Here is a 72,089-nt window from a genome sequence, read left to right on the forward strand (position 1 = left end):
TCTACCATTTATAGTAGTTGTATCTATAATATTCTCATGCTTCTGAACAATATATCGTATATTTTTATTTCTCTCAAACCATTTTGTTTTAAATATCTTATTTACAGATAGCTCTTCAGTTTCATCTTGTATTTTCTGATAAATATCTGGTTTAAAACTTAAAGTTTGAGTTATACCACCTTCATAAGTATCCATTTGATAGTAGATATTAGTATTTTCTGTATGGGTTTGTTCTGTTATTTCTTTATTCTCTTCCATTGATTAAAGCTTGAATATGTCTGTAACTTTCAGTAATTATTTGTTTTTGAATTTCTATTGTCTCTTCTTGCTCTCTATGTTTTTCTTCTAATCGTTTTACTTCATCTTCTAAGTCAAAAACTCTTTTTGTAATTTTATCTTTTCAATACGCTTAGCATCTAAAGCACCTTGTGCTAATTCTAATTGTCTATCTTTTAATTCCATAATTTGTAATGCTCTTCTACAACTTATAATATGTTGATTAATATCCTGATTATAAATTAATGGTTTTTCAGTAATAATCCTAAGACTTTCAACTGGTATATCCATTATCTAGTGTGTATAATTTTGAAAAATCACGATTGTGAAATTAATTAGGCATTTAATCATTTCTACTTTTCTTATTAACATTATATGCCTATTTAGATCACTAGTTCCTATATTAAGGAGATGTTGGTAATATTCTAATAATATAATTAATTTGCCTAAGAGAATAGAAATTTCTAAACTATTGCTTAAATCTAATTCAATTATGCCGCTTGTAATTTTGTCAACTGCTTTCCTATGAATATTAAGCTGTGATGCAAACATACTGGTATATGAAGATGACATAGTGATTTCAAAAAGTTCTAACTATTTGTGAGATCCTTTTAAAGCTCTGATACCATTTTATGTGGACCGTTTTTTCTGATGTGTGTAATGTGTGCAGGATCGCTCTTATGACCCTAAAAAGGGTAGGAAGACAAAAGACCGCTGAAGTAAACATTGTTAAATGAAATTTAACATCCATAATATATTAAACCTTTAAGTGTAACTAATGATAACAAATTAATTTAATTAGAACAAGAGTTATAGAGGAACTCTAGTATACCTTTCAAAGCAATCCTCAGTGGAGACTTCTGAACTCTGCCTGACACTCTCTCATCATCATCATGGGTTATGGCTGTGTTCCAGCATCTCTACACACCTCTTGGATTCGTCTGAAGGCTAACTATTGTTGCTTTATAACTCTGGATCTTTTTAAACTAATATGCTATACGGAAGTTAAACTTAATTAGTTAACAACTATGGATGCTAAAAGGGGAAGTTTAGAAAGCCATGGATATAGAGAGAAAGAAAGCTTTTATTGCTCAAAGCAAGTTATATCTCATACATCATATGTCTTCTCCTTATATAGGTAGAAGATCAAAGGTGAAATTACCAAAAAGGAGATTACATCATTACAAAAGTTAAAAGTACAAACTTTTAGGTTACACGTGTCGAATGCTTCTTATTTTGCTCTTCCACCTCAAGCTTTACATCTTGCCACTAATCTCTAATGTTTCCACCTCATGCTTCTTCTTTGGACACATGTCTCTTCATATCTTCATGTCTTGCCACGTGTTGATCTTATTGCCACCTTTTCTTTAGGTATTGACACCTCGTTCTTATATTTCTTATTTTTCTTATCCATTTTTATCTCATTTTCTAAACAAATGGATCCTCCTCTTTTCCTGGATGGGCTTCTTCTTTGGGCCTTATGGAGTCAATATTCATGGGCTCAGGTCTTATGGGCTCAATTCTAATTAAACATGATTTTCTTGGGCCATATATAGATTCATAATGGGCCAATGTATCTGAACTATGTTTATATTTCTTATCCATCAATTTCGTATGCATTTCTATCAAAATTTGTTGACTCGTTTCATCACCCATTTCCATTAAATAGTTGATAGTTATCATTTCTTCAACTTCTCCATGATTCGATCTGGCTATTATAGCCACCTTTTTATTTCTAATATAGTCTTCGAGTCTACATTTGATCGTATGGATTCCATGTGCTCGTTTTTCTCCTAACCAAGATTTAAAATTTTCTAATTTGCATGGAATGTCCCATTGATGGTCGGAATTATCTACATCAATCTTAGTGTTTCTACCAGTCTTAAAAATCTGAGCAATTATTATTGGTTTCCCTTCTAAGTCCATAGCAGCATCAAAAATTTGAACACAAAATATTCCTCTTCCAAATCTTAATCCAAGTTCATCAATGGATCTGGGTATGATAGATGGGAGTTTTGAAACACTATTAAGGCTCTCATCAGTCATGACTTTGTCTAGAAATCCATATCGAAATAGTTTCTGAACAACATCTGGACTGCAGTCTTCTGAGCATATATACCTAGGGTATTTGGTCATCTTAATGGTTCTATATACGGTTTGACTCTTCTTATATGTAAAAAATTTCATGATATTCTTATATGCTTCTGTCATTTCTGGAGGGAATTGTATAACCTGGGAGGTTGTGATTTCTGATGAGTTCTGATTAATCAGCTTAGAATGGTTCAAGGTGGTGGCTCCTGAGAGTCCACTAGATGAAGTTGGCAGCTCAATTGGCTTCTTATGAAGATCTCCTAACAACTCATAAGATGATCTAGGAGTCATGGTTCGTATATTCTGATTGTTCTGAGACTGGAGTTTCTTGAGTTCTTCCTCAAGGTTGTCCAGAAAGTTCTCATGATTTCTGATCATTGCCAGCATCTGGCGGTTCTGATTTCTGATATTCGCTGGATCATTATCTCCATTCCTGCTCAAAAAATCAGCTAAGATATTTCGTTTTCCAGAGATAGGTTTAACAACAAAATTATAGCAATTGAAAAAACTTTGCCAATGCCTTCTTTTGTTCAGTTCTGGTAGGGGATCTATTTTATTTCTGATAAATGCTCTTACTTATGTATTATCTGTTCTTATGATAAATTCTATGGGTAACAAATGATACCTAAATCCTTTAATTCCATTTTTAACAGCTAGTAATTCTTTTTCATTGATATGATAATTTTTCTCTGAGGGTTTCCAAGTTCCTGATCTATAGCCATATATTAAAGGAGTTTCTTTGTCTATATCTTCTTTATGCCATTTATCATCGCTGGCTCTTATTTGTTCTAGACTCATTATAAATTCTGTTGTTCCTATATATTTGACACCTTTTTGTTTTAATTTAGGGCATTTATTAGCATAATGTCCTTTCTCATTACAATTCCAACATTTACATTCTGTAAGTTTAGTATTTTTATCCCTTAGTGGTCTTTCTCGTCTTTTCCTAAATTTTCGTTTATATCTAAATCTGTTCCGATTTTCGGGATTATTTTTATATCGTCTAAATCGTTTTCGTCGAAATCGTCCATTATCATACTTGTTAGTATAAGACTTCTTATATGTCGGATTATGTCTATAAGTGCGATTAGGAGTATATCGTCTATATTTTCTCCTAACTTTATCATCACAACCAAAAACTAACCGTTTTTCCGTGAATCCACATATTTCTCGTAATCCGAGTTTCTTATCCTTTTTAACCTTTTGTTGAACTCTATATTCTTCACATTTTCGCATAAGATAAGCTCGTAGTACTCTAATTCTTTCTCCTAATGTATTTTCTTTTGGTTCTAATTGAGTATATTCTTTTGAAACTTCTACGTTGTATGGGTTTGGTAAGTGGTCATAATATAGTTGTTGGTATATCAATCCTTCTTGTGGTAAAAACCTAGCTTCATAAAAGAACTTAGTAAAACTGATAGTATATTCTGGTAATTTACTAATTTTACAACATTTCATGTTATTCAAATTCATTATTATTTCAGCTTTTCTTTCAGCAAATACTGTTTCTCTAGCCACTAACCATCTTTCTCCTAAAAATTCTCTTTTTAATACCATATCGAATAATAATAACATTGATTTCCAATCATGAGCACAAGCTTCTATTTGTGGTCTTAACTGATGAGTTATTGATTCCATCCAAAATCCTACTTTTCCTATCATTGTTTTAGATATTAGGTCATACATATAGTCTAAATTTTCAGTGTGAGATGAATTCATTAAGGCTATATACATTCCTAAATTCCAATCATTTATTCGTCTACTTATTTCTTGTTCATCATAGACATTATTTAAGTCTAAAAAGTATCCATTTGGATTTAATCCTTGAGACATAGATCCTATAAATTCTTTAAAGTCTCCTTGTTGGCCTATAGGTATATGTTGTGGAATCGTAGGTACTCTTTTAGTTACTACGTCTAAATTGGGGTCTATCATTTCTTCTTCTGGATAATTATCTGCATCTTCGTTTACTATATTTTCTGATCCTATATCTGATTCCTCATACCTAGTGTATTCGGTATTTTCTATATCACTTCCTGGTTCTTCTTCTATAATTGCATTAATATTTTTCATTTGTTCTAATGCTTTTATTATCTCGTTATTTTCTTCTATTAATTTTGTTTCATCCTTATTTTCTTCTTCTATGTATCCAATAATGTTTAGTGTAGTTTCACCTTCATTTTGATTATCTGAACTATCTGAACTATCACTACTACTATTACTAATGTGACTATTTTTTCCTTTCACTTTTTTCACCATTGTTCTTAAGACGTTTACTTCTTCCTTTAATTCTTTTAATTCGTCTTTAATGTGGATTAATTCTGATTTTGTGTGTTTTAATTCTAATTTGGTTTCCTTTAATTCTTTTTTAGTGTTTTTAAACTTATGCTTATATTTTTTATATTTGTCTACCCATTCTGTATTAGAATTTATGACTAATTTAATATTTTCTTTTTGCAGGTCTTTTAATTCTTGATTTTGTTTTTCTACCTTTAATTGAAGATATTCTACTTCGGTGCTTATGTCTATATTGGATGTTTTTACATCATTTTCTTTATGTTTTCTATTTTTTAGCGGTTCATACTTGTATCGTTCTTTTTCAATAATTTCTTGGGCGTGATTCTTAAGAAATGTTATTACACTATGTTCTTGTTCTGCCATTAGAATTTTCCTTTTTTATGTAATACAGTTAAAAGATCTAAAGTTTTATTCACCTTTTCAGAAAGTTTAGGTTTTATTTCACTTACATTAATGGAGGAGCCAACTTTTTGCGTAAACAAGGAGATAGGGGGAGCGGCCGTTCGCGTTGTGGTGGGAAGTGGGAAGGTTAGGGGTATTATGGGAAAGTCACACAAAATCAGTCTAGATAAGTAGTAGGTTGAGTAAATGGGTTAAATATATAAATGGGCCTCCCATTTGACCTAGTTTCGTAATTTTCCCTAACTTTAATTAATTACTCTCTCTACAGACCAATATTATCAGGCTCGGACCGGACCGTCCAATCGAACCGAGAATTGGTAAAAAAAACCGGTCCGAGCCACTCCGGTTTGTTGAATCCTCAACAAACCGGAGAGACCTGGGATAAACTCGGGACCCGGATTGACCCCGGGTTTTCAAACTTTTTGTATTTTTTTTAATTTATATTTATTGTTTTTTTTTTCTTTTTTTTTGTCTAAAAATGTAATTAAAAAAAAACAAAAAATGGTTACAGAACCCTAAAATTAAATTGGTATTACTGTCTCTTTCTTTCTCCCCCAAAATCAATCGCATCCCGCCTCCTTCCTTCCCACCCATCCACCGCCAGGACCTCCGCCTCCTTCCCACCCACCCAGCGCCTCCGACTGCATCGACTTCACAGGTTTGTCGAAATTCATTCCTAATTAAATGATATGGTGATTTGCTGCTTTGATTTGTGGTGATTAATGGTGATTTACTGCTTATTTATGGTGATTTATCTGCTAATTCTTGTGGTACAGACACAGAATCTGTCTCTCGATTCTGCCCTGAGTTCAGACCACTTCGCATCGTCTTTCATCCTTCACTCCTCTTCCCAGTAGCTGTCGCGAAGCTTAGCCCAAGTCCCATCATTCACAGGCCACTTCAGTCACTCCCAATTTCGATTCACAACTAGCCCCATCTCTTGTTCATCACTCATCATCTACATCTTCAGCCATTCAGGTTAGGTAATTTCAGTAATTGCATTTTTGTAAAAAAAAATTAGGGTTTTCTACAATTGAGAATTTATGTTGTCTGTTGGATTTATATTTCAATTCCTTTAGATTTCTACCTTTTCAATTTCTTTGAATTTATATTTTAGCGATTCATATAGAATATATGCTAAGCTTCTTATTTTGATTGCATTTTATGGTAATGAGGCTTTTTACGGCTAAAAAAGTTAGGCTTTTCCTTTCATAGCATGCATTATACCCTACACTAGACAAGGTCGGGGTGGGGAAAAAGCACTCATGGAACTACTTTTTTCAGAGAGTATCACAACTTCTATCCATCCTGTATATTGTCCGTTTCGAGGGGAGACAGGTTTTAGAACCAGCAAACCCTAGAAGTCAAAATAAGGTTAGGTTCTAACAGCTACTTTATGGATTTCTGCCCGTAGAAGTGAATTTTAATTGCCCTGAGCTGTAGGAAAAATAGTAGGGAACCAGAAGAAATTCCCATAGTTGAATGAGGGGGACATAATCTGCTGAGGATAAAGATTCTTATTCTAAATCAAGCGAGACCAGGGATAACATCCACTGCCCGGGAAATGTGATCTGTGACCTGGAATTGCTTCCTTTCCTTACCTCTTAGATGACCCAAGCAAGTCAGTAAACTATTGGATTTAGATTGGATCCCCAGTCCCTGCTAATTGTAGCGGTGCTCTAGCTCTTATTGGCGCTAAGTCGCTGTCCTTAGCTAAAGACCCTAGAATAGTGAACACCAAGTGAAGAGCCACCCTCCGGGTCGGGGACAGTCCGCCCAGAAACAGAGAGATATCCGGCCAAATGCTTTATAAGGTTGGATCAAATTCAACTCAGATGGATGGATCATCTTGTTCGGGAATAGTTTAAAAGATAGTAGCTTGGGTTATGGAGGAATCTCACTGATAATGATGTATTTAGTGCGGCCAGCAGCCAATATTAATAATAATAGCTTCCATTGGTGCAGAGGTGAGGCCCCAGTACAGCTCTCAAAGGTGAAGATCTTTTGTCAAGCATTTTATGTTATACTAGGGCGATTGGCTTACTTCCTTTGACTAGAAGACATAACCTAACTCAGGCACTGCTTTCGATCTTGAATAATTTGGTAAATTGGAAGATCTCGATCCGCGAGCCCTGGCTTGAATCTCGACAATATAATCCAAAGGTGACATGAAGATATTGATAGCAATATGGGGGAAGTTCTTTTGTTAAAGGCAAAGGCCTTTGTTTTTTTTTTTCCATTTCGGATGACTGTCCCATTCGAATGCTGGTAAATACCTCAATATTCTGCCTTGAAGAGGACTCGAACCTCTTTCCAAACCAGAGTTAGGAAATCGATCTGAAAGCTCGAACTTGTTTAAGGCTGCCTTATAGAAGAATTGTAAATTCCATTTAATTTCAAGAAATGGAAACTTCGGTTTTCAATCCACTTCCAAATTTAATTTGATAGAGTCCATTTCAAATTGTATCATATATCCTCTCTGTTATCTAACAATGTTGGCTTCTCCATTTATTTCTCTCATATAGGAGGTGGCAATGGCTTCAGTCATAACGAAGTTCTTCATCACCTCAATGTTTATGTGGATGGCTCCTATTGCAATCCTTTATGCTTTTCACAATGACTTGTTCCCTGGTAAGATTGTGTTTTCTTAAATTTTTAGGATATATGGTTTCATCTTCAAGATTACTTAATGTCCCTCACAAATGGTTTTAAGATGTTAGTTTCATTGGTGAAAGTTGTCTATGCTTCCTACCCGGAACTTCTATGTTTATTGTTGCATTTTCAAATTAATGTTTATATTTGATCACAATTAGAAAAGTAAGATGTTACTGTATTATGTGATATATAATAGTATTCCTACAAACTTCTGTATAACTTTTATTATATTCTGGATTGATGATAAAAAAATGCATTAAATCCCAACCCTTCAGTAGGTAGGGGAAAATTGTTCCGGAGAACATTCTCTTCTGTTTGATGTTTAATCTGCTTTTATTTTTTCTCCTCTCTTTTTCCTTTAGGCAAGCAACACTGTGGTTGCAATTTCTCTTAGTTGTCCGGGGTGAGCTCTTCTACAGACTTCAATGTATTTAGGAATTTAGTAATGACCTATTTTCCCTAGATAGAAGACTCAACTTTTTTTAACAGAGTTTGTGGGCATTACTATTCTGAAATTTGTTGAAAGATCAAAGGAAATTGAACTAGTATGAAACTCACTACTTGAACTGCTGCAAGCTCTTTAGCATGGTGTCATATCCACTATTGTTAGAATCATACGAGTCACGATCCGAATCGTGACTCTTACTATTCGAGTCGATTCCATGGAATTCTGAGGCGTATCTATGGTATGACTCAAAATCATACGTGAATAACATGCATAATTTTTTATTTTTTACAGAATCAAAATCGAATCTGGCCAAATTAAATAGGAATTTAAGAAAACTAGGAGACTATTGGACTTTGGAACCAATAGGAAACAATAAAACCAATTTTGAAATTAAAAAATAATAAAACAAGTTCCTATTCTAAACTAATCTCTACAAATTCTATTACTTTGCAAGCAAGTCAATTTATTGTGATAAAAGAACCTAAATCATTATCAGACACTCTTCTTTCTTTCAAAAATACAATCGGAAAACATTAGACTAAGATCTAACATCAACTTGAAGAGCAATCAAGTCTCAATAGTCAACATATATTATCATCATCAATTGAAAAAGACACTCAATTGAGATTAGTTAATTTCGAATTGAACACTTCGTTTGCTCTTTCTTTTTAGTTGAAATGAAAATTATTCTTGTTTACAAATTACAATAGATATTTAGAATCTTTTTTTTCCAATTTCTTTGAAATAGGTATGCCTCTTAATAAAGCAATATCAAAGAGATATCCTACTTGGATTCATTGTACTCGAGTTGAGTAGAATAATAGATGCATTTGAAAGTGCAAATATTGTGCATTTGAATATTGTGGAGGGATTAATAGAATGAAACATCATTTAGCGGGTGATCATGATAATGTTTCTCCTTGTACTACATGTCCTGAAGATGTAAGAAAAATTTGCATTGAACTTTTGGAAAAATGTAGAATGCAAAAGTCTTTAACAATACATGATGATTCTCAAGTAATTGGAGACCAAAATAGTGAAAGTATTGGTGGGAACGGGAGACTGGTATGGATGCCTTTGTGACTAAAGGGAAAGGGAAACAATATGAATGCAATAATGAGAAATATAGAACTTGTTATTCAAAGCATTTGTAGATTTTTTATGGTAATTAGCTACCTTTTAATTTGGTGAAAAGTCCATTGTTTGTTGCTATGCTTGAAAAAGTTCGTGAATACTGAGGATTGAAACCTCCTTATTATGAAGCAAGAGTTACCTTTTTGAAAAAAGAAGTTGAGAATGTGAACTTGATACTTGAGAAATACAACAAAGAATGGAAAATAACTGGATTCACTTTGATATGGATGGATGGACATATAAGAAGAATTGATCTCTTGCAAATTTCTTGGTGAATAGTCCAAGTGGTACTTTCTTTATCAAATCAATTAACATCTCAAATGGTATTAAGGATGCACAAAAGTTATTTGAGTTACTTGACTCGTTGACTCCATGCTGGATGAAATATGAGAAGAAAATGTAGTTCAAGTGGTGACAGATAGAACTTCAGCTTATGTAGCAGCCAGAAAAAGGAAAAAGTTGTTTTGGTCTCCTTGTGCGGCATATTACATTAACAATATCTTGGATGTTATGTGACTTTCCTATCTTCAAAAATACAATTAAAAAGGCCAAAAAAGCACGCGTTTACATTTGTCGAAGAGAGCTGGAGAGAGCTGAAGCAAGAGTTACCTTTTTGAAAAAAGAAGGTAACAATGAGAGTCGAAGAGAGCTGGGGTAACAAGATTTGCTACGTCATATCTTACATTGGGTAGTTTTTCATAAAACAAGATTCCTCTTAGAGTTATGTTTGCATCAAAAGAATGGGCAAAGAATGATAGAAACTAAGCAAGTTAATTTCCATAATCCTCTCATCAAGCAGAGAAAATAAAAGTAGTGAAAAAAGATGAGTATTATTATTCGAAATAGAGAAAGGAAAGTTACAAAGATTAGCAAAACCCCCAGAAAGAACATTCTTCCCTCCATATTAAAAGTAGAGCCCTACAAATTGCAGAAGGACTAGATCCAAAATTGCCTACCTCATGCTTTCCTTTACCTTAAGTATATAACCGAATTCCTCCCTCATTAGTTTTTGATGATAATTTTTGGAAATCAATCAAGTATTGTATGAAGTGTGTGAGTCCACTTGTTAAAGTTCTAAGACTTAAGACTCGTGGATGGAGATGCAAAACCAGCAATGAGTTATATATATAAACCCACGGATAGAACAAATGAGCAAATTCAGAAAAACTTTAATGACTTCTGAAGTTTCAAATCCCACCTCTTAACAATAACATCCCAAATTCGTTGATATTTCCTTTTGTCATCATTAAAGTTTCTATCATTCTTTGCCCATTCTTTTGATGCAAACATAGCTCTAAGATGAATCGTGTTGTCTGAAAAACTACTCAATGTGAGAAATGAGGTAGCAAATCTTGTTACCCCAACTCTTTTCAACTCTATTTTACTCGAAAACTGTCTAAATAAACTTAGAATCCAAGCAGGTCGATAGATGTAAATGCATGCTTCTTTGGCCTTTTTAATCCTATCTTTGAAGATAGGAAAGTCACCTATATCTTCCAAGATATTGTTAATTCAAAATGCTGCACAATGAGACCAAAACAACTTTTTCCTTTTCCTCATCAACAACTCACCGATTGCTACATAAGCTGAAGCACTATCTGTTACCAGTTGAACTACATTTTCTTCTCCTATTTCATCCATCATTGAGTCAAATAACTTTTGTGCATCCTTAATAACATTTGAGCTGTCAATTGATATGATTAAAAAAGTGCCACCTGGACTATTCACAATAAAATTTGTAAGAGATCGATTCTTCCTATCTGTCAACCCATTAGACATCAAAGTGCATCTGGTTCTTTTCCATTCTTTTTTGTATTTGTCAAGCATCAAGTTCACATTCTCAACTTCTTTTTTTCAAAAAGATTAACTCTTGCTTCATAATAAGAATGAGGTTTCAATCATCTTTCATATTCACCAACTTTTTCAAACATACAACAAACATTGGACTTTTCACCAAATTAAAAGGCAACGAATTACCATACAAAAATCTACAAGTACTTCGAATAGCAAGTTCTCTATTTTTCATTATTGCATTCGTAGATAATTGTTTCCCTTTCCCTTCAGTCCTATGAAGCATGGACACGGGTGCGGACACGACAAACGACATTTTTAGAAAATATGAGACACGGGTGCGGTGGGGACACAGCAAATTTTATATAATTAATTATATTTATATTATATATAAAAATATATAAAAAACTTGATAAATCACAAATAAATCATTCTCTAATCCATAAAAAAAAAACATCCATAATAAGATAAGTTATTAATTCATCACAAAAACAATCTCTACTACAAATCAAATCAAACCAAAGTACTTAATCTTCAAGCATTTCATTTTCATCATCTTCTTCATCTACAAACACCATCGACTCCAATTCCGGTTCATCAAGAGATAGATCAGCAATCTCAAGGATTCCCGCACCATCCGATGACTCAAAGGCATCTCCACCAATATCCCATATTCTTGTCTCTCCTTTCTCATATTGTGGTGTCTTCCGCAAGTTAGTGTGGACAAACACTAGATCCTCCGCACGTTTAGGAGTGATTTTGTTTCTTCTCATTGAATTGATAAAAGAGTAGGTACTCCAATTTCTTTCACAACAAGAAGAGGATGCCGGCTCCATAGGAGAGCCGCCAATAAGATGGATCCATTTCACCCCTATCATTAATGGAATCAAAATCACCAAACGCTTAGATGAAAACTTAGCATATTCAATTAAAATGTTTCTACGATCATCCCCATTTGGAAAATAGCGTCTAAAACACTTGTTTCTTTCAGTAGAAATCTCCACATCATTATGAGGAGCTACACGTCCAACACCATTTTTGAGCCAATCATCAGTATAATACCTACAAATGTTAACGATTAAATTAAATTTCTAAATGGATGAACTATAAATAAATTATTTATGTCGAAGTAAGAGACTAACTTAGGATTCAAGGAGTGTGCCAAGCAATGAAGTGGGGTGTTGCTTTTGTTCCAACGACACACTAAAATTTCGTGAATCGCATTGTAAAATGTAGAATCATCAGCAGAAATGTCTTTGTGCTCATGTCTAAAGATAACAATCTTTATCTTTTCAATCATTGTGTCCCACATATCATAGATCAAGTGAAGACATGGTTTGTCTGTGTCTGCAATCCTTAACATTTCATAAATAGGTTCAGTGAAATCAACAATGTATCTAATTTTGTCCCACCAAACATCATCAACTACCCTTGACTTGAAAAAAGCAGCTTTCTCCTTATCTTCATCCTTGAAACTATCCCATTTATCACTAATAACTACAAGTGTAAGCCCTTGTTTGATAGACAACATTCTTCTAAGCATCACAACTACAGAAGCAAAACGTGTAGGTGCAATTGACAACATCTTTAAATTGGAAGATTCATTGTAAATGACATTACTCAAGCTATGATTAGCAATGAAATTCTTCATTCCAAATGCATCACTAGCAACTTCAGTAATCCAATTGCATTCACTATAAGTTTCAACATTAGTATCCTTTGCTGCACAAATTTCTTTCAATGCCAAATTAAGAGTGTGGACTACACAAGGTGTCCAATAAATATGTGGAAATTCATTTTCCACCAACAACCCTGCAACTCTACATACTGGTGCATTATCTGTTATCACTTGAACAACATTTGATTCACCTACTACCCTAATTTGCTCTTTAATCAAATTAGCAATGAAATATTTATCTTTATACTCACCTTCGCAATTCACAGCTTTCAAAAACATAGGTCCACTCTCTGATGTAGCCATGAAGTTGATAATTGGCCTTCTTTGAGGATCCGTTCATCCATCACTAACCAAGCTCAAACCATTCTCCACCCATTTACTTTTAGTTGGCATCAACTGCCTTTCAATAACTGCTCTTTCTTTTTGCAACAATGTAGTCCTCAACATATTGTATGCAAATATCCAATTATATTTTGATTTGTAGCCAATGTATACGAACTCACAAAGTATGGGTTCCTAGCAAGATGAAAAGACAGCCCGACAGAATAAAACATTCTTGCAATTTCACTATGTAGTTGCTCAATTCGTTCGTTATTTGCTAGCTTCTCCAAATGATTCGTAATTGATGCCTTCCTTTTCCGTTGATCAAATGGTTTCAGTCCTTCCATCCTAAAGGAGCCAGTTCCTACAGTACCACCAATGGCGCTCGTAAACGAACCACTACTTCGAGAAGTAGGAAGTGAGAATGGATGTGGTTTTGCTTGGGCCTTTGCTGCTGCTTCTTCTCCCACCTCTTTTTGCACTTGAAGATAACTGTCTTTGTTTATTGCAGTACAAGCTTGAATCCCTTGTCCTTTAATCTTCAACAAATGAGCTTTGATTCTGGATAAGGAACCAGTAAATTGCTTGACACAATACTTACATTCAAACTTCACATTTCCTCCTCTTTTGTCAAGAAGTCTATCAATCACTAACATGATTCCACAATGGAGAGTCAGCAGATTTTGAAGTATTTTTCACCATTGTAGCAGAAGAAGAAACACTGGCAGAATTTGTAGTGCTGGCAGATGAAGAAGAAGCCATGAGTGAGTAAAGAAGTATGAAATTGGAAGGGAAGGGAGATGAAGAACCCCAAAAGAAGTATGAAATCCGAATATCCCACCCAGGAGAAGGAATGGTTTCTGTTTATCCCAAAAGAAAAAGGAAATCAGAATCCCTAGAGAAGAACCCAGGAGAAGAATCGCAGTGCATGAGAAGGAAGAACCCAGGAGAGAAGAAATTGTTTCTGATTATTCTCCAAACAAAAACGAAATCGTGATGTTGATTTGCGCAGGAAGGAGATGGAATCGTTATTTGCAGGAGATGGAATCGCGATTTGCGCAAGGAAGGAGAGAAGACCTAATTTAATTCGTGCGATACATACACAGGTGAGATTATAATTTAGGTTTTGTTGGTAAATTGTATAATTGATCCTTAAATTTTATAAAAAATTTAAAAAAAACCCTAATCTTTAACTTTTTTTACCCCAGCCGAGTCCCGATCCGAGTCCCCCCCGTGTCCCGCCGTGTCCCCGAGTCCGGCGAATCCGACTCGGCCACGGCGACCCCGGGGAAGAGTCCGTGCTTCATAGCTTCAGTCACAAATGGATCCATACCATTTTTCCATTTTCCACCAATACTCACTATTTTGGTCTCCAATTACTTGAGAATCATCCGTTATTGTTAAAAACTTTTGTGTTCCACATTTTTCCAAAAGTTCAATGCAAATTTTTCTTACATCTTCACGACATGTTGTGCAAGGAGAAACATTATCATGATCATCCGCTAAATGATGTTTTATTCTATTAATCCCTCTCCAATATTCAAGTGCACAATGTTTATACTTCAAATGCATTCTATTATTCTCCTTAACGATAGTACAATGATCCCAAGTAGGATCACTCTTTGGTATTGCTTTTTTAGGAGGCATATTTGTTCAACGAAATTGAAAAAATTCTAAATATCTATTGTAATTTGTAAACAATAATAATTTTAATTTCTACTAAAAAGAAAGTGTTCAATTTGAAAATTAACTAACCTCAATTGAGTGTCTTTTTCAATTGACGATGATAATATTGAATTTCTCTTCAAGTTGATGATAGATATTAGTCTATTGTTTTCCGATTTGTGTAATGGAGAGTTGGAAGAAATTTTATTTTTGAAAGAAAGAAGAGAGGTGGCGGAAGGGTCTCATAATGATTTAGGTTTTTTTATCACAATAAATTGACTTGCTTGCAAAGTAATAGAATTTTAGACCATGAATTTGTTTCAAATTCCAATAGTCTCCTAATCCTCTTTAATTCCTTTTTAATTTGGCCAAATTCGAGTTTCGCTCCATAATCTTTTTTTTTTTTTGTGCATGTTAACATGAATCGCTGGTCATGTATGATTTCGAGTCATACCATAGATACGCCTAGGAATCCCATGGAATCGATTCTAACTGTACCATTCTAACAGCAGTGTTATAGTATACATCAAAATGAAGCAATGCCGTATAGGCAAGGGTTAACTATTAAGAATGAACTTTCTCAATGATAAGCTTAAAGATATGATGAGAGAGGGAGTGGTAATGATCTCTTCTCCTGATTACAGAGAGCTGAGTGAGCTTGATCTTGAAAGAAAGAAAACCACAACTTGCTAAAAATCACATGAGATGCCAATTCAACTCATCAATAGTGTAAGCATGGTATGGGTCTGTCTAGGTATGGGCTGTAGCTGTCTAGGTAGTATCCTTAATGTGTATATATATGTGTGTATTCTCCTTGAATGAAATATATTCATATAGTTTTAGTCTATATGGTATCCCATGTGTTTCCAGTGTATTCACATGATTTGTAACAAATAGTAAGATGTAGGATTTGATTGAATAAAACAGAGGCCTTTATCTTGCAACTTCCACGGAGTTGAAGGAGTCTTTTCGCTTTGCTGGATAGATACTGTGGTTGTTGTTATTCTTGATAGTCATATTTTCTTTGAACATCACATGCATTTAACTATTTGTACCAAGTGTTCCCCTACTGGATTGAATTCTGGAACAAAAATTAGCACTTTCGTGACTGATTCATGGATATAGTCCTTTCGTTTTCTTATTTGAGCTAGTAATACTTTTGCTTCTTCACATCTGCAAAAGTGTTATATGATTTGAGCTGCTTTTATTCTGCAAGGAAGAAATGGATATCTCAATTAAGCCGAGAAATTCCTCTAGTAAAGATGGCATAAGCATATTCTTAAAAATCTGTGTTTATGATCTGGTTATAGCTCCCCGTGTTTCTGAGACTTCCTTCCCTTCCAACAAAATTTCTTGCTAATTTATAACACATGGTTTTGTTGTATACCAGTGATCTCTTAGCATTAAAACCCTTCTTGAATAAAACTTCTTGCTCTCTTTCACTAATTTCAACTCAGATGCAACTTCCAGGAAGAAAAAAAGGGTTAGATAACTACCACTTAACTTTTTAAAAGTTAATTGTTTATAACCACATATGTAACTTATACAACAACAAAGCCTTAGTCCCGAAATGATTCGGGTGGGCTAACATGAATCATCATATAAAACCGTGAAATCAAGTCGTGTCAGCGACACAAATTCTCTCCCTCCACTCTGTCCTATCCACTACCATATTTTCCTCAATCCCCAATAAACTCATATCACTCTCGATCATCCTCCTCCAAGTTTGTTTAGGTCTTCTCCTACCCCTCACCACTACATCCCTTTGCCACTCTTCAGTTCTCCTAACCGGCGCATCAAGCGCTCTTCGTCTTACATGGCCAAACCACCTTATAATGGGGGATTTTTGGTCGAATGAGTTATGAGATGCAAATCAATTCTATGGATGCTCATGTCTTAAGACGATTACCTTTTGCCATTATGCTGGATACACATCTCCGGTGGGAATCTGGTCCCAACCGTCTTTAAGTGTTGCTAAAATTATGCAACACTTGGGGAATTCTGGTTTTCAGACCTAAAGTTTCGTAGCTTTTTCTTATGTGTTCGCGTGTTGGATTTTCGAGCTGAAGGATTAAGTTGTGTGAATGGAGATTAGAATCATATAGCAAAGATACGAATCATTATTTTATTAGCTGGGGTATGGTTGCCCATGACAAACAAGTCCTATATATTGCTTGTCAAAATGATGGAGAAAATTTGTTGTTGAAATTATTGCTTGGTTTCCTTTTGTGTATAACTTGTTTACTATATGAAATTTCAGTATGATCATTTTGGTCAAATAGCGTCATTATCTCTGAATAAGTTGCTCCTGATGCGGATTTCATATTTAGATTTGAGTTGATAAAGTGCATTCCATTTCCCATTTGGAACTTACAGGTATAACACATCTATCTCCTCAGTCATTGACTCTATTCAGTGGATTCCTAGCTGTGATATCAGTGAATATAGTTATTGCCTTTTACATTTACCTGGCAATGAAGGAGCCTTCCGATAAACGTGAGCCCGAGCCAGATCCCAAATTTCTTTCAGAGGCCAAAGCTAGTGTAAGTCAGCTTATAGGTAAAACTGAGGATTCATCACAAGCTCTAAAGAAGGAAGAGTAAGCAGTTGAGGACTGTATGTATATATTCATTCCTGACTCTGAGCCTCCATCAATTGTTATTTGATGCTACAAGTGCCACTATTTCCTAATTTATTGATTCTTAGTAGCTGCATTATGATCCTTAACTAGCCCATGATCAATGTTGTTTTTATTTGGTTCTTTAAATATATAATTCTACATTTTTATTGCTAGAATCAGCTACAATTTGATAATTAGGTTCTCTGATTTTTGATTGTTGTATAATTTGAATTTGAAAATTTTCAAATCATTTATAGTCAGCTTTTACCAATAAAGATGTTCGTTTTCGTTTAGCTAGTTTGTTTTTTTCGTTGGTTCGTTTTCGTTTATAGTCAGCTTGTACTCTAATATACATGGACAGATTCCCAATGCAATATGGTCTAGAGTTTCAATTATTTTTTTGTCTAAAAATTCTTGAACGTAGTACTATTTTAATATTATATTTCGATTTGATAAAAATCCATCAAAAACTTAACGGAGTATTGATTTGAATAATTTTAACTACATTTATTCTTTGTATCTATATCATAATAAATTATGGTCATATATCACCCTCCTATGTAATGAAAGAGTCAAGGACAAAACATAAAAAGAAAAAGTGTGAAGAAATTATAGGAGGATAAAATAGATTTTGATTATAGTTTACGAATTAATGTAGTTAAATTTATTCATATATATATATATATATTAGTAGCATTTAAGTATTAGTAAAACCTTTTCTTGTGTTAACCAAGTTGAATGTTTAATGATTAAAAGAAGATTAAGATAGATTATCTTCATTGATTTGAAGTCCAAATGTGGAAAATGATAGCGAAAGTAGTATGTATGTGTGAAAAGATGAGGTGAGGTCATAGCGAAAATCGTCAAGAGAAACAAATTCCATAGCTTTTAACTACAAAAAACAAAAAGTATTTTTATGGAGTAAAATTAACATAAACTTGGCGAAGGAACCCAAGAACAAGTAATGTGGACGATTTACATTGTTTTGTCCTGTTTCCGTATACCAGGTTTCTTTTTTCATCACTTTTCACACCTGACAACTTTTTTATCTGTTTTTTTCGGATATGCCAAGTTTTATTTTGTCCACTTCCACCTTCTCCCTAACTTTATTTTATACATTTCTTTTCTAATTATTTAATTATTGCTCCATGTATGTTCATATTACTACAGTATATTTTCAGTAAACAACAAAATGACTTTTGTGTTAAAAAGTTGCAGGTTAAATACTATTTTAAAACAAATAAAAAAGAAATTACCCTTATTCATTTAGATTTGGATTCTCCCAAAATCCTTTTCAATTTTAAAGGTCATATTTATTTCAATTATTAATTATAAAATTAACTGTTGAGATTTTATTTTTAATATTTGGATATTTAATTTCTAAAATTTAACAATTAAATTTTAACCATTAATTTTTTAATTAATAGTTAAAAATTACAGCATGACTGATAAAACTAAAAAGGCTAAATCCATAATCAAGCCTTTAAACTTTCATAATTTTAAAAATTGAACCTCTCATCATTTATTTTTCTAAATTAAACCTCTGAATTTTAATTTTCATATCTATTGAGTCCTCACTAATTGTTCCATTAGCTAACGTCAGTGAATAACTCAATTTCTATAAAAATTATAGATAGGGGTTTAATTCTTAAAACCTTAAAGGTTGAATATATTTTGACATTTTTTTATTTAATTATCTTATTCCTTTTTATAGATAATAAATAAAGGAATAAAGATTTTTTTAAAATTTTCAATATATGTCAAACTATTAAAGAAATTTAAATGAAAAATAAAAGTTCCATGAAAATGACTTTGTGTTAAAAGACTATAATGGATAAATGAGATTTTAGAATAATTTGAGGTTTAAATATATAATGGATAAATGGAGTTTAGAATAATTTGAAATACGTTAACGTATTATGTCATGGGATCTTTTTAACGGTATATGATAAGCTCAAAACAGACAAGCGATTGAAACTCAAAGTTAACCACTTGAAATGGTTTTGAAGGGATGAGAGAAATGAGATTTTCCACTAGTTTATAAATAAAGAACTTTTACTAGTCTTTAACTAATTATTAGAGGAAAGATTCTCATGTGTAGGGGTGAAGTCAAAGCAACACGGGTTATGAGTGCATTCGCATGACGTGGACCACGCGAATGCCACACCGAAATGGGGTCCCTTGTTCATTCAAGTTCTATTTTGTGTAATTAACTAAACTAATAAGAAACTTCATGATGTCTCTCAATCTGGGACGTAGGCTTGGTAGACGACTTTTAGTACACCTGAGATAAGATCAACAAACTATCAGAGAGGGTCGGGAGTACGACGTCTGTTCTCTGATACTTAAGAGTGATTGCGTATTTATAGAGATAAGTGAAGGTACCCTACAGCTAGGTAGGTTTCCACATGACAATACTTGATTGACACACGTGTCTATGCACTTTTGCACATCTCTCCCCTTTCCGTAAGTTACGAGGTATTCTGAGGATTAGGAGTGTATGTTTCAAGTTCACTCCTCAGTGATTATGCTTTTAGCATAAGGCTTCTCATTAGGAGTGTATTATTGTGATTGGGACACGTGTCTTTAACGATTATGCTTTTTGCATATATCTGCTCATTGGTCTACTTTCAGCTCCTTCGTTTGATGTGATATCACTTCAATTTCCTCGATTAATATATAATTCATTCATTCATAAATAGAGAAAATAATTCACAATTATGTTGATGAAACCAAAGATTTGTAGCAAATTGGATATATACTTAATGTTGTGAAATATACTATATATATACTCACTTAAGAAGAAGTTGTTTCAAATGCTATTGTTAGCATCGACAGATCATCAGAAAACAAATTACAATGAAAGGACACATACATACATGTTTTAATGTTTATAAGTACTTAACACATGCAATGGCTGCATTTGATCAAGATTAAGTTAATTAAATAATAATTTGCAGTAATTAAAAAGAAAAATGACAAGTAAAGTAAATATGCCTGAAGGAGATAGAATGGAGAAGGGTAAATGTATTAAGAGAAGGAGAAGATTGAACTCAAATTCAAATGATGATGAGAAACAATCAGAAATTGATGATAAAAGTGCAGCTACAACTGTTAAAAGAAGCTCCAGATTTCGAGGAGTTAGCAAACATAGATGGACTGGAAGATATGAAGCTCATTTATGGGATAAAGCCTCTTGGAATCCTACTCAAAGGAAGAAGGGAAAACAAGGTTTATTTCTTCTTAATCTACGTTGCACGGACACTCTTTTTAGTAGCGTTTCTGTGTTTTGTTTCGGTGTCTCTGCATTCATTCATAACTTTTTCTTCATTTTTTGGTTAATGGGTTTGATTTTGTTGGTCATGTGCTTGGATTTTTTGGACATAAATGGAGCAGTGTATCTTGGTAAGCATTAATTTATCAATCCTTTGGTAATATTTACTCTACATGGATTGATGACTGTAATTGACTCAGAATCGAGCCGAGTCGAGCTTTGGCCTGCTCAAGTTTGGGTCTTCAGAAAATTGATGAGTCTGAGTTCGAGTTCGAGCTCAAGCTCAATATTCTATTCATGAGATGCTCAGGAGCTGTTCGCAAAGTTGTTAACAAGCTCGTTCACGAGCAGCTCATTAATTCATTTTCGATTGCGATCAACTCATTAATTATATTGCTTTAAAATTTCTTTAACACAAAACTATATAGTTTTGAAGTCTATAAAACTAAATTTTACATAAACTAAGTTGTTTTACATTTCCCTTTTACAAATATTATTATTAAATAATAATCGAACCAAGCGTTTTCATGAACAATGTAATCGAGATTGAACATGAGCTTGTTCATGAATCTATAATCGAGCGTACATGCTCGCGAGCTTTCAAGTCTAGCTTCGCGGTGCTCAAACTAGGCTCGTTTATAAATCAAGCCGAACACGGTCGAGCTTTTATCGAGACGAATACTGAGCCGCTCGGCTCATTTACAGCTCTACTTGGATCATATATATATATATATATACATAATTCATAATTTAATTATAGGAGCCTATGATGTAGAGGAATCTGCAGCTAGAGCATATGATTTAGCTGCTCTTAAGTACTGGGGAACTTCTACTTTCACTAACTTTCAGGTAATTTAATTAATTTTAAGTATGTAGCCTTTAATGTTATATTTGTTTGATTAATGGTTGTTGTGTGTACAGGTTTGTGAGTATGAGAAAGAAGTTGAAATTATGCAAAATGTGACAAAAGAAGAGTACTTGGCCACTCTTAGAAGGTAGGCTAGATAGCCTATTTTCTTAATTCAATCATTAATTCCTTTTGAGTAATTATTTAAGAAGAATATATATATATATATATATAATGTTGCAGGAGAAGCAGTGGTTTCTCAAGAGGTGTATCTAGATATAGAGGAGTAGCAAGGCACCATCATAATGGAAGATGGGAAGCAAGGATTGGGAGAGTTTTTGGGAACAAGTATCTCTACTTGGGTACTTACAGTAAGTTACTTAGTTAAATTTAGATACGTTCATGATTCAAGTTGGATCGGATTCGAACAGAGCCTAGCATTTTACAAGGAAAAAAAAAAAATGTTAGTCCAGACCTAGTTCAATCGGTTGTTATTTAGATGGGTTTGGATTGAGTTCGTATCGGGTTGATAAATCAAATCCCAATTACAATTTAAATAATTTTATCTACAAAATATAAAGGAAAAAAGAAATCACTTCTCATTTGTTTAATTTACAAACGCAACCCCGTGGTTTAAAGTTTGCAAATAGAGTTATATGGTATGTGTTGTAAAGTATTTTCAATTACACTACTAAATTCTTATTACAATCAAATGCATTTTTATCTTAAAAAAAATTACATTTACATATCAACAAAACACATTCCCTCTAAAGCACAACTTCCTTAAATTTAAAGGATAAATCATATGGTGATTATTTTATGATTTTTTACTAATGGATAGTTTATAAATTAAATCGATGCTTAAATTCATTTTATACCATTGTATACTTTGATTTGGGTTATATGTTTTGTCAATAAGTATATATAATTTTTATAACAGATAAAAATGTCATTGATTATCATCGGAAACTTTGTTTAGTAAAAAAAAACATAACACAAACATTTATTTGCAAACTTTGAAACCACATGTATGTATTTACAAATACCGCAAATAGGGTCGTAAATGAGCCAGTGCGGTTCGGTGGTTGGCTCGATAAAAGCTCGGCTCGACTTGATTCAATTTGTAAATGAACTGCTCGTGAGCACGATTTATTGGTTCGGTTCGTAAACAAGCTGAGCTTGAGCAGGCCAAAGCTTGGCTCAAAGCAGGCTCAATTAGAAAATTTATGAACAAATTTTAGTTTTGTGTTAGTTCACAAATATCTAAACTTAATATTATTTCATTTGCTATTAGATGAGTTCGTTCACAAACATAATAAATGAGTAATGGACGAACTAGTTGTCAGCATCTTGTTTATTTATTCACAAACTTTACTTGTGAGTTTGTTTATGTACACAATTAAAGAGTTATTTGCGAACAAACTTTATAAATATAATTAACGATTTACTCACAAACAAGTCATTGTTAGATAATTTTCTTAATGGACCAAAGTTCAAATAGGATTTTTGGGATCGAAACAAACTCGAAGCTCGACTCGAGCTTGTTTATTTTCGAATGAGTTGAGGGCTCGGGTTCGAGCTCATGAATTTTATAGAGAGCTGAACTTGAGCAAACCAGAACTCGGCTCGGCTCGATTACGGCCCTAACTGCAAATCACATTCATTTCCTTTTTTACTTTGCCAATATATATTCATTTTTTAATAATTAATATTAATGGATGGCTCCGTGCTATTTTTATAAAATCTAAACATTTCCGAGATATAAACAGACGTTAGCACCCTTGGATGAGGCCAGTTCTAAATTCATTTTTTCTTATCGAAACTCGACCCATTGAACGCAGATCTGAACTGAACAAGTTTAGCTGTTGCCTAGATTCGTGTTAAATCCACCTTAATTAATTAATTAAATTATTTATCCTTATATATATAATTATAATTGAATGAAGGTACCCAAGAGGAGGCAGCTCGGGCATATGACATAGCAGCAATAGAGTATAGAGGGATAAATGCTGTAACCAACTTTGATTTGAGCACTTACATCAGATGGCTCAGACCACCACCACCACCACCAACTGATCCTGACCCTGACCCTCATTTTCCTCCTTCAAATTCAAAATCACTGCATGATCCAATCATTTTAAATCTAGACTCCACCACTCCCTCCACCGTTGACCCTAATTTCAACCAATTTCACTCAATCTCACCTGCTTTCACCAATAATTCTTCTTCTTCTTCTTCAACAACAGCACTTAGCCTTCTGCTCAAGTCCTCCATGTTTAAACAGCTTGTGGAAAACAACTTCAACCAAGAAAATGACACTAAAGAAAAGCAAGTTCAAGAGACTAATTTCACACTCACTCCTTACATTTATCCTTCAACTACTTCTTTTCACTTTGGGACTTAACATCCAGTCCAGGCATGGCAGTGCTAGAAAAAGAATTCATCTTCTTTGTTTTTACATAGAATAAAAGGAATTATGTTTTCTTTCAATCACTTCTCCATTTATAATAAAATAAACAGACCGGACTGGGTCGGATCTTATCAAGGATGATCCACCCGAATTATTCAACACCTTCTACTCAATCTTGATAGATTCACATGCTTGTCTTAAAGACCTTTATGTTACTCGTGTATGCTTGTTCAATTTTACAGTACAAATATGATAATTATATTTTCTTCAATATTTATCGGCAGAAGCAGGGACACCTGCCAAAAGCAAAAGAGACCCAAAACTAACATTTTTATTAAATCTCAAAATATGCAAGGGACAGTCAAGGAAAGAGGGACCCAAAAGTAAATTTCATTTTTATGAAAAAGATACAAAGATATTACTTTTAAAGCATATCATACACTTAGTAAAATAAAATGTTTTTTTCATATTAAATTTGTTGTTTTTATTAAATCTATTGTTAAGTGTAATAAAAAAATATCATTTTTCAAGCAATTTTTCTTTTACTAGCCTACTTTGCTTTTTATTTGTATTTATTTATTAAAGTTCTCATTTGCTACACACCCGAAATCTCAAGATAAGCCTTGGGCAGAAGATTGACAATCATGATCAGAGAAGAAAAAGTCGCAACTAAATATTTTGATATCTACAACTAATCAAAAGTGGCAAGTCCACCAAGCACATTTACATTTGAAACTTAAAATCTGAACATGGACCATTTAATGAGAGATATTTGAACCTAACCTATAGAAACTACCATAAAAGAATTTTCCAGGAATGGATTGTTGATAGCGTTCTCGAGACTTTCCCTTGTGCTCGAGACTTCCCTTATTTGTACATTTAATGTATACTACATAACAACTCAACGAGCGTGTTGCAATATGAAGGCGGCTAGGTAACCATCTCACTCAGATTGTTGCATCAGCACTTTGCTGAACTATACCTGCAAATATTATGTCATTTAAAACATGGAACATAGTATATTGACATTATAATCGACAATAACTAACCATATAATATTTCAAAGGACAACTAATATACGCAGCAAGGAAGTCCACAGTGAAGCATTTAGAAAGAAGCGTCTCAAAAAAAAAAAAAAAAGATAAAAAAAAAATGACAAGACAAGACAAGTGCCGAAGTGCGCTCTAAATGATGCACTAAGAGGCCACCTTTCAGAAGGAATAAGAAATTCAATGCACACCAGAAACATTCACTTCATCAGATCAGAAAGCAAAGCATGAGGGGGAATAAGTATATGGCAGGGGCTTTTATTTCGATGAGACAGAGGAAGATAATTGAACACTACGTTAAATTAAATTAAATAAGGAACACTCAACCCTTCATATGAAATAGAATCAATATTGCCATGGACAGGACCTGACAAAAACTAACAGTAACTTATTGTCAAAAAATATGCAATCAAACTGCACATCTATTCTACCACTTCCATCTAGACAAGTTAGTTTTCAAACCTGAGCAGAGTTCTAGGTTGGTTAATTTGTGGAGTACATGGCGAGTCCGCCACCTTATTAATTCCATCTTGCAATATAATATCGGAGGTTGTTGTTGGTTCACCGTTGGTTGGAAACAAATTGTCAAAATCCTTGAGACCCTGCTAACAAAGAAATATTCAGGCTCAAGTCCACCAATAATAACAATGGCACCACACTTCTTGCAATCTAAGCATCAAGAATATAGACTGATTAAAAACGATGCCACAAGTTGGGTATCAATTTCAATGAACCAAGATGGCAATCAATGTGGGTTTGGGTGTGGGTAAGAGATAGCAAGATTAGAGAATACATACCGTCAACTTTGGAAGTGCACTACGAGTTCTCCCAGAAATTTTAAGCTCATCCTGCAAGAAAAAATTTGAACACTTTGGTATCGACATTCAAAATCCAAAAATATAACTAGCCTTCAACAAAAAGAGGTGACTAGAGAAGAAACATGAAGCAACGAAAACTAAATCCTCCCGGAATTCAACACAGGAAAACAGAACGAGAGATATACCAGCATGCAAAACCAGAGGCAGTAAAGTTAAATCTGCTAAGGAAGAACTAAAAAGTTCCTTGTGTATACTATTTGATAAGGATCATAAAAGAGAAGGTATCTCATGAGATTGTATTGTAGGTATTTAAGGGAAGGCTTAAACTGAAAATTTATCCTTTCCCTTACTTCCTTCTCTACTTAGGCAGAATTGAATTTGGAAAAGCCCAGCCCCCGGTGCTAACACAAGCGTTCATCCAATAAAGGAGTTACCATCTTCCTTTTTCTTCTCAGAATGATTCAAATTCAAGTGCAAAAACTACTCAATTAAAAAGATTTTGAACAGCCAAAAACATGAAATAATAACTTTTCCAACCTCCAGAGTTTTGGGCAATTTCATATTCTTGCCTCCAACAAAATTGCACAGGTACAACACACCCATATTTGCAAGATCCTGCAAGAATGGTTGAATCAGTTAACTAACATACAAACAGGAAATCAAATTATTACAGCTCCAATTACAAATGCAGTTTCAAGAAATGGACACCACGTGCTATTTCTTTTAACAACCACGCAGATAAAATAAAACTGATTACACATACTTTACAACACTGATTTGTTTAGAGAAAATGCTTGACCATCTTAAGAACTTTTCACAATATAATTCTACTCAAATTCCAACCTAGGAATACACCCTCAAGAAAGGAGAGTTCCAATGCTCACTATCTGGCATATGCAGACTTAGTTATTACAGCAAATTGGAAATTTTATAGCATGAGAAAACTTGTTGATCACTTGAGTAAAACTGCCCCAGTTAATATACTGAATAAATAGTTAATTGCATCAAAACGATTTATATATGAGACTCTATAAACAACAACAACAACAACAAAGCCTTAGTCCTGAAATGATTCGGGGTGAGCTAACTTGAACCATCATACGAGAACCACTCAACCCATTCCCAAATTATATATATATATATATATATATATAAGCAGAAGGAATAAAATAAACAAAGCAGGCCTGTCCGAACTAAGCCAACACATATGTTTCTAATACCAGAATAATTTGGGCAAATACAAGCCTGGAAAAAGAAGTAATAGGGAAAACATAATCCTTCCTATTAAGTTCAATAGGGCTTTGTTTTACCTGCTTCTCCTCCAATGAACCTATCTTTCCATCCTGCAATACGAAGAAAGCTACAAATTACAACAAGTTGAACAAAATGAAAATAGAAGAAACCAGATTACAAGAATGGAAAGAGTATCACCAGAAAACCCCTATTTTTGGTAAGAAAAAGCAAAACAAAATAAAAATGAAAACCTTTATAGAGGACTAGTTAATGGTCTCCCAAATTCATTCAATATACATAGAATATAAAGTGGAAACCTTCAATAAAAAGAATTCATTTTGTCCAAAAAAGACATGAAGAGGGGATAAATTACATTACAGACATTTAAACAATAATCAACAGTAGAAAGCCAAGAAGATCCCCATCAGTTCCTACTAATTTGGACGAATATCATGAAATCATGCTTACCAAACCAGAAACTAAACATTGCAACTGCCAAAGCTCAGAGCCTATTTGTGATAGATTTTCTGAAGCAGCATTAACCTGTCTCAAAAGATTATAGAACATTAGAATGATAGCACAAATTAATATTCCAATTACCTAGTATCTATAATCTACTATTACGCTTTATGCGCATAGAAACAGAGAACGATATAAAATTTGGCATTCCTCTACTTTAATTGTACTGTAATTACATTGAAACTGGTATAATAATAATAATAAATTTTGTTTAACTTCACAAACAATTTGTTCAAGTGCAAAAGTTTCTTCCTCCAATATCAACCTTCATCAAATCTAATCCATTATTTTAAAATCTATAGCAATCAAAATTTTCCATTTATGCTCCACAGTCTTATTTTCAGTGATCTTTCAGCATTATATGAACTACAAAAACTGACTATTGCACATTTTTAGTGACATTAAGTACTACTATCACTTCAACCATAGTTGAGGCATTTATATTGGTTTTGATATATGGTCTAAATATCATTTGATAGATATACATGTTGTTATCTTACATCATTTTGAATAGCCTTTGAGATCTCCTTTTGACTGTCCATTTTATCATCCAAAAGCTGTATGCGTTGTGTCAAATGCACCTTTGCAGCCTGGCCAGAAAATAAAGAGAGATAAATGAAATAAGTAATCAGATGCCAAACTAGTGCATATAACATTTATGAAAATGATACCTAAATATGTATTTTCAGTGATGAATATATAAACATCGAATTAATTGACAAGGGAGCATAACAGTTTCTGTTTCAAATCGGATTGTTACAAATTTTATCTTTACTCTGGATTTGTATTTGGATAATCTGTTGCATCTTATCTTATTTCCTTTTTGTATATAAATCACTTACACAATTAAATTATATGCAGGCATCATTCCAAGCATTTTTAATAACATCTACGTATCCAATGTGCTAATTTATCATATTACGGATCAATAAAAATCAAGAGACAATTGAAGAACCAGGCTGAGCAGTATTGCTGAATAAAATTGCAGAACTAACAGTTCTCATTTTATTCTTCTGATAACAAAATTTATACAAAGGATACTTATAAACTTCTCTTTCTTTTTATAAGTTGGTTCATCAAATTAATACACATATGTGAGTGAGAGAAAGGCTTAAAGAGACATACAGATAGCGCCTCAGATACTTGCTCCAGATGTTTCGTCAGGTTTGAAACAGCATTTGCCATGCTCTTCTTTGTCACATACATAAGATCCGAGAAATTTAGGCCCTGGTTATCGGAAGTGAAAGATAAAGATTCAGTCGCCTCAAAGCAGCTAACTTGATCTTATATGTAAAAGAAACTAGAACAAAAAATAATGATCCATGCTCTTAATCCAAAAGTTCATCTAAGAGAAAATATTTTGAACATTAGGCAAAGAAAGACTAATGCTGGTATTTTAGATACCTTCCACCACATGTAACCATAACCCAATGCCCCGACAGCAGCAGCTGGGACTATGAGATTGCTCAAGTTTCCTAAACCAGGTAAAAGGATTAAATTGAATTCAGCATATATAACAGAAAAAGAATAATTAAATATTTCTTAGTAGTGCTTACCCATTTGACCAGAACCCCCATTGAGAACAGTTATTTGTCGTGCAGAGGCCAGTTGCCGAACCTCCATAGCCAAACGCTTCACCTGCAAGAAATTTCAAAGCAGCTAAGCACCTCAAAGATATAGCAAAACCAGGCAAAGCATTCACTTGTTTAACCGCAAACACAGTTACCTGTTGGGCAATGACATCACTGTAGTCAGAATCATCTGGATGTTCCCCAGATTTTTCCAATCCCCTCACCAGCGCCTGAAAAAAGAAGAAACAAACTTCAGACTATTTCCTATGTTCGGTTCAAGGAAGTATAGAAAAATTCACACCAGAAATTAAGCATAGCAATCATGAAGAAGAAGAAAGAAAAAGTAAATCATCACTCATTAGACCATTTAAACCACCATTCGCAATTTCTTGGAAACAATGATCAACATCGAAAAGAACACCTAATTTTATTTTAGTTATATAAAAAAGACCCAATCTAGCTAAAAAAATTGAAATTCCAAAAACCGACGAATCGAATAACAAGTACCGAACAAACTAACTAAATAAAGCAACCACCGAAGTACCTGAAGTTCACCGATCACATCAGACAATTTGCCATTGTTAAACAAGATCGTACCAGTGTATCCTGCTAAGGATCCCCAAATAAAAGAAGTCAGGTTAGAAAAGCGAGCTAAGTTTAAAAACAGAAATTATATGATGGATGATGAGCGATTGTACCTGCACCGGCCAAGATCAGGATCTTAGAAACGCCCATTCCGGTTTGCATAGCCATGGCTGCAGGTGAAATCAGGAAGAAGAAACCTAGATAATGGGTTGGAGACGGGACGGGGGAAGAACAGATAGAGCTGATCGTTTGAACACAGTGTGAGAGAGAAGTATGTATATGTTGGTCTCGACCTATTGGGCCACTGGATCATATGGGCTGCGTTCTATCCGACCTACACCAAGTCCTTCAAAACGATGCCGTTTTTAGTCCACACAGTTGGTTGTCACCTGAAGGCAATGCTTAGTACGTGACAAACCAAGCAAATGCGAAAACGTCGCTCACCCAAAGAGTAATGTCACAATTATGCTCAAAAAGAAAATAAATACTGCTTGAAAATAAAAATATTGATGCAGGACATTTGCTTACTTTATTTTCTCCTCGGTTCATATTAAAAATGAAAGTTTTTGGTATTGGATTATGGAACTATTGTTTGGCCCTGTTTGGTAAACAGCGTTTTGGGATAAAAAGAGCAGTTTTGACCAACTTTAGCGGTTTGACCACTGAAATCGCTGATTGGAGTGTTTGGTGGAGAAAGGTTTGGTGGAGAGAGGTTTGGGAGAGAGTTTTGGGATGAAAACGCTAATTTAGAAAAAGCTCCTTTTAGGAGCTTTTTCAATTAGCATTTTGTAATATTAAAATTAATGGACTTCTTTAACCCTAATTATTTTATGTATATTTTTATGTATTAAAAAAAATGCCCTTATTCGTCCGCTATTATCAATCAGCTAATTTTTACCAAACAGATCTACATAAACAGCTAGTCAAATCAGCTAACAGCTAACAGCTAATTCCCAAATGGAGCCTTTGTCTTTTATATATGAAAATTAGGTTTTTTTTATAAAAACAGACAATTTTTATTTTTCCAACAGTAAACAGTAATAGCAAGCAATAGGTAAACCAAACGGGCCCATAATACAAAAAAAAAAAAACCCTAAGCCCATGCTTATAGTGACTTGCTAGTAAAGTTGTAAAAAACATTAGTCGGTACTCGAAAATAAACCAGGAATTAATCGGTTTGTACTTTTGTATATTCTTATTTGTTAATAAATAAATTAATTATATAAATGTACTTAAAATATATATTATACTATCTAAATATAATAAGATAAAATGATTTAATATAGGAAAAACATGTATTTTTGTACATATCTTTTAAGTGAAAACAATAATATTTCTACAACCATATGATTGAAACAACTCAAATAAATAAATAAATAAAAACAATGTCTATAAGTAGTATAATTCACAAAAAATTATGAAACAATAAGTTTAAACTCTTACACCATATAATACTTGAAGGATAAATATCACATATTCTATACGGGTTATCGAATAACCTCTAATGTGATTTGCAGCGGAAGTACGGATCACCATAATCTTCATATTATCGGTTACGTTTCAACTACACTGAGGTTAATCGGGAGAGGAAACGACTAATCCACGAACTAAGAGTAATTGTATTTATGACAGAGACATAGATGTGGGCGTAATAGGGAGGAGCAAGAGAGACAGTCTTTCGTTGTCTTTTCTACATGTCTCTATCTTAGGGTTAGACAATTAATTGTCTATTTATATGGAGAGGTTAGGGCAAACCCTAACCTCTTTTTCTCTCTATTGGGTTAGACTCATTCTATCTACAGGCAAGCCATTTATTCGGTCCAAAATCTAATAAATCTGACATCTCTTACTCACACAGCAATGGAACGTAATCCAAGTTCTTTCTCAATCTCATTTCATACTTTGTAAATAGTTCGTGCATCCAGCATACAGTTGAGAGCACCAGTGTTATATAGTCGTTGGAGATATATAACCTTTTGATTTGAATATGTATAATGACGGGTGGTACGCCTTATCTCAAAATCCACCACACAACCATATGTAAAACTTTGATCTCAATTACAATTTTCTATTTTCTCAAATACGCACATATGCATAAGTGTCTGAACAATGATAAACAAAAACATTTGGATGTGATCAAATAAAATTCTTCCCCTCTTACTATGTTCTTTCCATCATGATCCAATCAGCTTAAATGTGCGGGTTCTTTTACGGTTCGTATTATCTTATGTTTATTGAGCTAGCTCTCGTTTCACTCAAAATACAGCCTCATCCTCACTCTTTTGTCATCGTTATGACATAATAAGGGTAAACACTTGTGTGGGTGAGCTGCTTCTCTATTTGACATGCATAAGAATATATAACATCAAATATCAACATATAATATTTGTACTCGTGTATTGAAAAAGTTCCCAAAAAACTTTATTGGATAATCATATTTTTACAAGTACATAAAAAAGGACATACTTTTAGATCATACACAAACCCTGTGACATTGTATGTTTCACATAAACATCTATCTTAACAGGTTTAGTAAAGGAATTATCTACCATGTCATGAGTAGAAATATGTTTCACATTAACTTCTCTGCGTACAATTAATTATTTATCATTATTAGAGTATTAGATGTAGTAAGATCTAGATGGTTCGTGAATTTATTTAGCCATATTGCCTCTTGTGTTGCAGATGCATACGAGACATACTCTGCTTACATGGTGGACAATGCTACCCACGTTTGTTTCTTGCTGCTCCAAGATATGCATAGACATCTGTTATATGCATAGATGAAAAGGTTACAGAAAACCACGGCCCAAGAACAGAAATGGCTCTGAAATTTGCAACAGAACTTTTCGCCTGAAATACAAAAGGTGGAAGAAGGTAGGGTGATAGGCTCTGTTTGCCTATAACGGCTAATTCAAATTCAAATGGATCTTTTGCCAGCATCCCCTATAAATACCATGTTATACGCTCCACTTGAAACATACAACATATACAAGCTAATCAGGTTGCGAACTACAATGATCGGTTTGGAAGTTCGATCCGGTCAGGGAGCTCCTCACCGAGTTGCCTGATCTCCTTCGATGTCGTCTCTGTGAGGGGATCGGTCCCTGCAAACTTTCTGAAGCTCAAGACAGTCAGAGGTCCTAGGCGAGGTGTCTAATAAACAGTCGAAGTGCTCAAGTTAACATATGCGTACCTCTGTGGGATATCCCCTTGGCTTATTTATAAACCCTTGCTATGGGCTTGGGGCCTTCGATGGGCCGTAGGTCATTTGCCGAATCAAGTAGTCCCCTCCGGAAGTCTATCGTCGAGTATTTCATGCGAGGTGTTAACGCCGACGTGCGTGCAGCGGGTCGCTACAAAACTATACCGATGGTTTAGTGCCTGTGGGGCCATGAGTGTTTTATGCATGCGCCGTCATTTCTATTATGCATTAAATGCTTATAATGATTCTAATTTTTCACACGCCGTCAATCTGCTCATTGGTCCGTTCAAACGGTACAATCGGTGTTATAAAAGAGGTGGGGGAGCGTTTAGACTTCTTTTTTCTCAGTGTAAAGTACTCTTCGCACGTATTCTTTCTAGCTTCCTAGTTCTCTGGCTTTCGTGACTTCGAGCAACACATTTTTAAGGGTCGCTTCTTATGCGGGTGGGTGCGAAAGTGTTGAGTCTTACCACCGATGTAGAGAGCGAGGTCAGTATCATCTCTCCGTCTCTTTTTGTCTCTTTTTGTCTGCTTTTTAAACTTTTCTGGAGGGAGAGAGGAGTATGTTTGAGGATTCCTCACGATGGACTTTAAAACGGCTGCCTTCCGTTGCCGCCGATGATTTCTTGCTGCGAGACCCGGCGCGCAATCGTGCGCCTAAAAGGAAAACCAAAGTTAGTGGAGATTCTGAGGCCGAGCCTTCGGTGAAGAAGACTAAGGTTCGCCGACCGCCGGTGCCGTGAGCTGAACCTAGTGTAGCCCGTCCTTCTGGTGGTGTAATTGCAGGTATACACGAGGTAGTTGTGGAGGTACCCAACGGTCTCATAAGAGAGGGAGAGAGTTTAAGGACGCTGTACGAGAAGATGCGAGCTAAGGTATGGCCACGGGGGCCAGGTGCTTTTGGATCCGACGGTAAACATTTCGATAAGTCAAAGCGACCCAAGCGGCCGGATAGCTATACCGTCGAAGATGCGTATAGTACCATAATATCGGTGGATCTGGCGTCTCTCTCAGTGGCTTACCAAATAGGCAAACCTTACGAGTTGGTTGCCCTAGATGCGGAGGTGCGAGCTTGTCATGTGGGGGAGGTGAATGAGCTTGTGGTGTATGATGAGTAGTTCGAGTCTGGGATGTGGCTCCCTCTGCTGCCCTTCTTCGTAGAGGTGATGAAGGAGTTCGACCTCTGTCCTGGTCAGATCCATCCGAATGGATGGAGGATGCTAGTGGGGTTTATTCTTTGTGTCGGTCGGCTGGGTTTTGAGCAACTGGCCTAGTCTTCCGTCATTTCTTCAAGCCAAATAACCCCGCTTGCAACATGTGACCTTCTCCCATCCGAAATTTAACGTTCTTAGGGGGTTACAGGATAAGATCCACGAGTGGCGACATCGATACTTCCTTGTTCGCCAGCTCCGTGGTGTATTCCCCTTTCGGGTGATGTGGTATGAGGAGTCGATGGACTCGGGCCACTGGTTGGTGGGTCGGAATATGTTGGAGTCAGAAAAGCAGTTGGTCACTTACCTAAAAGCAATGTTTTGAAAACCGGACCGGACGTTGAACCAGTGAGACAACTGGTTCAAGGTTCAATAGGTTCAACCGGTTCAACCAGAATGGTTCAACCGGATAAATAAATAAATAAATATATATAAAATAAAATGATGTTTCATTGAACATAAAATTAAAAATTTCATACATATAATAAACAATTCTTAAGTTAACATATTAATTAAAAATTAAAAATTCATACATATAATATAAAAATTCACACATCGGTAACCAATCCTTAATTTAAAACATTAATTAAAAATTCACACATCTAAAATCAAACCCATAGTTTAACACAATATTAAGATTAAAATTAAATTAATTAACACCAATTATTAAAGAGGTTGTTCTCTACCTAATTTTTTAATTTTTTCCTTAATTCAATATGTTTTTCAAAAAATGGTAAAAAAACCAGGGTCAATCCGGTTCACTGGTTCAACACCGGTTTGCGGTTCAACCCCGGTTTGATGCGGTTTAATATAGTTGAACCTGTATAGCAAAAACCGGATCGGACACTTGACTGGTTCGCGGTTCGACCGGCCGGTCCGGTCCGGTTTTCAAAACACTGCCTAAAAGGTCTTCCAAGCGATAAGGATAACAAGAAAGATATTGACGAGCTGGTCGAGCACTTTTTAGCATTCGGGTACTCTATTTGGAACCAGTGGAGGATGGCGCATCTGTCGGGATGGTCCGCAAGTGACTTCGAGAAGTGGAAAGAAGGTTATAACTTCTCTGATGGCGAGCTGGCCGAGCTAGAGTCTATCGTTGTAAATGTTGCAGTAGTAAGTGAGGCATCGGGGTGGTTTTTTGGGCATTTTCTTTTATTGCATTGTGCCTTTGTAATTTTTATTGAGTGTTTTGTATGTTATCTCGCAGGTGCTGGGGATCCGAGGGTCGGCATGGACTTCGACCCTAATGAATTTTGTGTGGGGATTGATACCCCGACGGAGGCGTTCGTAGGTGTGTCGGCCTCCTTAGCTTCGTTTTCCTCGCTGGAGGACGCAAACCAAGTTATCCAAAGTGTGGGTGGGGTGCTGTGTACGTCTGAGGATGGCTGATGCGCCCTCACCTAAGGTTAGATGAGAACTCACTAAGGGATAAGTGTACCCCGTCGTTATCAAGTAATAAATTTCTGGTTTAAGTCCAGGTTATCGTCCACAGGATTTATTTCTGCAAGTACCGAGCTACTCAATCTCGGATGTTATCTAGGCTTAGGGGGTTTTGAGTTGGTTTGTTTAAGTTAATCTACTCCTAGGTTGAATTATACTGATCCTAGCTAAGTTATCTAATTCTAACTAAGTTATTCTATGCCTAACTAAGTTACTCTACCCCTAATTGATCTTTCATTAATGCAATTATCCGAAGGAACATGGTATGAACGATAATAATAAAGATAGATTATCAGGTCTATTGAATAAAAACCTAATCTGAGTCACTTGTATTCAAGGCGATTAACCCTACTTACCCTTCTGAAGTTCCTAACGCGTGATTCCCTAAGGCCGAAACTAGGTCTAAGGCTCAGTAAATTGGCGCTTAATCAACTAAGAGGTCGTCAATCTCCTAGGCTCTGACTAGGTCAGATTCAGCTCGCAATATGTGCCTACTAGATTTTGGGGCTTTTGAATGAGTTAAACCAATTGAATAAAGCGTAAGACAGAGATTAGACAAATAATCATAGAACAAAACAAGAGCTAAAGTATTATTAAAGGCGAAGATAAATGTCACAAGATACAATAAGTCAAGTTCGGCAACTGTATCGAAGAGTACAAACAAGGAAAGATAAAAGGAGATACAAAAATCCCTTTCAGGGAACCTATTTACTCTGCAGCCGGTGACTTAATCTTAAGGACGGACCTTGATAATTCCTCGAGAAAAAGCTTTGAAGGAGCTTCAATGGAAGTCGAAGAAGATGGAGGAGATGGAGAGGAATTACAAGGGGGAAGCTAAGATAATTTACAAAATTGAAAGATATCTAAATTACATTGGAAAAACTCTATTTATAGGCGTGTCTCGGCCCTCTTTTTGACCTATTTTCGTGTCCTTATTGGTGTAGGAAGACGTGGGGTCCATCGTGGCTTTGTGGGGGCGGAATTGGTCTTTTTGACCAATTCCCGCAGGCCTGCTCGCCGAGCAGGGCGAGCTGCTCGGCGAGCAGGGCTACTCGCGCCGAGCAGCCCCCTGCTCGCCGAACAGGCGCCTGGTGGCCTGCTCGGCGAGTAGGCCTCCAGGGGCCTGCTCGGCGAGTAGAAATGGCCCACGGCTGCTCGCTCGTCGAGCGTTTTCGCCCGGCATGTTCTCGATGCTTGCCGAATGTCATCGATGTCCTTTTTCGCCCAAACTTACACCTGCGCACGTACAGAAACTCCAGATAACATTAGTCCAAAAGTTAAATTGATTCGTCAATCGCTTATTTTGAGCAAATGCTTCGTTTGGTGCGACTTTTGACGGGCCAATTAGCTTCAAAAGATAACGGAATTACACTATGCATGCTATTTTGGCCATAATTGCCTAAATTAGTCATAAAACGAGCCTAAACAACGAAAAATAAATAAAACGTTTCCAATTCCTAATTAACTCACACAAAAGCATTTAAATGCGAGAAATGCTCGCTTATTAACTAAATAATGCTAAAACCCGTCCTAAAACCGTACCCAAAGATAGGGGTTTTTGACCCCTATCAAACCTCCTCGCACTTAAAACTTTACTTGTCCCCAAGTAAACTAAGAACCAAACCCGCCATCACAAGCAAGCTAGAAAACCTCCCGGTTTGACTAGGTGCTTGACACAATTTCGAACATATGTAATTACATGCATTCGGAAATACAAAGTAGAGACACGATATCCAAAAGCCGCATTTCAATTATCATAGGTCATAGTTTTAAGCAAAAGGACACATGTTCAATTAAACGAGCTTGAGGGGATCGCTAAGTAAAACACCTCACCATAGGTAGTTCACTCATTTCACACAATTTTGGTGGCTAAAGTGTTTACTCTCGGCTTATGTTCTTGCTTAGGATTACGTTGATTTTGCACGTTCATCCGCGTTCCTCTACTATGCTATATGATTCTGATGATATCAAAAACAGCCTCTAATCGGGGTTGTAATGTGGTTAGAGGGTTAAAGGTACAACAAGGGTTAATAGTTCTAGCGCTACAAAAACAAAGTTTAAATGGCTTTAGCAAATATGAAGTGACTGAGCTTTTTATTCATCCCTTATTATTTTCTTTTTGGGATGTTTTCTTGAGACGTCTTTGATTTTTAAGAACTGGGGAATGAAGTTCTTCCCTTTGTTCGTCTCTTTTCTTTTCTTTTTCTGTTTGTCTCTTTTTCTTTTTGGGGTAGTGATGCTCATTCACTTCTTAGCTTTTTGGCTTGCTACTGTAATGCCATAAACAAAGATAAAGCGCTAGAAGAAAACAAAGGCTCTTATTTGAGCTTTGTAAAAACTTAGGGTTAAGTAACAAACCAAGTGATGGTTTGCAAAAATTGGGTTAGGACGAAAGAAAAATCTACAAACTACAAAAATATAGGCTCAAAGGGGCTTCCTAGAGTGGATGAAAAAGAGAAAATAAGGTAAAGAAAAGGGTTAATTCTAATGAGTCTGATTCATCGTTTATCATCTCAAACCATTGCATGTAGGTTCAACACAGTATTAGGTGCAAAATCTGTAATCTTCCACAAGTCAAAGCATTCACACAAAAATGTCAAGAAAAAGAGCTTTTTGATGTTCGCTCTTAGGCTCAAATTTAACTCACGATTCTTTGGGTTTCAATTTTGTGTTTACTAGTTTTCCCCAAACTCAAGTTTAATGTCACATGCCTTCAATTCTTAAGTTATCTACCTAAGTAATGATTTTAGCATTTCTTCAAAAGTAGGGTCTAAATGCAAACCTTAGCTCATGCTTTTACAGATACAAGGATTGTGTCCTACACCTAAACTAGTTGTCATGCAATCTTAGATTCGGTTCTCAGCCCTCAAGGACAAATAACGAAGTTTAGATTCGAAGGAGGTTCACGGTTTTAGGTCCTAAACATGCAAAAACATAAATAAAACCCGAAAACGCTAAACTAAACTAGACACGATGCAACAAAAATTAAAAATTTATACAATTTTTGTAAGTTTGTCTACCCCTCCTCCTCACACTAAAAATATACAATAAGTTCCAACATTGCATCACAAATCATAAAGAACGAGTGTAAAGAATTAGGGTGGAGAAGACAACTTACTGATCGGCCGGGGGGTATGGCTAAGGCATGTTGTAGCGTTCGCAGTAGTCTGCCGCTACGTATTCAAGACCCGAAAGCCTTCGGTCCATATTCTGCTCAAAGTTGGTGAACCGTTGGTCCATCTGTTGAACAGTGTTAAAGGTCCGTAAGTTAAGATCTCGCATTTCTGCCATCATGGTGTTGATGGCTTGGAACTGGGCCTCCGTCCCCGGCGCTTGGTGTTCCCTTTAGTCTCCTGCTGTCGCAGGTTCTTCTTCCTCAGGTCCCTCGTCCCTATGCTGTGGTGGAATTCGTGCTCTTTTCCGTCCCCCTCTGCTAGAGCTTGCTCCTCCGGTTGGGTTCCTGTTTAAGACTTCATGAAAAGTAGATTTCCCCAAAAACTTGGAGTTAAGCAAAGTAGGTTAAAAAGCAACTTATTGATTGTCCAAATTTTTGAATTGGCTCTCAAGTAGGTTGGTGACTAAGTGTCCAAGACCTAGGGAACCGCGTTTCCTACTCGTTTGGCTTGAGAAGCCCTCAAATATGGTCTTGACATTATTCACGTGTTTGTGGTTGGCCACACACCATAGTATGAGCAATTCTGTCTTTGAGACTTTATTGCTCTCGTTTTTGCCCAACAAGTTGTGGGCCACAAATTTGTGAACAAGGTTGAGAAGTGGGTCCAGGAGAGCGACTGGGCTAGCAGTCTGGGAATCAAAGTCCGATATGCCTGTCAATTGTTCCCAAGCCATATCTTTTGTTATAGGTTTCTCAAAATCTGAGATTGCCTCTGGGTTGTTATAGACTCCCATTAGGGCTGCTAGTGTGGTACCATCGAGACGGTAAGGTTTACCGTTTAGTCTAAAAGAATGCTTCCCACCGCCCAAAGGTAGCTCTTTTTTCCAAGTGGTCAAAAATTCCATGGTAAAGTTGTGATAAACTGGGGTCTGTTTTGTGGCTAGTCTATACCAGCCGTGGAATTTGAGGATTTCATTGAAATCCTTTTTCAGGCCTATAGTCGCTAAATAAGTTTGATCAACAACTATATGGGTAGCAAGATCTTGCTTGGAAAATCTATCGTACAATATCCCCTCACGTTCATCAACAAGACCAAAGGGTGGATCATACTTAGCTTGGAGGCTATCGCTGAACTCGACCTCAGACTCAGCTTCATTCTCGACGACGACCTTGGCTTTGCCTTTCCTACCCATAATTCCCGAGGAATCGACCAAAAATGGACAAGTTAGGATGTTCTTATAATTCTGAACGTAAACCCCCAAACAAACCATTCATAGGCATAAACCATAGCTTTAGGAACTTAGGGACTAAGACCATAAGTATTTGGTCCCTAAGTGTTTTACCCGTAATTCACAAATTTATGCAAAATTGGAGATAGCCAATGACTAAAACATGGTGAGAATGCAATTCATAACTCTATTGACAAGTTTCTAACTATAATTTGGATAGTTGAACTTTGAGCTAAAATGGGGATTTTACCCAAATTGAGCAATTTCTCCAAATATTCACAAATTGAGAATAGAAATCACACCCAAACTATAAATTAATCATTATGTCAACATAAATTGCAAGGAAATCAAGAATTTAAAAGCAAACAAGAGATTTATTTGAGAAGAGAGAGAGAAACCTAAAACTTAAGTTTTTCTTAAATCTCAAAAATTATCACCCTAAGCTAAAATCTAAGTCTAGAAACATGTTAGAAATCAAAAATAGGTAAAGATTCATACCTTATATCTTGAATTCGGGTTAGAATGGCGGATTTGGGGGGTTAGGTTTTTGAAGAAACAAAAGGAGAAGGGGAAGGGAAGAAAGAAAGAAAGAATGGAATAAAAGAAAGAAGAGAGAAGGGAAGAAGAAGGTGGGGAAGGGGATGGTGAGTCACCCCCCCTCTTTTTCTTATTCTTTTCTCTTTTTTTTGGTTCGGGATTTTTAAAAATCCCGAACAGCCCGTGTCGGCCGAGCCGGCTGACTCGGCCGACCAGCCCGGCGAGCTGGGCAGTGCCTAACTCGCCCGGGTTGGGCGAAATTCGTTTTTTTTTGTTTTGTTTTAGAGCGTGGGGGAGTAAAGCTTGACAACGTAAATAAACAAACGAGATTAGAATTCAATTAACCAAAATAATAAAAGAAAATAAAAACAAAAGAAAAGGGAATGCATAATTAAATTGTTCAAACTTTGAATTAAAACCGAGGAGAACCCGATTTCTCCCCCTTACTCAATCCTTTCTCAGGATCTTTGGGTTCTTCTCCGTTGTGCTCGGGAGAGAACCCTGTGGCCTTTCCTGCCTGTCCCTATTGATCTGAGCCACCTGATTGCTCAAATCTTTGCAGAAGGCTTCATTGTTGGCAAGCCTAGCCGAGATCTCCTTCAAAAGAGTGATCACCTCGTCGGATTCTTTAGGAGGTTGCATTGGCCCTTGGTTCTGCTGTTGATATGGGGGCATGCCAAGCCCCTGATCTCTATGTTCTTGAACAAAACCGCTGGGAGGTGGAAGCACGTTTTGATTTGAATTCCCGTAAGAGAGGTTCGGGTGCTGAGGCCTCCTGTAGTTGCCATTGTTGTTGTTATAGGAGTTGTAGTTGTTGGGGTTGGAGTTGTTATAGTTCTGATTGTATCTCGGCTGCCCCCCAACATAGTTGACCATCTCCACCCCATCTTCAGCGAAAGGGCTACCTGCTTGACAATCCTTTCCATGGTGGTCGCCGCCACAGTGCACACAGGTGGGAGGTTGGCTAAGCTTAGCCAACAGTACATCCATCTTCCTACTCAAATCCGCAACAACTGGATTTTGTTCCTGTTCTTCCACAGCAAATACCCGCTGCCTTATGGGGCCGGCGAGCTTCTGTTCTTGCCACTGCACACTCTTTCTGGCCAGCTCGTTAATCATGTCATATGCCTCTGTTGCTGTCTTTCTAAACAAATCTCCACCCGCTGCGGAGTCTACAATAGCTCTGTTGGTGGGTGTTAGTCCGTGATAGAAGACGCTTACTAACTGATGCTTGGGTATGTCATGATGAGGACACATGCGCAGCATTTTTCTGAATCGGGTCCAAGATGTGTGGAGCGCTTCATGCTCGGGTTGGTGGAAGGATGTGATCTCGCCCCTGAGCATTGCTGTCTTCGAGGGAGGAAAGTAGTAGGACAAGAATTCCTTCTCCAACCCTACCCAAGTCGTGATTGAACCGGGCTCCAGTGTTCTTAGCCATTCCAGAGCTTGCCCAGTCAGAGAAAATGGGAACAACTTCAGCCTAGCAGCATCTTGGGGAACCCCATTTGTTCTTGCGGTGTCTGCGCACATTAGGAAGCGATCCAGATGATCATTCGGGCTCTCATGTGCTTCCCCTCCAAACAATCTGGTCTGTTGGATCAAGTGAATTATACCAGACTTGATTTCATAAGTATTAGCCGGAATATTCGGAGCGGGCGCCAGGATCTCACTCATCAGACGAGTGTCAGTTTCTGGCCCGGTGTTCTCAGTGTTCCGCTCATTGTTCCGTTCATTGTCAGTCATCTTGATAGGCTCGATGATCTCGTCTTGCTTCAGCTTTCCGATTTGTTTGCTCCTGTGAAGAGTACGTTCATGTTCAGGGTTAAGAGGGACACACGGTATTTTCACTGATCTCGTAGGCATACGCTGAGAAAAGATAAATACAGAAATAAATGAAAGGGAAATCATACAAATCATACAAGACTTGGGTGTGAGACTTGTTTACGTGATTGTGTGTGATTGGTATTCATTGATTGTTTATATTCACTGAGTTGAGACTCATATAAATCGCTAAATTTTCCAGCTAGTTGAAGTGAAGGTTAGACTGGGACTTTAGACGCTTAAAGAACTGTAGATTCCATGGATGAAAGGTCGGTCGCTGGGTTCCATCTCACACTCTCTCCTCTCATTATAAGTATGTAGAATAAGTAAATTTTTGGACTATATAAGTTTGTAGACTGCATGTATAAAGATATATATATATATATATATGTATATATTAACGTATATATGTTTGATATACCCACGAGTATAAGTTGATAATATATGCTTTTATCTAATGAATAGCTTTAGTTTAAAAAAAAATTATACGTCTAGGGTGTTACATTTTTGCAATGGATCGCGTGCCTTGATGCGATCCGCAGACTCCATTGTGTATTTCTTTGAGGCAATGATCCCCTTCCTCTTCCGAGATACATTTTAACCGTGGTTGACAGGAGGCTTTACGATATAAGACGTCGTCATGTAAGGCATAACGCCAAGACTGTCGTACGACAAGCGATGCCCGGATCTTATCCTCCGGGAGGGTTCCATCTTGCAGGTACTTGATAATGTCGCTTCGCCACTCTAAGCTCGTTGCGTCCGCATGATCTATCTGTAGTGAATATCATGCTTCTATTATGAGAGCATTCGAGATTTCAATGAGAGTGTCCGTGTCAGTAGACTGTTCTCCGGCTGCGAGGGAAGCTATCACATCTGCCTCCTCATTCTCCTCGCGGGGGATCAAAATTAAGGTGAACGTAACCCCTTTATGCGCGAGGTCATGGAGGAGAGCCTTTGCCAGCTTCAGATAGAGGCACATGGTGGGATCTTTGGCCTTGTAAGGGTCGTTGATATGGCATGCTACGAGCTTGGAGTCCGAGTATACCGTAAGGTGCCCTTTCACTAAGGTTTTAGCCAGTTGGAGAGCCGCTATTAATGCTTCATATTCTGCCTGATTGTTCGTTGTCGGGAAGTTCAGTCGAATAGCGTATCACAGGTGGAGATTGTGTGGTCCCTGGATGGCTATGCCATTGCCTGCTCGTCCCAAACCGCAGGATCCATCAACACTCATGGACCATTATCTGTGTTCGAGATTGCTTCGGCGGTAGTGGCATCGGTGAACTCGATAACAAAATCGGAGAGCACTTGTGCTTTGATAGCGTTACGAGCTTCAAAACGGATGTCAAACTGCGACAGGCAGACAGACCAGTTTGTGATACGACCGGAGACTTCAGGCTTCTGTATTGCCTTCTTTAGAGGGTAGTTTGTCTTGACCACGATGGTATGAGCTTGAAAGTATGGTTGTAGGCGCTCTGATGCTTGTGTTATGGCAAATAGTGCCTTCTCGACTTCCGAATATCAGATCTCTGCCCCCTTGAGTACCTTACTGAGGAAATAGATAGGAAAAACTTCGTCTTCTTCTATCTGAGTTAGTGCCATTGCAATGGCCTCTTCTGCGACGGTGAAGTAAAGATGAATATCTTTCCCTGGTTTTGGTGCCGACAGGAGTGGTGGGGTGGTGAGGAAAGTTTTGATGGCGTCGAAGGCTGCTTGGCAGTCTTTCGACCAGGTGAAAGGGTGCTCCTTTTTATCGCTTTATAGAAAGGGAGGCAATGCTGTGCCGAACAGGAGATGAATCGTCCCAAAGTGATGAGGCGCCCGTTGAGCTTTTGCACCTCCCGGAGGTTGTGGGGTGTCTTCATTGCTAATATTGCCTCTATTTTTGCCGGATTTGGTTCAATTCCTTTTTCCGATACCACACAGCCGAGGAACTTGCCAGACCGGATGCCAAAGAAGCATTTCTCCGGGTTGAGTTTGAGGTTAAACTTTCAGAAAATCGTGAAGACTTCTTCCAAATCCCGAGGATGGTCCTATTCTTTTGAGCTGAGAACTACCATGTCATTGATGTAAACCTGGACCGTGTTGCCGATGAGGTGTGAGAACATCTTGTTGATCAGTCTTTGGTAGGTTGCTCCTGTATTTTTCAAGCCGAAGGGCATCACGTTGTAGCAGTAAGTGCCTTTATGGGTGATAAAAGACGTTTTTTCCGCGTCTGCGGGGTCCAGTGGTATTTGCTGAAAACCTGTTATGGCATCGAACTGCGACAAAAAAATTTGTCCCGTGGTTTGATCAATGAATTGATATATGTTAGGCAGCGGGTACTTCCCGCTGGCTTTCTTTACAAGTACAACATTAGAAACCTAGTCCGGGTAGTGCACTTCGCGAATAAATTTTACAGCTAGAAACTTATGGATCTCGGCTTTGACGGCCGCCTGCTTGTCTTGTGCCTAGACGCACTTCTTCTACTTGATCGGCTCGATGGTGGGGTCGATGTCCAGCTTATGAGTCGCTTGATCGGGGGATACACCCGTGATATCCTCGGTGCTCCATACGAACACGTTCTCGTGTTTAGTAAGTACAGCTTTGATTTCATCATCGAGGTCGGGAGCCATATTGGTCCCGAACAGTCCACCACAGGCTCAATGGGCTTGGGATTATATCCTCTCATGTCCATGAGGTTGTCTTCTATATATAATCGTGCGAGGCTCCGTCGCCTGCCATTGCAGTTTTTTAGCCAGCATTCGGTCTCCGAGAATTGTGATTTGGTTGTCGTGATAGGTCAGGGTCAGGCATAGGTCAAAAATATTCACCATGGCTCTTAGGGTTGCCAAAAGAGGCCTCCCAATGATTGCATTATAGGCCAGTGGGATGTCCACCACTACCCAATCGGCCACGCACTCTACTTCGCCATCGCCTTGGGCAAAAATTGTTGGAAGGGAGATGAGCCTTTTGACAAGTACTTCAATTTTGGACAGCCCTACCAGAGGGAAGGTCCCTACCTGGAGGGCGCTGTCGACACTCTTTATGGCTTGCAGTGTTGTCCAGGTGATCGGATTTACCGAGCTCCCTATGTCGACAAGCACTCGATGCACGTTGAAGTTAGAGATGCTTATGGAATAGACGAGTGCCTCCGAGTGGCTGGTTCGAAGTGGTGGTTGTAGTGTCAAAGTTTTATCTATTGCCTTCCTCTTGCGGGCTGTAGTCAGGGGGTTAGAATGTGCTGGGGTTCCTTCTCGAATGACGTGGATCTCCCCTTGGAACCTCGGCCTCTTATTGTCTTCGGTTCGGTTAGTGTCTGTCTGCTTCGGGCTCTGCTCCCTTTACCTGGGAAGCCTCGACGGTGCGCCCTGCTCTGTGATTCTGTCTATCTCTTTCTTCAATTGGTGACAATTCTCTGTCGAGTGGCCAAAAGATTTGTGGTACTTGCAGTATTCTTTCTGGATGCGGGTCTTACCTTTGTCAGCCGGCGGGGTCTGATGTGTGTATCTCTTCGGGGCATGTGGCGAGGTGTAATGGACCTTCTTCCCGTGGACCATGTCTCCTCTTCTATCCAAGGTGGGTGCCTCGACTCGCGGGGGGTAGGGTATAGGAGCATCCTCTCTGCGTCCTTATCCCATATCGCGAGCATCTCTTGGCACCTTGCTCTCTCCTCTCTGCGGACGTCTCCCTTGGCCTTGTTCTTCTCTGATTCTTTATAGCCTGCCGGGCGGTCGCAGTCGTCATATCTGATAAAAGTTTGCGCTATGGTCATCAGTTCTTCGAACGATCGAGGCATCTTCCTGAAGCATTTTTGCTTGAGGGGCTCGCAGGAGGTGCCTTTAGCCAAGACGTCGTGTGCTACTTCCAAGTTAAGTCCCTTGACCTGGGAGGCCATGTGGTGGAACCTGGAGAGGAAATTACGCAGGGGCTCGGTGGTTCGCTGCTTGAGCCCGTTGAGATCGGAACCGATCTTTCTCACTTTGGCGGCAACGGCGAATCTTGAGAGGAAAAGGTCTTTCAGGAGATCGAAAGAATCGATGGATTCGGGCGCCAGTCCCCGATACCATTCTTGCGCACTTCTAGAGAGCGTTGTGGGAAACACCTTGCACATGATGTCCTCGTCCTTGGAATAGAGATTTATGGTGCTCATGAAAGAAGCCACGTGGTCATTGGGGTCCTCCGTTCCCGTGTACTAGGACAGGCGAGGGTCCTTCCAGTCTCGTGGGAATCTGGTCTCCATTATCCTCTGCACCAAAGGAGTTTTGCTGGAAGTGACGCTTCCACCCATGACTCGTCCGAGCGCCCGTTTGTCGAGAAAACGCTGGATTTTCAGCTCTTGCAATTCTTCTCTATTGGTAGCCGCTGCGGACTCAGGGCCCGCGGCTCTCCCTACGGGTGACATGATTGTTACTAGATCTCCTACGGGGGCGCTTCGGGTTGTAGGCTCCCCCGCGGCTTGGTTTATCGGTCGCGGCTCCGCCGTCTCTTTGAGATACTGCCAGATTTTAGCATTTTCATCTTGCAAGCTTCTTTGTTGCTCCATGATCTTCATCTGAGCTGCCGTATGGACGGCCTGGGTGGTTTGGAAACCGCGTATGGCACTGAGAAGTTGCGAGGTGTCGTATGCTTCCTCGTCCGCCGGGTCGACTTCTTCCATTAGGGGAGCCAGGTTTCTGGGGGAGATGGGAAGCACCGGCGCAGAACGTAGCTCGTTTGTCATGGAGCTAGCCGCTCCAGTTATCAGCTCTTTTGCTGGAGTTGACTCGGTGGGTGTCTGCATTTTTTGAAGTTCTGAGATCACTCGTAGTCCATGTTGGGGTTTAGTGTCCTATAGACAATTGTTCTAGGATACAAACTTAATGTAAATGAATTGTTCTTTATATCATTTGTTTAATGAGATATATGTTTTATAACTATATAAAGGCAATCCCTTTTAAGCACTAAATAAAGTCTGATAAAAGGAAATCCGTAAGTTTATTTAAAGTGATTATAAAGTGTTCATACAAGCATGAAGTGAGACAAAACTTTATAGTCAACTGATAAACTTAAAACCATCCCAAGTCAAGTGATATGTTTGGGATTGACATATCAATGTTGAGACTTGTATGTAACAATGTCTTCTGTCCGACAGAAAGCTGATCTCACAAGCTTCATATATACCGATATCTGAACAGTTACATAGATATGATGAAACATTGTTCATTAGGATTGGGGATCCGATTTGAGATAACAGGATGGGTAGATTCATCCTTGTCACCTGTTCATCTCATTGGTATTAATAGGTATAACTAATCCTCAGACTCAAAGGAATATTAATTGGTATTCTGGATTACGGAATGTGATGCTTTGACTCTGGTGTAACACGATCCTTAACAGAGATGACTCTGGGGTGTGAACAGTAGACGTTGGGTATCACAGGAAGTAATTGCGGAGTTGTTATATATTGGATTGAGCATTTATCACTCCCGATAAATAGGAGATACATCCATGGATCGCTTGTGGAAGACTCGACTCTAAATCCTTGCAAGGTGATAGCTTAAGAGTAAGAAATACATATTTCACTTAACCTATCTTTTTGAGTTGACTCGGCCTGTACAAGTAAAACGAACGTCTCGCTATATGTGACTTGACATCACCCATAGTCATAAGATTCAGTTCAATGATGTAGTTGATAAAGGATCGAATTATACTGTAACTAATACGGAAAGGTTAACGACAGAATCAACCTGTCTTCTTATAGTTCTGGAGGAATGATTACGGACTTGCTAATCACATACTCTGTACATCATTCCGTTATGCAAAGATTAAATATAATTCTTTGAAAATTAATTTAATAACGTTGCATACGGCTAGAAGCAATAAGAACCTAATGGATCACACATAAGACTTGGAACCTAAAAGAGAGATATATGTTAATTAATTGATAGAAGCCCAATTGAGCCCAATAAGGCCCATGGACATAAGGGGGTCGAAATTCATGTAGTGATATACATGAATAAATAATTTGATTTTGTTAATCCTAATTAGATTAGGAATATGAATTAAATTAATTAAGAGATAATTAAGTTAGGAGTTTTAATTAGATTAATATACTCCTATTATTATTATCCAATAAGGTTATTATTATTATCCTTAATATATTAGATATATAGTGAGATAATAATTAGGAATTCTATTCCGAATGGAATTCCTATTCAGTAACCTAATTCTATCTAACTAGGGATTAGATACAAGAGATTATAAATACCCCTTCCCTTGAGATTTTCGAAATCCAAGCAAGTCATACCCTACTTGTGATTTTCGAAATTCACCTAGTCCAAGAGAGAGAAAATTCGACACCCCTAGTTCGAGGACGAGATTTCTCTACGGCTTCGTTTGATCAATTAATTTTCATCTATTTCTTTTATCCTTGATCTTGTGTTGATTAATTAGAGGCAATCTACTTTGCTTGCTATTCAACGGTTGATTCTAAATTAATCTTCCCGTGTTTTATTTCATGTTTGGGAACTCGAAGAAGAAAAACAAACAAAAGGGAGAAATTCGTTTTACTACTCCTACATCAGGCCAGTTCACGATTTCGCGGATTCCCGGAGATTGAACCGTCGGATCATCGCGAGTTTTGGACATGAGCTTCTAGACATATTCTTCCACGTTTCCACCGAAGGGATTGTTGTTCGGAGGTCTGGAAGGTCTGTTTCGGATAGGGCAGATTGGTAGACAGTTTCTATCTCTTTTGAAGTTGTGGGCACTTCGTTTGCAACGGTAGATAGAACTTCTAAAAGGTATTTCTTCTTATCCTTCTTTATATGAAATAACAGTTAACGGATCTTGTGGTTAAATGGAAATAGGTTAAAATTTTTATATTTCCGCTGCTATACCTTAGCCTAATTCCCAACAGTGGTATCAGAGCCATCGTTAAATCCGTTATTTCATATATGAAAATTTAGAAGTTTTCAATAGGATTGAATAAATATTTATAGTTAGGATTAATTAACAAATTGTTTTGATTAATTAATTCTAAAGATAAATAAATTTTAATTAATTGTTAATTAAAATAGATTATGCGTATGTTCCTAATTATTTTGGTTGATAATCATGATAACGAAATCTATTAGTTTTATAGTTAGATTGATAAAATCAGTCTTATTAATTTTAAAGATAAAACGGAAATCTATAGTAGTTTTTCCTATTTTTTGAAAATCGTTTTAAAACCGTTTTAGAACTGATATATATATATTTAAAATCGTTTTTATATTTAAATATATATGTTTCAGAAATTGATAGTTTTCTGTTTTTATTATCGAATGAAAAATTCGTTTAAAAGTTTGTTTTACCAATTTGTAAATCAAAATGTTAAATGAATTAAAATCAAAATAATTGGGACATGCATAATTAAAGTTTTGTATAGTTATATTAATTTAAAGATTAATATAAAAGATACGAAACTATTAGAAGTAAAATTGGATGAAAGTTAATTTGATATGTTAATGTGATTAACATAAATATTACATAAGATAGTTATGTAATCAACCAATTAAATTTATTTAATTGAGTCTATGCATGTTTGGAGTTATGGACATATTTGGACCCTCTTTAGTCTTTTGGTATTTTTGAAATAGGGCCTGCGAGTCCTGCCTTTCTACTATCTATTGTAATTTCTCCTCTCATCTGATTCCCTTCAATTCAATTGAAGTTTTCTTTAGTAGTATAGAAATTAATATGTAATTTCAAGGCGCCATGGAGAAGACGGAGGACCTAAAGAGAAATATGTAATAGTTAGTATTTCCTTAGGTTTGCCCTTTTATTCCGTCTCTGGCTCGACGGAATAATTTAGATGATATGTCCATAACGCCAATGTATGTGAATGTATGTGTCTGATGTATGCTAAAGCAAATCAAGACTAAGTTAGATTATGAGACCTAAAATAAAATCCCTCATTAAAAAGTTAAGTAAATAAACAAGTTATTAAAATCGGTTGCCCCTCCCTAATATTATAATTCAGCCGGCAGTGCTGAGGGCCTTTGGGTTGTTGAGTAAACTCAAGCTCGGGGTCCTTTCGGTAACACCTGAATTATCGAAAATCATTTTTCATGAATATGGGGTAATACTTAAATTAGATTATGATAATTGGATGAGTAAACTCATGTTGTCATAAACTAATGGGCAAGACGGTTGGGATTAATATAAATAGCATATTAGTTACTAATGTGGTTAGTAACCCAATAACCTAGGAATCACATTAAAGATGTGATTGATTACATGAATCTACCTAATGAATGAGACTAGCTTGTTGAGTAAACTCAAGACGAAATCTCAGGAGTTAGGATCCTAGCTCACTAAAGGATTTGTGAAATTCTTCGAATTAATATGGAGGGCTATTAATTTGGCAAAATAGTGGGAGCAATCTAAAATAAACTAAAAGGCCTATAATTTTAGATTGATATACTTTAAACAAATGAATGACATACGTTTACTCTTTCTCACTCTCAGGTTTAAATTAAACCCACTCTTATAATCATGACTAACACCGATCTGCGAAACATTATTACCGATAACAAATTGAATGGTTCAAACTTCACCGACTGGTATCGCAACCTCAAAATTGTTTTGAAGTTCGAGAGGAAAGGGTATGTACTTGATACACCGATACCCCCTTACCCAACGGATGATGCTCCCTACCAAGAATTTTATGCTTACTTGAAACATAAATCTGATGACGATCAAACGGGAGACATCATATTTGCATCTTTGACACCGGAAGTAAAAAGGCAACTACATTCAGATATGGATGCCTATTCCATGGTCAAGCACCTAAAAGAGTTATTTGTGAATGAAACTCGGTGCGAGCACTTCGAAATAACCAAAGAGTTATATAAAAGCAAGATGCAGGTGGGCACATCTGTAATGGCACATTGTGCAAAGATGATCAGCCTTATCACCAAGTTTTCTAGTATTGGAGATGCGATGGACCATGAACTAAGTGAAAACTTACTTCTTCAGTCCCTCCCCGAGAGTTACTCACAGTTCATCATGAACTACCAAATGAGTGGCTTGCAAACCTCTCTTGTAGTCCATGTTGGGGTTTAGTGTCCTATAGACAATTGTTCTAGGATACAAACTTAATGTAAATGAATTGTTCTTTATATCATTTGTTTAATGAGATATATGTTTTATAACTATATAAAGGCAATCCCTTTTAAGCACTAAATAAAGTCTAATAAAAGGAAATCCGTAAGTTTATTTAAAGTGATTATAAAGTGTTCATACAAGCATGAAGTGAGACAAAACTTTATAGTAAACTGATAAACTTAAAACCACCCCAAGTCAAGTGATATGTTTGGGATTGACATATCACTGTTGAGACTTGTATGTAACAATGTCTTCTGTCCGACAGAAAGCTGATCTCACAAGCTTCATATATACCGATATCTGAACAGTTACATAGATCCGATGAAACGTTGTTCATTAGGATTGGGGATCCGATTTGAGATAACAGGATGGGTAGATTCATCCTTGTCACCTGTTCATCTCATTGGTAGTAATAGGTATAACTAATCCTCAGACTTAAAGGAATATTAATTGGTATTCTGGATTACGGAATGTGATGCTTTGACTCTGGTGTAACACGATCCTTAACAGAGATGATTCTGGGGTGTGAACAGTAGATGTTGGGTATCACAGGAAGTAATTGCGGAGTTGTTATATATTGGATTGAGCATTTATCACTCCCGATAAATGGGAGATACATCCATGGATCGCTTGTGGAAGACTCGACTCTAAATCCTTGCAAGGTGATAGCTTAAGAGTAAGAAATACAGATTTCACTTAACCTATCTTTTTGAGTTGACTCGGCCTGTACAAGTAAAACGAACGTCTCGCTATATGTGACTTGACATCACCCATAGTCATAAGATTCAGTTCAAGGATGTAGTTGATAAAGGATCGAATTATACTGTAACTAATACGGAAAGGTTAACGACAGAATCAACCTGTCTTCTTATAGTTCTGGGGGAATGATTACGGACTTGCTAATCACATACTCTGTACATCATTCCGTTATGCAAAGATTAAATATAATTCTTTGAAAATTAATTTAATAACGTTGCATACGGCTAGAAGCAATAAGAACCTAATGGATCACACATAAGACTTGGAACCTAAAAGAGAGATATATGTTAATTAACCAATAAGGCCCATGGACATAAGGGGGTCGAAATTCATGTAGTGATATACATGAATAATTAATTTGATTTTGTTAATCCTAATTAGATTAGGAATATGAATTAAATTAATTAAGAGATAATTAAGTTAGGAGTTTTAATTAGATTAAAAAACTTCTATTATTATTATCCAATAAGGTTATTATTATTATCCTTAATATATTAGATATATAGTGAGATAATAATTAGGAATTCTATTCCGAATGAAATTCCTATTCAGTAACCTAATTCTATCTAACTAGGGATTAGATACAAGAGATTATAAATACCCCTTCTCTTGAGATTTTTGAAATCCAAGCAAGTCATACCCTACTTGTGATTTTCGAAATTCACCTAGTCCAAGAGAGAGAAAATTCGACACCCCTAGTTCGAGGATGACATTTTTCTACGACTTCGTTTGATCAATTAATTTTCATCTATTTCTTTTATCCTTGATCTTGTGTTGATTAGTTAGAGGCAACCTACTTTGGTTGTTATTCAACGGTTGATACTAAATTAATCTTCCCGTGTTTTATTTCGTGTTTGGGAACTCGAAGAAGAAAAACAAACAAAAGGGAGAAATTCGTTTTACTACTCCTACATCAGGTCAGTTCACGATTTCGCGGATTCCCAGAGATTGAACCGTCGGATCGTCGCGATTTTTGGACAGGAGCTTCTAGACATATTCTTCCACGTTTCCACCGAAGGGATTGTCGTTCGGAGGTCTGGGAGGTCTGTTTCGGATAGCGGCAGATTGGTAGACAGTTTTTATCTCTTTTGAAGTTGTGGGCACTTCGTTTGCAACGGTAGATAGAACTTCTAAAAGGTATTTCTTCTTATCCTTCTTTATATGAAATAACGGTTAACGGATCTTGTGGTTAAATGGAAATAGGTTAAATTTTTTATATTTCCGCTGCTATACCTTAGCCTAATTTCCAACAGTGGTATCAGAGCCATCGTTAAATCCGTTATTTCATATATGAAAATTTAGAAGTTTTTCAATAGGATTGAATAAATATTTATAGTTAGGATTAATTAACAAATTATTTTGATTAATTAATTCTAAGGATAAATAAGTTTTAATTAATTGTTAATTAAAATAGATTATGCGTATGTTCCTAATTATTTTGGTTGATAATCATGATAACAAAATCTATTAGTTTTATAGTTAGATTGATAAAATCAGTTTTATTAATTCTAAAGATAAAACGGAAATCTATAGTAGTTTTTCATATTTTCTGAAAATCGTTTTAAAACCGTTTTAGAACTGATATATATATATATATTTAAAATCGTTTTTATATTTAAATATATATGTTTCAGAAATTGATAGTTTTCTGTTTTGATTATCGAATGAAAATTTGTTTAAAAGTTTGTTTTACCAATTTGTAAATCAAAATGTTAAATGAATCAAAATCAAAATAATTGGGACGTGCATAATTAAAGTTTTGTATAGTTATATTAATCTAAAGATTAATATAAAAGATACGAAACTATTAGAAGTAAAATTGGATGAAAGTTAATTTGATATGTTAATGTGATTAACATAAATATTACATAAGATAGTTATGTAATCAACCAATTAAATTTATTTAATTGAGTCTATGCATGTTTGGAGTTATGGACATATTTGGACCCTCTTTAGTCTTTTGGTATTTTTGAAATAGGGCCTACGAGTCCTGCCTTTCTACTATCTATTGTAATTTCTCCTCTCATCTGATTCCCTTCAATTCAATTGAAGTTTTCTTTAGTAGTATAGAAATTAATATGTAATTTCAAGGCGCCATGGAGAAGACGGAGGACCTAAAGAGAAATATGTAATAGTTAGTATTTCCTTAGGTTTGCCCTTTTATTCCGTCTCTGGCTCGACGGAATAATTTAGATGATATGTCCATAACGCCAATGTATGTGAATGTATGTGTCTGATGTATGCTAAAGCAAATCAAGACTAAGTTAGATTATGAGACCTAAAATAAAATCCCTCATTAAAAAGTTAAGTAAATAAACAAGTTATTAAAATCGGTTGCCCCTCCCTAATATTATAATTCAGCCGGCAGTGCTGAGGGCCTTTGGGTTGTTGAGTAAACTCAAGCTCGGGGTCCTTTCGGTAACACCTGAATTATCGAAAATCATTTTTCATGAATATGGGGTAATACTTAAATTAGATTATGATAATTGGATGAGTAAACTCGTGTTGTCATAAACTAATGGGCAAGACGGTTGAGATTAATATGAATAGCATATTAGTTACTAATGTGGTTAGTAACCCAATAACCTAGGAATCACATTAAAGATGTGATTGATTACATGAATCTACCTAATGAATGAGACTAGCTTGTTGAGTAAACTCAAGGCGAAATCTCAGGAGTTAGGATCCTAGCTCACTAAAGGATTTGTGAAATTCTTTAATTTTAATATGGAGGGCTATCAATTTGGCAAAATAGTGGGAGCAATCTAAAATAAACTAAAAGGCCTATAATTTTAGATTGATACACTTTAAGCAAATGAATGACATACGTTTACTCTTTCTCAGTCTCAGGTTTAATTAAACCCACTCTTATAATCATGACTAAAACCAATCTGCAAAACATTCTTACCGATAACAAATTGAATGGTTCAAACTTCACCGACTGGTTTCGTAACCTCAAAATTGTTTTGAAGTTCGATAAAATAGGGTATGTACTAGATACATCGATACCCCCTCTCCCTGCTGATGATGCTCCCATTGAGGAAATTGATGCTTACCAGAAGCATAAGGTTGATGATGATCATGCCGGATGCATCATACTTGCATCGATGACACCGGAATTACAAAGGCAACATGAGGTAATGGATGCCTATTCCATCATCATGCACCTAAAGGAATTGTTTGGCAAACAAACCAGGTGCGAACGCTACGAGATATCCAAGTTACTATATCGTAGTAGGATGCAAGAGGGCACATCTGTCATGACACATTGTTTCATGATGATTGGCTACATTACCAAACTTTCTAGTATTGGATTTGCGATGGATAACGAATTAAGTATAGACTTAATTCTTCAATCCCTCCGAGAAAGTTATTCACAGTTCATTATGAACTATCAGATGAATGACTTGCAAACCTCTCTTGAAGAGCTTGCAAATATGCTCAAGTCAGTTGAGCCCAATATGAAGAAAGACAAAGCCCATTCCGGCTCTTGTCATTGAGGGATCAAAGAAAAGGAAAGGGAGCTATCCCAATCCTAATTATCCCAAGAAAGGTAAGAAAGCCGTGCCCTACAAAGCTAAGGGAAAGGAAGTGAAGAAGCCCAAAGGAGAGTGCCACTTCTGTGGTAAAGACGGGCATTGGAAAAGAAACTGTTGGTGTACCTAGCCTTCCTCAAAAGGGGAAGAAGCTGGGACTTCAACATCTGGTATGTTTTATATTGAAATTTCACAGTCTGAATCTTTTGGTACTTGATACCGGATGCAGCCTGAGGATATTCCAGGAATATCTAGAAATATTATTTCTATTAGTCGCCTTATTGACGACAGCTTTTCATATTTCAATAAAAGACAAACGTTGCGATTTTTATAGAGATTCGATCTTCTATTTTTCAGGAATATCACAAAATGGGATTTATGTGTTAGATGTCAAAATTTCTGTTTTCGCAATTGATACCAAAAGACATAAGCTAGATAATTCAACTTACTTGTGGCATTGTCGTTTAGGCCATATAAACAAGAGACGCATGCTAAAGCTACATTCGGATGGGCTTATAGATCCAATCGATCCCGAATCATTGAAAACATGCGAATCATGTTTAAAAGGTAAAATGACAAAGACACCCTTTAGCAATAAAGGTGAGCGTGTATCAGACACTCTAGGACTCATTCATTCAGATGTATGCGGTCCTATGTCAGTCCAAGCAAGAGGAGGATTCAGATTCTTCATAAGCTTCATAGATGACCATACCCGATATGGTTACATCTACTTGATGAAGCACAAGTCAGAAGCTTTTGAGAAATTCAAATGCTTCAAGAATGAAGTAGAAAATCAATTAGGAAAGAAAATAAAGACGCTTCGATCTCACAGTTTTGTACAAGTATAAGAGCGGTATAAATAAACACATACTGACACGTATAGATGAGTTGACAAGTATAACTACATGCTCATACAAACGAATATAAATAAGCGTAAGTATAAACAAGGATGGCTATCATAAATAAGTATATATAAACAAGTGTATATAAACAAGTATAAATGGTATAGATATGTATGAACAAGTATCATGTTTATAAATAAGTATAGTTATTATGAACAAGTATAAGTATAAGTATAAACAAGTATAAACGATATAAACAAAGAATATTCACAAAGAAATGCCTAAACTAACAAATCGACCTTTGGTTCGATATTGCAGAAGAAATAAATCCCCGGCAACGGCGCCAAAAACTTGATGCGCCCTCACCTAAGGTTAGATGAGAACTCACTAAGGGATAAGTGTACCCCGTCGTTATCAAGTAATAAATTTCTGGTTTAAGTCCAGGTTATCGTCCACAGGATTTATTTCTGCAAGTACCGAGCTACTCAATCTCGGATGTTATCTTGGCTTAGGGGGTTTTGAGTTGGTTTGTTTAAGTTAATCTACTCCTAGGTTGAATTATACTGATCCTAGCTAAGTTATCTAATTCTAACTAAGTTATTCTACGCCTAACTAAGTTACTCTACCCCTAATTGATCTTTCATTAATGCAATTATCCGAAGGAACATGGTATGAACGATAATAATAAAGATAGATTATCAGGTCTATTGAATAAAAACCTAATCTGAGTCACTTATATTCAAGGCGATTAACCCTACTTACCCTCCTGAAGTTCCTAGCGTGTGATTCCCTAAGGCCGAAACTAGGTCTAAGGCTCAGTAAATTGGCGCTTAATCAACTAAGAGGTCGTCAATCTCCTAGGCTCTGACTAGGTCAGATTCAGCTCGCAATATGTGCCTACTAGATTTTGGGGCTTTTGAATGAGTTAAACCAATTGAATAAAGCGTAAGACAGAGATTATACAAATAATCATAGAACAAAACAAGAGCTAAAGTATTATTAAAGGCGAAGATAAATGTCACAAGATACAATAAGTCAAGTTCGGCAACTGTATCGAAGAGTACAAACAAGGAAAGATAAAAGGAGATACAAAAATCCCTTTCAGGGAACCTGTTTACTCTGCAGCCGGCGACTTAATCTTAAGGACGGACCTTGATAATTCCTCGAGAAAAAGCTTTGAAGGAGCTTCAATGGAAGTCGAAGAAGATGGAGGAGATGGAGAGGAATTACAAGGGGGAAGCTAAGATAATTTACAAAATTGAAAGATATCTAAATTACATTGGAAAAACTCTATTTATAGGCGTGTCTTGGCCCTCTTTTTGACCTATTTTCGTGTCCTTATTGGTGTAGGAAGACGTGGGGTCCATCGTGGCTTTGTGGGGGCGGAATTGGTCTTTTTGACCAATTCCCGTAGGCCTGCTCGCCGAGCAGGGCGAGCTGCTCGCCGAGCAGGGCGAGCTGCTCACCGAGCAGGGCTACTCGCGTCGAGCAGCCCCCTGCTCGCCGAGCAGGCGCCTGGTGGCCTGCTCGGTGAGCAGGCTCCTGCTCGCCCGAGCAGGCGCCTAGCGGCCTGCTCGGTGAGCAGGCCTCCAGGGGCCTGCTCGGCGAGCAGAAATGGCCCACGGATGCTCGCTCGTCGAGCGTTTTCGCCCGGCATGTTCTCGATGCTTGCCGAATGTCGTCGATGTCCTTTTTCGCCCGAACTTACACCTGCGCACGTACAGAAACTCCAGATAACATTAGTCCAAAAGCTAAATTGATCCGTCAATCGCTTATTTTGAGCAAACGCTTCGTTTGGTGCGACTTTTGACGGACCAATTAGCTTCAAAAGATAACGGAATTACACTATGCATGCTATTTTGGCCATAATTGCCTAAATTAGTCATAAAACGAGCCTAAACAACGAAAAATAAATAAAACGTTTCCAATTCCTAATTAACTCACACAAAAGCATTTAAATGCGAGAAATGCTCGCTTATTAACTAAATAATGCTAAAACCCGTCCTAAAACCGTACCCAAAGATAGGGGTTTTTGACCCCTATCAATGGCGCAGTCGCTACTGAGATTCCGCTCGCGATGCCTGTTGGGGGCTCGGAGGGGAAAGAGGCTGAAGAAGGCGCAGAGGTGGTCTGTGTGGAGGAAGAAAGTGAGGATGGAGGACAAGTTGAGCCTACCGGCCGTCGAAATAGGAAAGCTGGCAAGGCGAAGATGTTGGAAGGTGCCAAGGCGACGGCGAAGATAGCTGAGAAAACCCGAGAACAAGGCGAAGGCTCGAAGTGAGTTCGCTCTGAAGTGGGGCCCGATCTGGCGGTCGATTTGGTGGACAGAATTGGGGACCATCCGGTGATGGTTAAGAGGATGGAGACCAAAGTGGCTAAGTTCCTCGAGTTTGTCAATGGATTGCCGGTTGATTCCGATATGATGTATTCGGACCTCTCGTGTGCCTTGGCTCGTATTGCAAAAATTTCCAGAGAATCTCACCAACTGCGGGGTGTTTCGAAGATCGACCTTAGGGTGGAGACTCTGGATGCACTTGGAGTGGTAAGGTCCTTCTACGCAGGTTATGTCGAATGTTGTGTGTTGTATTTTTTTATTTCTAACTTGCCTTGTATTTAGGCTACGTCAAATGCGAACAGGATTTTTGACATGTGCATCAATGATGAGCATGCCTTTCGTTCAATGGAAGACGGTCTACGGAAGTCGATCGCTGATTTGGAGAAATCCAACAAAAAAATCATTAAGGCCAATAAACTCTTGAAGGAGAAGGATGTCGAACTAGTGGGCTTGCACGAGCAGCTAAAGTCGGAGAGAGGGGAGAAGGTTGAGTTAAGAAAGAAAGTATCTGAGGACCTGGAAGAGCTCCGATGCCGCGAGTTCCTCCTGAAGAGTGTCGTCCACTGGGTGCGACTTGTTAAAGGAGCACTTGTTGAAAAGAAATCGCAATTGGTTAAAGTGGAGGATGAGCGAGCGATCTTGCGAGCGGAGAAAGAGAGGTTGGAGCGAGAACTCGAAGTTGCTCGTAAGGAGGCATCCGATCTTTGGGCTTTTGCAGCGAAGCACGAAGACAACCTTATTAAGATGGACCGTATGATGGTCATTACTGTTGCGCACGCTGCCGGGTACACCGTTCCGCCGGAGGTTGTGTTTGCTCTGGAAATCTATGACAAGCAGGCGCAATCGAAGGCCGTCGAGTTCTGCAAGCGCTTCAAGAAGAAGTAGCTAGGCTATATAGACTATCTTTTCTGTAATGATAACTTGTACTTTTTGTGAATCAACTTTGTGGATTATGCAGAGCCTATTGTCCATTTTGTTATAATTACCTATTTTGATGTGATTGTTGCTTTTTTGGAACTGTCTTTCATGTCGCATCACTCTTGAACTATAAATGGGATCTGTTTTCCTTACTTGTAATCACAATTGTCCATTTTTTATATACTTTGTGCTTGCGATGTCTCTTTGTGATATTGTCGATTCGGCCAAGGTTCTAAAAGTGCAAAGGGCTATCTCTGCGATGCCCCACCCTTATGTCTACCATCCTCATGTGGTAGATCATGCCGGCGAGAGGAAAGCTCGATACGCTTCGCTTGTGTGGATGAATCGGGGGGGGGGGGGGGGGAGTCCCAGAACATGGATCGTAGAAAGTGAGAGTTCCGCTCCTTATACTGGTTCGGCGACTGATTCTTGTGACGTTGTTGCCAGCGCCGTTGTCCACTACTGAGAAGAAGACCTAGTCCCAGGAGGGGATTGGCTTTCTTAATCCGGATGACGGTTCTGCCTGTATTGAATCCGCACCCTTCGTGGATTAGGAGGCTTCTTACTGACGAGATGGATCGAGTCATGAATCTTCCTGTGGAAGAAGAATATCAACGAGTAGGTCGCCATGCTTCACCGTCTCGTCCTTATGGGCTAACGTTTGTGGATCTATTGAAACCTCGCAGCGTTGTGTTCTTGGAGTTTGCTGGTCAAGGCATAATAGGGCCGATTCCAGCGGATTCGAACCATCGGGTAACTCATGTGGGCAAGACTTGCCTGTATCACAGGCAAAATGGGCATAATACTGACGAGTGCTCCGATTGGCGAACAGTGCATCAGGCTATGATGGATGACGAAGCCATACCGAATCCAGACCATGTCGTGGTCCGCCCCGAATAGATTGAGTTGCGTAGCTGACGTGATTCTTATGTGTTTTGCAATCATTGCTTTGTGCTTTCGAACTTGTCTTACTTCAATATGACCGTTTTTACTTATCGTACCATATTTGTTTTAATTTGTATCTTTCCAGGGGAATGTATGTTTCGTAGATTTGGTTCCATGTGTGTTTTATGGATTTGTGGTATTTGAACAAAACTCGTTCTGAGAGATGCAATTAGCTCAGAGGGTAGTTCGCGGTGTGATAATTAATAACATGCGGTTATTAAATTATAATTGCTTGAGACATGCGAGCGGCTCGTGTGGCGGCTCGCAAGTCTTATAATTGACAATAACTTGTAATTATTGAATTGAAACTCTTTGTTAGAATATGCGAGTAGCTCAGAAGGTAGCCCGCGATGTTATAATTGATAATAACATGTGGTTATTAAATTATAATTGCTTTATGGTATGCGAGGGGCTCGTGTGGCGGCTCGCGAGTCTATAATTGACAATAACTTGTGGTTATTGAATTGGAACTCTTTAGAATATGCGAGTAGCTCCGAAGGTAGCTCGTGATGTTATAATTGATAATAAAATGTGGTTATTAATTTATGATTGTTTTGCGGTATGCAAGGGGCTCGTGTGGCGACTCGCGAGTCTATAATTGACAATAACTTGTGGTTATTGAATTGGAACTCTTTAGAATATGCGAGTAGCTCAGAAGGTGGCTCGCGATGTTATAATTGATAATAACATATGGTTGTTAAATTATAATTGCTTTGATTAATGAGGAAAATCTACATGAGCTATTGGTAGTACTTCATTAGTGTTTGAATATTCCAGTTGTTGTCAAACACAAGACCTTCTAAGGAAGCCAATTTGTAGGCTCCATTGTGCAGTACTGTGTGGATTTGGTAGGGTCCTTCCCATGATTGCCCCAACTTCCCCTTGGCCAGCGGAGATTGTGATGCCGCGACGTCTCGGAGGATGAGGTCGCCAACCTGAAAGTTGCGGGGACGCATCCTCTTGTCATGGTAGCGTGCCAAACTCTGCTTGTGAGTTATGATGTGAAGTAATGCATTCAGGCGCTCCTCCTCTAACCTGTCCTCGGCTTCAGTGAGAGCCTCGTTATTGCCTTCTTCATCAAAGTTTCTGTAACGAGGTGACCGAAGGGTGACTTTGAAGGGTGCCATGGCCTCAGCTCCATAGGTGAGAAAGAAAGGGGTCCTTCCTATTCCTGAATGTGGGGTAGTTCGGTATGACCATAATACGGAAGGAATATGGTCGGGCCAGGCCTGTCCTTTGTTAAAAAGTCAGGCCTTAACCCCTCGTAAGATGTTCCGATTGCTGACCTCTGTCAGGTCGTTGCTCTGAGGGTAAGCGACTGACGTATAACGTCCTTTGATACCCCAGGCTGAGCAAAAGTCGCGAAATTAGGCACAGTCAAATTGTCGCCCGTTGTCCGTGATGGACGAGTGAGGGACTCCGAACCTGTAGATTATTGTTCGCTTAATGAAATTGATGACGTTGTCTGTTGTGATCTTGGCAATTGCTTCCGCCTCTATCCATTTAGCGAAGTGATCGATTGCGACCACCATAAAGCGTTTTTGTGCTGAGGCTATGGGAAAATGACCAAGAAGATCAATGCCCCATACGGTGAAAGGCCAGGGTGTGACGATGCCCCTGAATGGCACTACTGGGGCATGGTAGGTGTTTGCATGAACTTGGCATGCCTGGCAACTGCGCACGATTTTGATGGCATCAGAGTCCATGGTTTGCCAATAGAGCCCTTGAAGTCGGGCCTTTTTTTGTAACATCTCAATTTTGTGCATTTCATTTCATATAGACATATGCATTACACGACATTATTCAGGACATTAGAAAATAATATTGCATTTTACATGTCATTATGTCATTGGATACATGAAAATTTATGTAGATACTAATATTAGGATAAGTGAAAGTATATGAAATAGATATTTAAGTTTGTCTTAAAAATATAGGGACTAAATTGAATAATCTCAAAAGTATAAGGACTAAAATATAATTTTCCAAATTCATAATTTAATAATATTATACATAATTTAAGATCTAATAATAATAATAATAATAATAATAATAGTAATAATAATAAGAATGATAATAAGATAGTGGTAGTGGTAATAAGAGTATAAACTCATGGGTAAATAAGGAATTGTATCTAAACCCATAAGATAATCTTGTGGAAGGATTAGGTGAGTCATTCATCTCAAATTCTCCAGAAAATTTAGAGAGAGAAACACTTTTAAGAGAGAGAAAGTGAAAAAAAAGAGAAGAAGAAGAAGATGAAGTGGTAGAAGAAGAGAAAGGTGCTCGTAATATTGAAGATATTCCGGAGGAGGGTACAAGCCGTCATCAAGAAAATTAGCGGCTTAGAAGTGAGTATAGACATGATGTGAAGTTAATTCTTAATTGTGTTTGTGATTTGAGAATTGTGGTGTTTGATTGGATACATATTGATGTGAATTGTTGTAATTAACTTGAATAGATATGAATTGATACTTGTTGAACATTATTTGTAGTTAGATTTAAATGAGTATGTGTATAAGTTAAATGTGATACATGTTGAACATTATTTGTGATAGTTGGATTTAAACGAATATGTGTATATGTTAAATGTGATACGTGTTGAATATTATTTGTGATAGTTGGATTGGAATGAGGAGTATGTGTATATGTTAAATGTGATTTCATTGATATAAAACATATGTACACGATTGCATGAAACATAAATGGATGGCGTTGTGACATACCAGTTCAGTCACTGTTATGACTATTTGAATTTATATGGACTACATGGACCTATACGGTCAATATATGGACTATATGGACCTATACGGTCAATATTTGGACTACTTGGACCTATACGGTCAATATTTGGACTACTTGGACCTAAAGGGTCAATACGTGGACTACTTGATTACATGGACCGAAACAAGATTATGTTATACCTGTTATTTGATCCCGGGTAGTGACTGGCCGGTGGTGTCACAACATTAATAAAACGGTTCATTCATTTGCATTTGTATGACTTGGGTGTGAGACTTGTTTACGTGATTGTGTGTGATTGGTATTCATTGATTGTTTATATTCACTGAGTTGCGACTCATATAAATCGCAAAATTTTCCAGCTAGTTGAAGTGAAGGTTAGACTGGGACTTTAGACGCTTAAAGAACTGTAGATTCCATGGATGAAAGGTTGGTCTGTTGGATTCCGTCTCACACTCTCTCCTCTCATTATAAGCATGTAGAATAAGTAAACTTTTGGACTATATAAGTTTGTAGACTGAATGTATAAAGATATATATATATATATATATGTATATATTAACGTATATATGTTTGATATACCCACGAGTATAAGTTGATAATATATGCTTTTATCTAATGAATAGCTTTAGTTTTAAAAAAAAAAATTTATACGTCTAGGGTGTTACATTTAGTGGTATCAGAGCAGGAATATGACCTTAGGGACATACATAAGCATATATTGCATGACATACATATCATTTGTTTATAATATGATATTACAATCATATAGGATTGAAGAAGTTGGTGACCAGAATAGAAATGAAAATGAAATGAGGAGAGAGGAACCAGTCAGACCACCTTCTATAGGTGCCCCAAATAATAATCCACAAGCATCACATGCACATTCTCATGCATCAAATTTGCATCGGCAAGCTCCTCCTTTTGAGCAGAGACAGAATCAAATGGTTCAAAGGGAAAGGAGGTTCGATAAATTGAAAAAGCAAGGTGCTGAAGAATTTACTGGTACCACTGATCCTACACAAGCAGAAAGATGGTTGAAGAGGATAGAGAGGGTTTTCAACTTGATGAAGTGCACACCTGAAGAAAAATTTGACTATGCTGTGTTTTTACTTCAGGGAGATGCATATGATTGGTGGGAAACTATTCCTAACAGTACTGTTCAGCCTCCTGTTTTGACATGGGATGATTTTGTTCTTGAGTTTCGCAATAACTATATGCCAGAAGTGTATTTAGATGATAAAAGGAGAGAATTCTTGAATTTGAAGCAGGGAAAATTGAGTGTAGCTGAATATGAAGTGAAATTTAATCAGTTGTCAACTTATGTATCTTCTTTGGTGGCAACAGAAAAAGATAAATGCAGACAATTTGAAGAAGGGTTGAGGTATGCAATTCGAAGTAAAATTACAGCTTCTGATCTTGAAACCTATCAAAAACTAAAAGCTGCAGCTATTAGAGGTGAAAGGTTGGAAAAAGAAAGAGTTGATTTCCAAACAAAAAGGGGTTATAGTCATTCTAGTGCTGAGCAGAGTAACAAGTTTGTCAAACATCAAGCTAATTCATCTCCTTCACAATCAAATGCTAGAGGTGGATATTCTGCGAATCGAGGAGGAAGAATAAGTGTTCCATCTTATTCAAGACAGAGTCAAAGGCAAAGCGCAGGATTGAAATCAGCTTGTAATACATGTGGAAGATATCATGAGGGAGAATGTAGGAAATTGACTGGGGGATGTTTCTTTTGTGGTTCCTTAGATCATTTCTTCCATGATTGTCCAAAAAGGGGAGTATTTGATAGACAAGGTTCAGAGGCTACAGTACAGAATACAAGGGGGAGTGGGGTTGTTATGCCAGTAGGTAGAGGTAGAGGCAGAGGAGCAATAATGAATACTGCTAGAGGTATTGGTAGATCTGAAGCTCAGGGTCCACAAACTCAAGTTCGAGCATTTGCTTTGAATAGACAGGAAGCCATTGCTGCACCACAAGTTGTGACAGGTAAACTTTCGATTTGCAATCTAGAAGCTTATGCATTAATTGATTCTGGACCTTCTTATTCATTTATATCATCAAATTTGGCATCACATTTGCATATAGATTGTGAATCCTTGGGGTTTGATTTAAATGTGGGGACTCCATTAGGAGAGTTTGTGATAGTAAATCAGGTGTATCGGAATTGTTTGATTCAAATTGGCACGGCAGAATTAAGTGCAGACTTGATATTGCTGAATATTAGAGAATTTGATGTGATACTGGGTATGGATTGGTTGACAAAGCATCATGCAACTGTTAAGTGTTTCACTAAAGAGGTTATTTTTGAGCCACCGGATCAACCAAAAGTTATCTTTCAAGGGGACCATCAGCTTGTACCAACTTGTTTAATCTCTGCCGTCAGTGCTTTCCGTTTAATGAAGGGTGGATGCCAAGCATATTTGGCGCATGTCATTGACACTAAAGCAACAGATGTAGCACTTGAGAATATTCCCGTGGTAAATGAATTTCCAGATGTATTTCCTTCAGACTTGCCGGGTATACCTCCTAGTCGAGAAGTAGAGTTTACAATTGATTTGATTCCAGGAACTGCACCAATTTCTATCTCACCTTATAGAATGGAGCCAGTTGAATTAAAAGAGTTGAAAACACAATTACAAGAACTACTTGATAAGGGGTTTATCCGACCTAGTGTGTCCCCGTGGGGTGCTCCAGTTTTGTTTGTCAAGAAAAAGGATGGCACAATGCGATTATATATTGACTACAGACAGTTGAATCAGGTCACCGTGAAGAATAAATATCCTTTACCTCGAATAGATGAATTATTTGATCAATTGCATGGAGCACATGTATTCTCAAAAATTGACTTGAGATCGGGGTATCATCAACTCAAAATTTCAGAACCAGATGTTCCAAAGACGGCTTTCCGAACTCGATATGGGCATTATGAATTTCTTGTGATGCCGTTTGGGTTGCCAAATGCACCAGCAGCTTTTATGGCATTAATGAATAAGGTATTTCAAAAGTATCTTGACAAGTTTGTTATTGTTTTCATTGATGACATACTTGTGTATTCAAAGAGCAAAGAGGAGCACGAATATCATTTAAAAATTGTGTTGCAGATATTAAGGGAAAAGCAGTTGTATGCAAAGTTTAGCAAATGTGAATTCTGGATGGATCATGTTTTATTTCTAGGACATGTGATTTCAGGTCAGGGTATACAGGTAGATCCTAAGAAGATTAAAGCAGTAGTTAATTGGGAAGCACCAAAGTCTGTAGCAGAAGTAAGAAGTTTTCTGGGGTTAGCTGGATATTATAGACGTTTTGTTGATGGGTTTTCTCTTATTGCTGCTCCATTGACTAAACTATTAAGAAAGAACATTTCATTTCAGTGGACAGACGCTTGTCAGAAAAGTTTTGAGGAGTTAAAAAGACGATTGACTTCTGCTCCAATTTTGACGATTCCTTCTGGCACGGGAGGATTTGTGGTATATAGTGACGCGTCTCATCAAGGTTTAGGGTGTGTTCTAATGCAACATGGTAAGGTAATTGCATATGCATCGAGACAATTAAAACCATATGAATTATCTTATCCAGTGCATGATTTAGAACTTGTTGTTGTGGTGTTTGCTTTAAAAATTTGGCGACATTATTTGTATGGAGAAACATTTCAAATTTTTACTGATCACAAAAGTTTGAAATATTTGATGAGTCAAAAAGATTTAAATATGAGACAGCGAAGATGGTTGGAATTGTTAAAGGATTATGAATGCACAATAGAGTATCATCCTGGAAAAGCGAATGTGGTAGCAGATGCCTTAAGCAGAAAACCTGGTAGTGTTTTGGCTCATGTTCAAGTATCTACATTTCCTTATTTGGTGCAATTGCGTGCTATGAATGTTGAGTTAGATTTGGATAAGAATGGAGTTCTATTGGCCAACTTTAAGGTGAGACCAGTGTTACATGATAGAATCAAGGAAGCTCAAATCCGGGATCCACAGTTCAAGGAAATAATGGAAAGTGTAGAACGGGGGAAAAGTACTAATTTTGCAGTTGAAAATGGTACTTTAATGATAGAACAAAGAATTTGTGTGCCAAATGTTGATAATCTACGTAAGGAGATTCTAGAAGAGGCTCATACTGCTCCATACACCATGCATCCTGGAATGACAAAGATGTACAATACTTTGCGGTCTTAATTTTGGTGGCCTAGAATGAAAAAAGATGTGGCAGAATATGTTTCTAAATGTCTAACATGTCAGCAGATCAAAATTGAACATCAGGCTCCAATTGGAAAACTACAGCCGTTATCTATACCAGTCTGGAAATGGGAAAGGGTAACTATGGATTTTGTTTATGGATTACCAAAGACTTCAAGCAAGAATGATGTTGTTTGGGTAATTGTGGATCGGTTAACAAAGTCAGCTCACTTTTTACCTATACGGTGGGGTTGTTCACTTGAGAATTTGGCTAAGAAGTACGTGAATGAGATTGTCAGATTACATGGAGTGCCAGTATCTATTGTATCAGATAGAGACTCGCGATTCACATCTCGATTTTGGACGAGTTTACAACATGCTTTGGGTACAAGGTTAAATTTTAGCACTGCATTTCATCCTCAAACTGACGGGCAATCTGAAAGAACAATTCAGACATTAGAAGATATGCTTCGAGCTTGTGTTCTTGAGTTCAAAGGTGCATGGGATGAATATATTGCTTTGATAGAATTTGCTTATACTAATCATTACCATAGTAGTATAGGTATGGCACCATATGAGGCATTGTATGGAAGAAAATGCAGAAGTCCTATTTATTGGGACGAAGAAGGCATACGTGTTTTAGAAGGTCCTGAGATTGTGCAAGATGCAATGGAGAAAGTGAAGGTAATCAGAAGCAAACTTAAAGCAGCCCAAGACAAACAAAAAAGTTATGCATATCAACACAGAAGAGAGATGGAGTATTGTTAAGCCCAAAATATACCTAAAATATCATTAACATTTACATCATTTTTATTACAAATTCGTGTTATTTATATCTGTTTAGATTACTTTTACTCTCGAATATCTTTCTTTCTTGCAAGGTACCTAAATATTTGGTAAAATCCAAATAGGAACGAAAAAGGATCTAAAACAGAAGAAAAACCCTACAAAAGGAGTCAAAGACGACGTAAATCGAAAGCACCAAGTCGAGGACACGAACGAAAGCAAAGAAACGGAAAATTCACCAAGCCGCGACCGCGAATCCACCACCCGCGACCGCGACACGCGTGGTTTAGCCATTTCTCCCCTTCATCCAACGTTCAACTTAATGCTACGTCATTCACGACCGAGGATTCCTATCCTCGGTAAGTGCAGAAAATTTACCAAATGCATTTTACACATGTTGAAATCCAAGAAACGCGTTCGTTCAAGTGGATAAAGACGTCCTTTCACAACGGACACGACTCTTAACCAACGGATACATCACTTCAAACACAACCCTTCAACATCTATAAATAATGAGTTGATGTTGAGAAAAAATGCAATGAAATGTTATAATATAGATATAGAATCAGAGCGTAGAACTTATGTCTAAGTTCTAAGTAAAACATTTCGAGAGTTAGAAATTAGATTCTGTACAAAACAAGATGAGGTACACATATTGTTTATAGTTTAATTACAACTCAGTAGCGTTTAGACATTGTTTCAGTTTTAGTTTGCATCATGGTAGTGGCCGACCGAATCCCTATTACGAAGTTACAGCGAGAAGATTGAGTAGAGTGTTCGCCCCTGAGCCTGACAACCTCTTAGGAAACCCAAGGAAAGGAACCGATCAAGCCGTTCACTTGCACGCCCTCGAAGAACTCGATGCTCCTTGTTCTCTGTAAACTTGTATCAATTTATATTTCATCTAATAAAGTCCGTTCTATTCGACAAATCGTTATGCAGCACTTATGGTAACCAATCCAATATAAGTGAGGCTGGTGTTTTCATTAATACGCAGTTGAATTCAAAATCATTACAAGGAAACTTTGTTGAACACTTAGGCAAATTATCATCTCGAAAGAGTTTTAATTTGAGTAAGGGCAACTATCCCGAAAGGGTTTTGTCGCGTTCAAAGCCAATTAATTAGAGGTTCCGTCATTTATTTCATCATCATAATTGATACAAAGTTTAAGTTGTTTTCTTTGCTTAATGCAAATGAATAAATTCATTCGTTTTTCTAAAAAGTTCTAAATGTTCCTGTTTTGTAAAATTCACCCTTAAAATCAGAAGATCTTTCTAACAATCGATATATTCTAAATATAAAATCTTGTTCCAGCATTTTCAAGTATTCAAAGTCCACAAACTCAATTAAACAATTTCCTAAATTCAATTAGACAAATTTCACTTTTCATTTACATTCAATAGTAAATCTAACAAGTTCGAAATTAACAGATTCAAAAATAAGTTTTTCGTTAAAAAACGTATCCCTGTGGGATCGATATTTTTATTACTACAAGCGAAACCGTGCACTTGCGGAAATCGCTCAACAAGTATGATGTAGGGGATAAAGTATTTCTTCGAGTTTCACCTTGGAAAGGCGTGATAAGATTTGGAAATAAAGGAAAATTAAGTCCAAGGTACATTGGACCGTATGAAATTCTTGAAAAAGTTGGTCCTCTTGCATACAGATTAGCATTACCTCCAGAGTTAGCTCAAATTCATGATGTTTTTCACGTAAGTATGCTCAGAAGATACCGATCAGATCCTACACATATAATAAACGATCAAAGAATTGAAGTTGCTGATGACCTCAGTTATGTAGAAGAGCCAGTGGCAGTCATTGGGTATAAAACAAAACAGTTACGAAATAAAGAGATACCATTGGTTAAGATTCTGTGGAGAAGTCATTCAGTAGAAGAAGCTACATGGGAAACAGAGGAAAAGATGAGAAAAGAATATCCGTACTTGTTTCACGAATCAGGTAATGAATTTCGTGGACGAAATTCTTTATAGAGGGGGAGAAATGTAACATCTCAATTTTGTGCATTTCATTTCATATAGACATATGCATTACACGACATTATTCAGGACATTAGAAAATAATATTGCATTTTACATGTCATTATGTCATTGGATACATGAAAATTTATGTAGATACTAATATTAGGATAAGTGAAAGTATATGAAATAGATATTTAAGTTTGTCTTAAAAATATAGGGACTAAATTGAATAATCTCAAAAGTATAAGGACTAAAATGTAATTTTCCAAATTCATAATTTAATAATATTATACATAATTTAAGATCTAATAATAATAACAATAATAATAATAGTAATAATAATAAGAATGATAATAAGATAGTGGTAGTGGTAATAAGAGTATAAACTCATGGGTAAATAAGGAATTGTATCCAAACCCATAAGATAATCTTGTGGAAGGATTAGGTGAGTCATTCATCTCAAATTCTCCAGAAAATTTAGAGAGAGAAACACTTTTAAGAGAGAGAAAGTGAAGAAAAAGAGAAGAAGAAGATGAAGTGGTAGAAGAAGAGAAAGGTGCTCGTAATATTGAAGATATTCCGGAGGAGGGTACAAGCCGTCATCGAGAAAATTAGCGGCTTAGAAGTGAGTATAGACATGATGTGAAGTTAATTCTTAATTGTGTTTGTGATTTGAGAATTGTGGTGTTTGATTGGATACATATTGATGTGAATTGTTGTAATTAACTTGAATAGATATGAATTGATACTTGTTGAACATTATTTGTAGTTAGATTTAAATGAGTATGTGTATAAGTTAAATGTGATACGTGTTGACATTATTTGTGATAGTTGGATTTAAACGAATATGTGTATATGTTAAATGTGATACGTGTTGAATATTATTTGTGATAGTTGGATTGGAATGAGGAGTATGTGTATATGTTAAATGTGATTTCATTGATATAAAACATATGTACACGATTGCATGAAACATAAATGGATGGCGTTGTGACATACCAGTTCAATCACTGTTATGACTATTTGAATTTATATGGACTACATGGACCTATACGGTCAATATATGGACTATATGGACCTATACGGTCAATATTTGGACTACTTGGACCTATACGGTCAATATTTGGACTACTTGGACCTAAAGGGTCAATACGTGGACTACTTGATTACATGGACCGAAACAAGATTATGTTATACCTGTTACCTGTTATTTGATCCCGGGTAGTGACTGGCCGATGGTGTCACAACATTAATAAAACGGTTCATTCATTTGCATTTGTATGTACCCGAAGGAGTCCCATTAGATGAGACTCCAGTGCCACCTATTCGTAGATCACAAAGAGTTCGTGAACTCCCAGTTAGATATGGTTTTCTAGTGGGAGATGATAATGAGGTTCCCGTGTTAGACGACGAACCCGAAAACTACGAAGAGGCTCTTACTAGTCCAGATTCTAAAGCATGGCTTGAGGCCATGGATTCTGAAATGGATTCCATGTATACTAACCAAGTGTGGACTTTGGTTGATCCACCCGAAGGGATAATACCCATTGGGTGCAGGTGGATCTTCAAAAAGAAGACAGACATGGATGGAAAGGTTAGCACCTACAAAGCTAGGTTAGTAGCGAAAGGATATCGTCAGAAGCAAGGAATTGATTATGATGAAACTTTCTCTCCTATGGCTATGTCCAAATCAATCAGAATCATGCTTGCA

At 37.0% G+C, this 72,089-nt stretch overlaps 3 protein-coding genes across 5 annotated transcripts; 2 read left to right on the plus strand and 1 right to left on the minus strand.

The window, feature by feature from the left end:
• Positions 1-5,568: 5,568 nt before the first annotated feature.
• On the plus strand, positions 5,569-17,672 carry LOC136219557 (uncharacterized). Of its 2 annotated transcripts, none has more exons than XM_066007001.1 (4): positions 5,569-5,725; positions 5,844-6,050; positions 7,593-7,698; positions 17,136-17,672. In XM_066007001.1, exons 3-4 carry the CDS (start codon positions 7,602-7,604, stop codon positions 17,360-17,362), a joined length of 324 nt encoding a protein of 107 aa, XP_065863073.1. In that variant the 5' UTR covers positions 5,569-5,725; positions 5,844-6,050; positions 7,593-7,601; the 3' UTR covers positions 17,363-17,672. The 2 variants fall into 2 exon arrangements, with proteins under 2 accessions (XP_065863073.1, XP_065863072.1); XM_066007000.1 differs by having other exon boundaries at positions 5,844-6,045.
• A 2,700-nt stretch (positions 17,673-20,372) lies between these two features.
• On the plus strand, positions 20,373-24,038 carry LOC136217385 (AP2-like ethylene-responsive transcription factor At1g16060). The gene is made up of 6 exons (XM_066003982.1): positions 20,373-20,610; positions 20,776-20,784; positions 21,414-21,502; positions 21,575-21,648; positions 21,744-21,871; positions 23,447-24,038. The coding sequence occupies exons 1-6, from the start codon at positions 20,373-20,375 to the stop codon at positions 23,902-23,904; spliced, it is 996 nt and encodes a 331-aa protein (XP_065860054.1). The 3' UTR covers positions 23,905-24,038.
• Positions 24,039-24,561: 523 nt separating this feature from the next.
• Positions 24,562-29,955, minus strand: LOC136219558 (uncharacterized). Of its 2 annotated transcripts, none has more exons than XM_066007003.1 (13): positions 29,799-29,955; positions 29,645-29,706; positions 29,256-29,330; positions 29,086-29,167; positions 28,934-29,004; positions 28,655-28,756; positions 28,030-28,119; positions 27,479-27,553; positions 27,088-27,120; positions 26,315-26,392; positions 25,757-25,807; positions 25,422-25,561; positions 24,562-24,892 (listed from the first exon to the last, which is right to left on the minus strand). In XM_066007003.1, the coding sequence occupies exons 1-13, from the start codon at positions 29,851-29,853 to the stop codon at positions 24,871-24,873; spliced, it is 936 nt and encodes a 311-aa protein (XP_065863075.1). In that variant the 5' UTR covers positions 29,854-29,955; the 3' UTR covers positions 24,562-24,870. The 2 variants fall into 2 exon arrangements, with proteins under 2 accessions (XP_065863075.1, XP_065863074.1); XM_066007002.1 differs by having other exon boundaries at positions 29,645-29,709; positions 29,799-29,954.
• Positions 29,956-72,089: the final 42,134 nt, after the last annotated feature.

This window comes from Euphorbia lathyris, chromosome 2, assembly GCF_963576675.1.
Source record: "Euphorbia lathyris chromosome 2, ddEupLath1.1, whole genome shotgun sequence".
Taxonomy (NCBI): domain Eukaryota; kingdom Viridiplantae; phylum Streptophyta; class Magnoliopsida; order Malpighiales; family Euphorbiaceae; genus Euphorbia; species Euphorbia lathyris.

Bases quoted from the DNA above. Each gene is read 5' to 3' on its own strand.
- LOC136217385 (XM_066003982.1), top strand. From the start codon at position 20,373: ATGCCTGAAGGAGATAGAATGGAGAAGGGTAAATGTATTAAGAGAAGG. The intron at 21,503-21,574 runs GTAATTTAATTA...TTGTGTGTACAG, and splicing joins CTACTTTCACTAACTTTCAG to GTTTGTGAGTATGAGAAAGA. The intron at 21,872-23,446 runs GTAAGTTACTTA...AATTGAATGAAG, and splicing joins TCTCTACTTGGGTACTTACA to GTACCCAAGAGGAGGCAGCT.
- LOC136219558 (XM_066007002.1), bottom strand. From the start codon at position 29,853: ATGGCTATGCAAACCGGAATGGGCGTTTCTAAGATCCTGATCTTGGCC. The intron at 28,120-28,654 runs GTATGTCTCTTT...TTTTCTGGCCAG, and splicing joins AAGTATCTGAGGCGCTATCT to GCTGCAAAGGTGCATTTGAC. The intron at 26,393-27,087 runs GTAAAACAAAGC...CCATTCTTGCAG, and splicing joins GTTCATTGGAGGAGAAGCAG to GATCTTGCAAATATGGGTGT.
- LOC136219557 (XM_066007001.1), top strand. From the start codon at position 7,602: ATGGCTTCAGTCATAACGAAGTTCTTCATCACCTCAATGTTTATGTGG. The intron at 7,699-17,135 runs GTAAGATTGTGT...TGGAACTTACAG, and splicing joins TCACAATGACTTGTTCCCTG to GTATAACACATCTATCTCCT.